This window comes from Phyllostomus discolor, chromosome 2 (genome assembly GCF_004126475.2).
Source record: "Phyllostomus discolor isolate MPI-MPIP mPhyDis1 chromosome 2, mPhyDis1.pri.v3, whole genome shotgun sequence".
Lineage (NCBI taxonomy): Eukaryota > Metazoa > Chordata > Mammalia > Chiroptera > Phyllostomidae > Phyllostomus > Phyllostomus discolor.
The window spans coordinates 58,098,343-58,170,431 of NC_040904.2; the positions used below are offsets into that span (position 1 = coordinate 58,098,343).

At 35.2% G+C, this 72,089-nt stretch overlaps 2 long non-coding RNA genes across 2 annotated transcripts; both read left to right on the top strand.

Annotated features, from left to right (window-relative positions):
- Window positions 1-25,321: 25,321 nt before the first annotated feature.
- Window positions 25,322-36,153, top strand: LOC118498703. Its single transcript, XR_004901172.1, has 3 exons — window positions 25,322-25,331; window positions 28,511-28,513; window positions 36,055-36,153. It is a non-coding gene; the product is annotated as an uncharacterized LOC118498703 (long non-coding RNA).
- Window positions 36,154-55,882: 19,729 nt separating this feature from the next.
- Window positions 55,883-57,352, top strand: LOC118498853. Its single transcript, XR_004901336.1, has 2 exons — window positions 55,883-56,805; window positions 57,206-57,352. It is a non-coding gene; the product is annotated as an uncharacterized LOC118498853 (long non-coding RNA).
- The last annotated feature ends 14,737 nt before the right edge of the window (window positions 57,353-72,089 follow it).

A 72,089-nucleotide genomic window follows, 5' to 3' on the forward strand; every position in this document is an offset into this window, starting at 1 on the left:
AGCAAAAGGTCTCCATTTCAATTCCTGGTCAGGGCATATCCCTGACTGGTGTGTTTGGTACCTGGTTGGCTGATATACGAGAGGCAACTGATCAATGTTTCTTTCTCACATTAATGTTTCTCTTTCTCTTTCTACCTACCTTCCCTATCTCTACAAATAAAGAAAACCTTTTTTTAAAAAAAGGAATAAAATGATAAAGAAAATTGGAAATCAAACATGTGACATGTAATAACTGAAAATTGAGTTTTATTCAACCAACTAGAGACCATTTTAATCTTCAGGATATTGTCTTGTAAAATACAGTCAAATAACAACCTAAAGCCATGAAGATGTTTATGCCATTTTAAAAGCAAAATGACCTGATAAAACAATCAGATTTCTCCAGAACAATCACAAAATTGTGCCTTTTTAGCACTGAATTGTTGGTTTTTCTGCTAAAATCAAAAATGATCAAAATTTATTCTTTCTTTTATAGTAAAACCATTTGCAAGTCACACATTGCCAAGAAACACATAAAACCATCTGCAAAGTGACAAATATTATGCTCAGAAAAAAACAAGGCAAGCTGTTGGCAAAATTTCTCTATCAAATGACACCATTTGGCTTTGTATATCAATAGCACGCAATCAGAAAGAGAAATACTATAGTGGGTTGTGGTGAAGAGATTTTGAGTTACAGTTGGATGATACTCCAGAGTGGGAATCCATTCTTAATATATGTGCAGGGAAAGATATATACTCAATAACTTAATATTATATTCACTTCTGAACACCTACACTACAAAAGAAAGATAGTCTTTTTTATGAGCCATGATGTAAATTGGAGAAGGTGCTTCAGGCTCATTTCTGAGGGAGCACAGCAACGTGTGCATGGAGAGAGGCATAGCTTAATGAATAAAGCAGTTCTGCCAATCTCCACACTGCTTCGCCCACATACTGCTTTATTCGCAGACACCAGTTGTTGGTTAACAAAATGCCTCCTGATTTTGATTTAATGCTGAAGGAAATAGTGAAAATTGTGGTCCAATAATACTAAACATTTGAGAACCCCTGTTAAATGTCAGGCTCTTATAGTGCCCCATTAGAATTATTACCAAAACCTTTCTAATTAGTTTCTGAAATCATTCTTGACTCACGCTAACCAATGGGCCTACAAACTTTCTGTAAGGTCTTTAATTGTAAATACTTTCAGCTTTATAGGACATATGGTCTACTCAAGTTGTAACTACTTGAGTCTATAATTGTAGCATAATATGTAAACAAAAATGTGTGGTTGTGCTCTGATGACACCTTATTTACCAAAAGCATGGTGGGCTGGATTGGCCCTTGGACTATGATTTGCTGACACCTGCTAACCCGTTTGACTTCCCTTTTTCAGGGAGATTGGTGTAATGCAAAAGTTTGACCATAGCACATTTCTACTTAACAGCTTTTAAGAGTTCTTTCTTTATCCATAATTAAGACCTAGATTCTTTAGAATGATAGTCAAGATCCTTCTTTATTTGACTTTTCATTTTGAACCTCATCTTGTGCTTTTCTTCAACATAACCCTTGTATGAAAGCTTAATCAAACCATTTATAATGCACTCATTTTCCCACAGTGCTTAGACCTTTGTTCTTTTAGAGAAAATATATTATTTTCAACATGTGTTGGCTATGGAAATTAACAGTTGTGTTGCTATTATTTGTTTACATGTCTGGCTACAAGATTTCAGTGTGAGCTCCTCAAGAGAGTAAAGTATATTCTGTTTATGTTTGTATACACAGAGCCTAGAGTGTTGCCTGGAAAATTCTAGACACTCAATAAGTAGTTGTTGCAAAATAGACATATGATTAAAGCTCATCCAATAATAAATTGTTTAACCTCCAAAGTAGTGAGCTATGCTTGGAGAGTTGAAGTTGAAATCTGGAGACTATCCACATGGAAAAGAAATTTTAGAGTAAATTTTAGACTTAAGAGTCCAGTTATAATGGAATTAATACTCTCAATTTATATCAAGTTCATTATTTGATGTACTTGCATTATCTAAACTTTTTTTAATTTTTAGCAAATATTAAAATTCTAGATTCTATTTACATGGTAGATTTATCAAGGCACTCTAATTGCATGTGCCCTTTCTCCTCTATAATCATTTGAGAGATAATTTTAGTAAGCTTCAAAAAGAGAAAAGAAGTAAGGGGACTTATTTCTGTTTCTAGCCAAATTGGGGTACCAGAGACTGGATTTATAATCCCAACTAAAATAACAATAAAAATTGGACAAATATATGAAACAACAGCTCTCAAAACATTGGATGTGAGAGCAAAGGACAGTGGTCCCTTTCTAAGATATGGGAAACAAATGAGATAAGCATTATAATTCCCCAGCTTATTATCTGAAATTTTTTCCAGGTTGCAGGATAGAGAGAGGAATGCAGGAAACTGAAGTTGTCAGGCTCTTTGGGTTCACAAGAGGTTGCTGGAATCTAGGAAGTTCACAGCTACCTTAAGGGAGAAAAGAGTACAGGGAAAGTGAAAGCTTCCCAGAGAACTCTGGGGATCTGCAGAGGGTCCCCTTTTACTATCTGACTGAGTCCTGATTAGCACACATGTGTAAAGAAATGACTTGAGATGACAGAATAGCTACCAAAAGGATTAGAGGAAACAATTTATAGAGGTCCCGAAGGGCTGGAAATAGTCTGTCCCTCATAATTCATGGGCTATTAGTTAGATAACTCAGAAGTATTTGATTTCAATGGTGGGGCAAGATTATCATTAAACTGAATCATGTTCTAATCCTACCTAATAAATTTAAATGCAGAACCTATAAGAAATAAACCAATTAACTTCTCAGAAAGCAGGATAATATTCACAATGTCTGGTATTCAATGAAATTTATCAGGCATGCATCCTGGCTCAATTGGTTTGATCGTTGTCATGCATATCATAGGACTGTGGGTTGGATCCCAGTCAGAGCACATACCTAAGATGCACCCCCAATGGGAGCATGAATGGGAGGTAACCAATTGATGTTTCTCTCTCACATGGGTGTTTCCCTCCCTGTCTCTGTCTCTCTCTCTCCTCCCCAACCTTGCTCTCTAAAATTAATAAACATTTCCTTGGGTGAGGACTAAAAGAAATTATCAAGCATGCAAGAAGCAGGCAAATATGACCCATTACAAAGATAAAAAGCAATAAATTGAGATAGACACATAAATTACACAGATGACAGAATTAGCAAACAAGGACATTAAATTGATTTTGAAAAGTGAATTTCTTATATTAAGAAACTTGACAAGAGATTTAATTTGTTAGGTGAAGACATGCAAGATATAAAGAAGAAATAATTGAATTTCTAAGGATAAAAACTAAAATACATGAGATTAAATATATTCCAGATAGAATTAAGAGTAGATTAGACATTGCAGAAAAAATATTATTGAACTTGAAGACATAACAATAGAAACTACTCAAAATGAAGCAGAAAAAAATGACTAAACCAAAACAGTGTGGCAGTGAGAAATAAAAAAACATTAAGAGTTCTAAAATATATATAATTAGAGTGCTTAAAGAAAAGGAGAGAAAGGAGAATAAAAAATAAATATTTGAAAAATAATGGAAGAAAATGTTCTAAATTAGTAGAAAACTATAAATGGTATATTCAAAAAGCCAAATATACCTAAGCACAAGTAACAAGAAAAATAATCACACCAAAGCACATCACAAAATTACTTAAACTAGAAATAAGGAAATAAGCTTAAAAGTAGTGAGGATAAAAATACATTGTATTTATAGGAACAAAAATAAATATGACAGCAGATTTTAACTTGGAAATAATGCAAGTCAGAAGATAGTGATACAGCATCTTTAATGTAATAAGAGAAACAATATGAAAAGGAAAACCTAGACTCCTTCCCTAAAGTAGGTTTTGAAAACAAAGGTAAGTTTGGAGGTTCTCCAAACAGTTAAATGAAATTACTAAAAACCTAGAAATTCTACTCCTAGGTTTATATACTGAATAATAGAAAACTTGAACTTAATTAGATACTTACACCAATGTTCACAGTGATATTATTCTCAATAGCAAAAATCTGTAAACAATCTAACAGTCCATCAACAGATCAGTGGATAAAGAAAATGTGCTGTATACATATATAAAATATATACAAAATATGTGATGGAATATTATTCTGTCATAAAAGTGAATAAAGTGCTGAGATATCTTATGATATGATTGAATCTTCAAAACATTTTGCTAAATAAAATGTCAGCCACAAGAAAGACAAATATTATATGGTTTCAATTCATATAAAATATCTAAAGTAAGCGAAGTCATAGAGACAGAAGTAGACTTGAAGTTACCAGAGCCTGAAAGGATGGGGAATGGGAAATGTTGCTTAATGGGAAAAAAGTTTCTGTCTGAGGTGATGAAAAACTTTGGGAATAGACAGTGGTGGAAGTTGTGCAACACTGTCGATTTAATCAATTCAATGTTAGCTTTAAAATGATTTAAATGGCAAATTTTATGTTGTGTGTATTACCAAAATAAAATGTGTTTTTATCCCTAGCAGGTTAGCTCAGTTGGTTAGAGAGTGAGTCAAATACACCAAGATTGCAGGTTCAATCCCCAGTCAGGTTACATACAAGAATCAATGAATAAATGCATCAATAAGTGGAGCAATGAATTGATGCTTCTCTCTCACTCTCTCTTCCTGCTCTCTCTCTAAAACCAAAACATTTAAAAATTAATTGTTTTACACAATAAATTTAAAGAAAACCTAAAAGGTGCTTAAAACAATCCCTAGTAAATAAGTACCATAACACACACAAAAAATAAATAACACAAAAATAAAGTAAAATAAAATAATAAAATAAAATAAAATTTCCAAATGTAAGATAAAAACAAACAAAAGCTGAAAAGATATAGCACCAGAAATGTGCATTACAAGAAATATTAAAGAAAATTCTTTGGACAGAAGAAAATCGGAGTCTAAACAAAGAGCACCAAAAATAGTAACTACAATATAAATACTTTTTTACTATTATTTAAATGTTTAAAAATATAACTCTTTTAAGTAAAACATAAAGTATTATTGGGTTTATAGTATACATAGAAGCACCATTTATGACAACAATAGCACAAATATAGGAGGGGAGAAATGGAGAAACGCTGTTATGAGGTTCCATATTTTACATGATGTGGTATATCACTTGGAAGCATGCTCTAATAATTTAAAGATGTCCACTATAAATCCTAAAGCTACCACTGTTGAGCACTCAATGGACTAATATGTTTTCCAAATGCAAATAAAACATTTTCCAATATAAATCATGTAATGGGTCAAAAAAAAAACCCCAATTCTCAATAGATGTTCTCTGATTGCAATGAAACTAAAATATAAGTCAATAATAAGGAGATGGCTGGGAAATCCCCAAGTATTTGGAACCAAAATTACATACTTCTAAATAATTCATAGGTTCAAAAAGGACACTGTAAAACATTTCAAATGATTGAAAATGAAACATATCAACATTTATGAGATGAAGCTGAAAACAAACACCTGTGTTTAAAAATAAGAAAGGTCTTAAATAAGTAACCACAGTGTCTACCTTACAAAATAGGCAAAAGAAAAAAATGAGCTGGCCAGGTAGCTCAGTTGGTTAGAGTGTCACCCCAATATGTCAAGGTTGCTGGTTCAACCCTTGGTCAGGGCACATATAAGAATCAAACAATGAACCCTGGCTGGTGTAGCTCAGTGAACTGAGCATTGGACTGCAAAGCAAAGGGTCGCTAGTTCAATTCCCAGTTAGAGTACATGCCTGGGTTCGGGGCCAGGTCCCCAGTAGGGAGTGTGCAAGAGGCAACTATGCATTGATGTTTCTCTCCCTCTCTTTCTCTCCTTCCTTCCCCTCTCTCTAAAAATAAATAAATAAAATCTTTAAAAAAGAAGAATCAAACAATGAATGCATAAATAAGGGGAACAAGAAATCAATGACTCTCTTTCTTCCCCTCTCCCTTCCTCTCACTCTAAAATCATTATTTACAACTTTAAAAAAATGAAACCCAAAGAATTCACAAGAACGAAAATGATATAGTTCAAAGAGGAAATCAATGAAATATGTAGATAAAAGAAAATTAACACAGAAAAAAATAAAACCAATAGCTGCTTCTATGAGGTCATTACAATTTATAAGTTTCTAGTAACACTGATCAAAAAAATAAGAGAGAAGACACAAATTAGCAATCTCAGGAATAAAGTGAAGATATTAAAGACTATAAAGATTAAAATGATAACAGGAAAATATCATGAACAACTTTTGCCAATAATTTGACAAAGAAGATTAAATAAATACATTCCTTCAAACAGATAAACTACCAGAGATCACATATAAAGTAAACAACCTGATAGCTCTATCATTATTAAGGAAATTAAAAATATTGTATCTAAGGTAAACACTCCATAGACACACACACACACACACACACACACACACAATTCCAGGGCGAGACAGCTTCCCTGAAAAATTCTATAAAACATTTAAGGAAGAAGCAACATCAATTTTACACAAACTCTTATTGAAAATTGAAGATAAGGGAATATTTCCCAACTAATTTTATGAGACCAATATTTCTTTCACACTAAAACTAGAAAAAGACATCGTAAGGGGGAAAAAACTACATACTAATATTTTCCATGAATATAAATTTTTCAAAATCTCACACAATTTTAGCAACAATTAATAAAAGGTTTACTATGTCATGACCAACGGCGGTTTATCTAAGGAACAATATTTAACATTCAGAATTCACTTAGTAAGGATTACCACATTAATAGACAAAATAAGAAAAAATATATATGATCATCCCTATAAATAAAGAGAAATTATTTGACATAGCATTCATTTTTTTCTTTAGTTTGTATTATTTATGCTATTACAGTTGTCCTCACTTTTCCCCTCTCTTCCTACCTCTGCCCAACTCCCATTCCCTCCCACTCCAGCCATCACCACACTGTTGTTGGTTTCAGTGGGTCCTGCATAGATGTTCTTTGGTGAATCCCTTCACCTTTTTTCTTCCAGCTCCCCTTCCCCCTCCACTCTTGATTTCAAAATGACTCTCAGCGAACTAAGACTAAAAGAAACTTCCTCAACCTGTTAAACGACATATACAAAAAGCCTACAGTTAATAGCATGCTTAATGGTGAAATACTAAACACTTTCCCCCTAAAAATCAGGAACAGAACCACAGAAATGGAGATCACATAGAAGTTAGCAACAAGGGAGTGAGAGGAAGAGAGAGGAGGAAAAGGTACAGAGAATAAGTAGCATAAACGGTAGGGAAAAATAGACAGGGGGAGGGTAAAAATAGTATGGGAAATGTAGAAGCTAGAGAACTTATGACACATGGACATGAACTAAAGGGGGGAATGTGGGTGGGACAGGGTATACAGGGTGGAGGGGAGTGAAGGGGGAAATGGGACAACTATAATAGCATAATCAATAAAATATATTTAAAAAAAAGAATTAGTCATGAATGTCCAGTTTTACCCCTTCTACTTACCATTGTATTGAATGTCAAATGCAATCCAATGAAATAAAGAAAAAGAAATAAAAAGCATTCAAATTTGAAAGAAAAAAACAAGTCTTTATTCATATAGTACATGATCATCTAAGTAGAAAATATGATGGAATCTATAATAAAAAGCTGCTGGAAGTAATGAGTAAGTATAACAAGGTGGAAAAATACAAGATCAGTATAACATTACATTGTGTTTTTACAGACTAAAAACAAAAATCAAAATAATATTTTAAAAATAATGTCATCTAAAACAGCAACAAAAATATACAGGAATAAATCTGATAAAAGGTGTATATGACCTAGGTATATGAAAACTACACCATGTTACTGAGAGTAATTAAAGATCTAAGTAGGTGAAAAGATGCAATGTGCTCATGGATCAGAAAACTCAATGGTTATTAAGATGTCAATCTTCTCAAATTAACTTTTAGATTTAATGAAATCTCAAAAATCTCATCATGGCTATTTGGTAAAAACTTAAACTGATACTTTACTTTTATTTTTTTAATCCTCACCTAAGGATTTATGTCCATTAATATTTAGAGAGAGCAGAAGGGAGAGCAAGAGAGAGAGGGGGAATGAGAGAAAAAAAACACCCTTTGGTTGCCTCCCATACTCCTCGATAGAGGACTGAACCCACAACATAGGTATGTGCCCTGATCAGAAACTGAAACCCCTTGGTGCACGAGGTGACAATCCAATCAACTGAGCCTCACCAGCCAAGAACAAACTAATTTTAGAATTCATAGTAAAATGCAGAGAATTCAGAAAAGACAAAATAACTTTATAAAATAACAAAGTTGTAGTACTAACACTGCCTGATGTCAAGGGTTGTTTTAAAGCTACAGAAAGCAAGTTTCTATATTTACATAAAAATAGGCAAATGAATTAATGGAGTAAGAGAGTCCAGAGGTAGTGTCACACATTTGTAGCCAATTGAATTTTGATTCGGTGCAAAGTAATTCAGTGAAAAAAGAATACTCTTTTTAACAAACTAAGCTGCAATAACTGGACTTCTATAACAACAACAAAATATTTTGATTTCAAAATTTATATCATATAAGATACTTAATTTAAAATGAGTAACAGACCATAATGTATAATGAAAAATTATACAAATTCTAGAAGAGTACATAAGATAAAATATTTTTCAGCTAAAATACCAAAATCAATGTCCATAAAATATCAAAAAATTTAAATTATCAAAATAAGAACATGTGTTCTGCAAAATACATGACTGAAAGGGTAAAGACAAACCATATACTGGGAGAAAATGTTTATAAATCATATGTTTGATAATGGACTTATATGTAGATATATAAAGAAATCTCAAAACTTAACAAGAAGAAAACAAACAACCCAATTATAAAAATGGTCAAAATATTTTAACAAACACTAAACTAAACAAGATATACAGATGGTACATAACCATATAAAAATATGTTTGGCATTATTATTATTTGGAAAATGTGTATTAATGAAATAACACTGTATGCCCACCAGAATGTCTATAATTGAAAAAAATTGCATCAAGTACTTGTGTGAATGTGAAACAGCTAAAGCTTTTATTCACTGCTAGTAGTAGTATAAAATGGTATATACACATTGGAAAACACCTTGACAATTTCTTAGAAGTTAAACACACACCCACCATAGACTCAATCATTGCACTCCTGGATGTATCCCCCAAAATGAAAGCATATATCCCTTCAAAGACTTGTATATTTTGCATATCAGATTTATCTGAAATACTACAAAATGGAGATATCAATCAACAAGTGAATGGATAAACAAATTGCAATTTATCCATGTAGTAGAATATGAGTTGGCAATAAAAAGTAATTAATTATTGCTGCCTACAACATGGGTGAATCTTAGAATAATTAGATGACATACTGTATGATTCCATTTAAATGAAATTTTATGGAGTGCAAACTAATCTGGAGTGGCAGGAAGCCAATCGGTGGTTGCTTGTGTGTGGTGGAGCCTAGACAGACAGAAAGGAGAAATTACAAAGGGGCAATAGGAATTTTGGGGGATGATGGATAAATTGATTATCTTGATTGTGATGCCAGTTTCATGGATATATACATAAAAATATGTCAAAGAATGATTTTTAAGCACACACAGTTTATTTTATGTCTACCATACTTCAATAAGCAGTTAAAAGAAACAGGGAAAGATGGTCTTTACTCTCAAGGCGCTTTCAATCTTATATCTTTTGGAAAGACATTACGTGGCTCTGCAATGGTTTTTGGGCAAAGACATTTAAATTTAGATATTATTGAGTTTATTAAGGGAAAATTTAAAAAAATGTCAGTTTGACAGATACAAACCCCTTTTCTTTTACTTATGTACACAGTCTCCAAAGCCTCTTGTTTGGTGTACCTAATGAAAACATGGTTGGCCTTCTAAGAAAATAAACATGTACCCACATGCTGTCTATGAAGTAATGCCCTGAGGCAGATTCTGACCTTTCTGCAGTCTGTGCAGGTTTTTAAGGCTCATCTCCCATTAATTTCACATCAGGTATAAGAATTAGCCAGTTGGGAATTTACTACAGAATCAAATATGACATCGTAGTGGGTTTAAGTCAAGGAAATAGCTTGTTTTTCAGTTTTATAAGTCTTTCTAGTGGAAAGCAATTTTTATCAGAGTACTGTGACTTTTATATGCTATTTAGAAAATTTAAAGTTAACCCCCCTGGAAGATTACTAGTTACTTATTCACTAAACTTATTTTTTTCTATTCACACTGCCATTCTTTTATTTCCTCAGCAAACTCTTGCAATTCTGACTAGATTTTGTTGGTTTTACTCTTCCTGCATCTCTTTCTCCTGCCCACCATTTGCCCTTCACTATTGCCTCACTCTTCTTAACTTTTCTTTCCCTACTCACTCCACTCCCACTCTTCCCCACCACTTACAACAACCCTACCTGGGGATATTTCGGGAAAACCTGCTCTCAGAAAGGGATAAAGAGTTGTGATGGAACATATGTTGGACAAACACAGTTGGTGACTAATCAATATGCAACTTTACCTTTGTATCTCATCATCAGCTTAAAATTTATTCATTGAGACAAATGTTTCTCTCCCTAGATGGAAACTTAGGGAGATCTAATGGATACTATAGTCATTCTTAGATACAGTCTTGGTTTTGTAATTAGACAGTATCTAGTAAATGATTATTAAGACTTCAATTTTCTTCCCAAGTTAACCTTTTCTTTCCCTTTCCACAAGCTAGTTAGTGGTTGGTTGCCTGCATTATCACAGAAGGATTAGGGTTCAATTTCCTTCCCGTTTTCCCACTTACCTTCTTCTTCACTTAATAGCTGCTGTGTTAGCTACTGTGTTAGGCCATTTCAGGTTCAAAAAGAAGTAAAGGAGGAAAGGTGAGGAACAGGGCTTTTCTGATTAAGCTGAGTGACTTTTCTCTTTCTGGGTCTGGCAGGAGGTAAAAATGAACCCTTGGTGGGGATGTAAAGGTTCTTTGGAGATTCCTGTCAGTGGGATCGTGCTTGCGGAGGTCTTCTGACACCACGTGAACTTTACACTGAGTCGTTCACTGCAATTCATTCTGCAGGGGCTGGGATTCATTTTGCCTTCACCTTCATGCTGTAGTTCTTAGGTCCTCATTTTGAACATCACCCAAGACAACATCTTTATCTGTAGTACTTGATTTGGAGTAAGAAAATTTTTCATGTATCCCCGGCGTTTACAAAGCAAGTGTTCTCTTGTAAAATCTTCATATAGGCATTCTTCTCATGCCTACTTTAAAATCTAATATGGCATTTTGACTTTTAAGTTGAAACTTCAACTTTGAACCCTGTGATACTAATTAAGCTTACTATTTCTTATCACTTGTACCTTAAAAGCAATCACTCCTTCAAACATTCAAAGCAATCTCTGCCATAGAATTTTAGGTCTTCTTAAGGTGAGAGTGAGCATTTTATACATGCACACATGCAAGGTATTCAGAAAAATAAAAATTCTTCCCAGAAACATGGAAATAATTCCACAAAGGCAGTGGCACTACACTTTAGCTATAATGTTTTTCCCAAGATTTTCTTTCTTTAATTATATTTTACTGATTATGCTATTACAGTAGTCCCAATATTTTCCCCTTTGCCACCCTCCACCTAGCAACCCCCACTCCCTCAGGCCATCCCCACACCGTCGTTCATGTCCATGGGTCAGGCTCATCGGTTCTTTTGGCTACTCCATCTCCTATACTGTACTTTACAGCCCCATTCTGTGACTGTCTATTTGTCCTTCTTAATCCCCTCACCTCACCAAGTTTTTCAAACTAGAAAAAAGGGACATCTTCATTGCCTTAGAGGAGTGGAAACTCTGTTCCCTTCCTTCTCCTTCCCCAGTGGACACTTGGCTGGTAGGAAGCATGTTTTCTTTAACATCCACCAAAATGGTGACAAGCTTCTTCAGGGAAGAGTTTCTGTAGAGCAGAGGTGTCCCCCACAGAAGCATAACTCTAATGCACAAGCAAAGGATGTGCTCTCTGCCCAGTGGGATTATAACTTGACTATGATTTGAATTTACCAAGTAGCCTGGAACAAAGGAGAAGCTGTTTTCAGAACCATCTGGTGGGTATTGATCAAGACCCTGGTCGGGATCCAGGTGGCTGGTCAGAAGTCAGAAAATCCATGGAGGACTTAATCAAGATGGGGCGTCACAGCCTACTCACTTTCCTTTTCCACATATAAATATGCAATGCTGCATCTGGGAATGAATCTTTAGAAAGTGTCAGCTACAAGGGAAGGCAAAGTACAGAGAAAAAGAGTCCTGGTGAAATGTGAAGGGAAATAGAGGATTATAAAGCTACTCTGTGTTTAAATTTTCTTCTTCTTTGAAGGTTTTTTTTTTATTGTTGTTCAGTTACATTTGTCCTGCCTTTTTACCCATCATTGTTCCATGGCCTGCCCCCCTTACTTCCACAGTCAATCCCATCCACTTTGTCCATGCCCATAAATTCTCTATTCACATTCCTTGTCTTGCCCCTTCCCTTTCTTTCTCCCATTATCCCCCTCTTCTTCCTTCTGGTCACTGTCAGTTTGTTGTTTATTTCCATGTTTCTGGTTCTATTTTGCTCATTTGTTTTGTTGATTAGGTTCCACTTATAGGTGATCATATGGTATTTTTCTTTCATCACGTGCCTTATTGCACTTAGCATAATACTCTCAAGTTCCATCCATGCTGCCTGAAAAGGTAGGAAATCTTTCTTTCTGCTGCATAGAATTCTGTTGTGTAAATGTAACATAGTTTTTGATCCACTCATTTACTGATGGGCACTTAGGCTATTTCCAGCACTTGGCTATTGTAAGTTGTGCTGCTATGAACATTGGGTGTATAGGTCCTTTCGAGTTGGTGATTCAGGATTCTTAGGGTATGATCCCAGCAGTGGAATTGCTGGATCAAAAGGCAGTTACATCTTCAGGTTTTGGGGAAATTCTATACTCTTTTCCACAGTGGCTGCACCAGTCTGCATTTTTACCAACAGTTTTCCATTAAAACCATAGACTACTGAGAAAGTAGAAAAATTAAAAGCAAACTTTTAATGCTGGTTTTGTCTACATTTTTATTAATAGAGAAGAGAGAAAGTGCTCAATAGTTCCATCCTTAATTTGGACCAGGAAACAAGTTTCACAACTTCTTTACAAAAAAATTTTAAAAGACAATTTTATTGCATTCTTTATAGGAATTTTTTTAAATTTCTTTCCAATTCTATTGGTTCAAATTTACTTTTTAATTGATATCTTCGGGAAAATGAAAATGGAGAAGAATAAACAAGAAAAAAGGTTTCTATCTTGTAATACTATAGATTCCACTTATTTAAAAAGTGCTAATCAAATGTCTTTCCTGAAGGTTTATTTTGTTTATTTTCCTGTATTCTGGCTAAAATCTGGCTACCTCTACACCTGGATAGAATATCTTGCATTCTTGTCTGTTTTCTTGTTATGCTTCAACCCAAGGGTAGATATATGTGAAAATGCTATTGAAACAGTTTGCTAAGTGTTTTTGGGAAGCTTCCAGACAAAAGATGTTGTGTTACAAATATATTACTAACATATCACGGTGATATGAGCTTGGGGTTTGTGGTCTCCTCTTTTCTCTTTCCCCCACCTCTACCACTCACTCTCTCCACAGGATTTAAAACAAACAGAAAAACCCAGCCAATCATTTTATGGGAGTCATGAAAAGATTTTGATCCAAAGCTGGTTTCTAGGACCTCTGTTCATGATATTCCTTTTCTCCAAAATGTGCAACTTAAATTCTTTGGCATAATTTATGCTTGTTTGATGTGATAAAAGAAAATAAAAAGCCTGGGATGATATATGTATAACAATACAGTGTAAAAATGTTTTCAAGTGGTTTCAAGCTACTGCTTTGTGTGTTCTGTACAGCATTAGATCTTAATTGGCCATCCTATTATATATGCATCATATTTCTAAATCTGTGGTGAATATGAATCTATGTGTCTTTCCCCAGGGTTAAAATCTTTTGAAAAGCTTTTTTCATAAAACCAATTTTCAGTCAGATATGACACTATATGTTGATTGTAAATATTTTCAAAAATGAATATAATATTTAAAATTCAATATTTAAAGGTTAAAATCAAGCCACTGGATATTGAATAACATTGCTGAAATGATATTAAAGACCTATATACTTAGGCACCACATTTTAATTTAAACTCCTGTTATTACAGTAACTCATCACAAAATGGCTCCCTATTTATGCAATATGTTAGCTGTAATGTTACTTAAATTGAACAGACGAGTGCCTTCTAATAATGTATGTTTACTTCACGAACTTGTGGGCAATTACATTGTAATTATGTCTTTGTAGGTGCTTTTTACTGACATATAGAGCACCAATGCATTTTAAATGTAATTGCAGTCCTCTGTACCATTTAGCAAAGCTGAAAATTGTTAAAGGTTTGTAAATTACCCACATTTAGACCATAGGCAACTAGGCAAATTAAGTGACACTGTCAGTAATGTTACAACAGAAAGGGGTTACAAGTATCAATTCTAGGTAGACTTTCTTTTCTAAATTAGAATTAGTTTACAGAGTACCTTCTAAAAAAGGATAAATAAAAAAGAAAGAAAGAGAAGGTGGGTGGTGATTCTTGACAAGATAGATGACCTTTTAACCCACATGAAATCAATGACTGATCTGCAGTTAGTTTAAATTGTAAAGCTGACTAAAATTAGGAATTTGGGTTAGTGTTTAGTACTCAGAGAAAATGGTGCATGATGGCTCTGGAGAAGATACTCCTACACAGAGTTTTCATGAAACTATGCAACCTGACATTCAGAGTTTAAAAGAATTCTGTCATTTTTCTTAAATTTCAATAGTCCTGTTCAAGTTCCTTAATCTTGAGCCTCAATATCTTAGTCTACAATTAAAAATGAAACAGGAGCTTCTAAGGGCTACTGTGAAGATTAAGATGAAATAATGTATACAGGCCCTCAAAAAAACTTGCATTTTCTTAGTCTTTTCTTCTCCCGATAGGTGATTTGGTCCGCTGTTCTAATTTCTTTTTCTTTGGATGTGGTGAAGAACAGGCTCCTCTGAGGCTGTGTTGAATCAGTTGCCCAGCTGCAAAACTGACACAGACTTACTTGTGGGATTAAAGAACACTAGCAACAGTGTATACTGAAAAATATTCACTATTCCTTCTGAAACAACATCCCATAGAGGAGACCAGTCTCTGAAGACCAACACTCTGGTTACGGAAATTAATTGTGAAAGTATTACTCTGTCACTTCAAGCCTTCAGGCCAGCCGCTTATTGATGGCGAGGGTTTAGGTTCGGATAAAACCATTTCACCCATGCAAGCCCTTTCCATTAAATGGGAAACGAGCATCTGGGCTTGACAGCTCGGAGGGTTGTGCTGTGCAGAAAACAGTTCTTAGAGGGTCATTTCATTTAAGTGTAAGATTAGAAAGAGAGTCGGTGCAAAGCCTTGTTTTCAAAGTACAAATAATGAATTAATTATAAGATAAAATTACATGCAAAAAATCCCATATTCATGTGACACACAGATGATAAAAAGTAATATTACCCAGCTACTGGGTAATCCTGTAGCTGTACAGGGAGGTACTGAACAAGGAGCCGACAGCTGATGGCTACCAGGGGCTTACTTCTCACCAGGCATGCCACTTGCCACTCAGAGTTATAATTTCCTTTTTGAAAAAATAACAATTAAGAGCTGCCTTTTCTCTTCACAGTTTTAAGTTTATAAATAAAATGATATATGAGAAAACACTTTATCAAGTATCAATACAGCATAGTACTTTCTGATAAACTGACTTTTCATTGACATTTGGCCTGGAAACTTAAAACTTTGACATTTTTGTTCTCTTTCCCATATTATTATCGTTACATTTTTTTCTTCATGTCTGAGGTACAATTGGATGTTGGATTTTGCACAGCACCAGCACATTGATACAAACAAAAAAGTGGGGCACAAGCCCTGTAATGTGTTGCAAAGTATTCCCCACAGTAGAAACCAATAGGAGTCTATCCACACATAGAAGTCAGCCAGCCTCAGTTGATCACTCACAAAGGAGGATGGGACTAGTGTCCTGTAGAGACAGGAACATTTGACTTAAGTTTGGAGGTGAAGGGAATGTCTCAGGAAGTAGAGGAGTTGTTCAGAGTGAGTTTGAGATTTCACAGGCCTCAGATAAAAGAGGCTACCAGGTCTGGGAGCACACAGCAGAATGGGGTTGAGAAAATGCCAGCAGTAAGTCTACTGGAGAATTAGTGGGCCAAGCATGACAGGGATTAGAAACTCCATGAAACAAACTGGCCTCCAGACAACTGGCCAGTGAGAATCCCTTGGGCATTTTCAGAGACCCAGTGAGGCCAAAAGTCTGTTTCTCATCTGCAGTCTTTTGACCTAGCTCAAAATGAAATACTGACACAAGGTATTTCAGAATCACTAGAAACTTTCATCCATACAATCGAGGGAGGGATTTAAATTCTCTGAAAATGAAATGGGAAGTTTCCTTTGTGGATCTGGTTCTAACCAAAGGCCAGTAATGGTAGAGAAGCACCGCATGGGGAAGGACAGAGGCAGGCTTCCCAGAAGTGGCGTCAGAGTGCAGACAGCTGTGCATGGGAGAAGATCCAGACAGGAAAGTCTTTCTAGCCCATGTATCACCTCTCTCTCACTTCCCCAAATTATTTTTATTAGAAAAACTCCTAAAGTGAAAGTGGTTTGATTGTAAGTTAACTGGGGTAGTTGTGAAGGGTGGACAATAGAGAATGTGTTGATGATGAAAATAAAGTCTATTTAAACAGTAATTTAGATTTTTGGCACTTTTAATTATGTACATTCTTTGAACTTCTTGAATTTAAGTGGGATAGATTCAGCATATACTTAGACCCACATTTTACAAAAGACAAGTCAAGACTGAAAAAAAAATGAGTGACTTGAAAACGGATTGAGAAGGAGTGTTGGGAGACGTCCTCCTCTTGCTATCTCAGTGTCTCAGTGCTGAAAACCCGAACCTTTGCCTGGTGGTGGATGAGCTGCTCCGAGGCCAGCAGGTGGTGAACCGAAGCTGAGATGCAGAGAGGACTCTGAGGGCCCAATGTCCAGAAACATAGAGAAGTTGAACTTATGGAGGGGAGCTGTTTTAAAGACTTGGAGGAAGAGTGTTTCTTTTCCTTTTCTTTTTCTTATTATAAACAATAATTTCTTCCAGATAGATAGCATGTCATATTAACATTATTTATTAAATAATGTGTTACATCCCCCAAATGAAGCAACTGAAAATCAGCTAACTTCAAAATACTTACTCAAGGGAAAATAATATTCTTATTTTATATGTGAGAAAACCGAGGCATGCAGAGGTTAAGCAATTCATTCAAGGTCATGCAGATAGGATTTGGAAAAGACAGAATTCAAACTCAAGTGGTCCACTTCTGGAACCCACTCTTGATAACAATGTAGTGAAAACAAGAATAATAAAACTAGCAATACATTTAACAAGGAAATTATAATTATATATCAACAAAGCTATAAAATTTTATTGGTAGACCTAAAGAAAATTTAAGCAATTAGAAATCTGCACACCATTTTTCTTAGGTGTGCTTCCTAGGAAAGGCTTACTCTGTCCTTAAGACTCAGGAGAGAGTGAGCCACGGAAGCCTTTGACCCACGGCAGTGCCAAGTTTGTGCGAGGATGTTGCTCACAATTGTTTCCTGTCTTGGCTTTCTTTTTGTTTCTTTTTCAAGCATGTGAGTAAAACTTACTCATCAATTAATAGTGAAAATATCTCTTGAATCTGTACCATCCCATCCCGCCTCTCTGGCACAGTATGACTCGGATTCTTAACCACTTCACTGATGGTTTACTATTATAGCCTCTTGGAGGATCTCTTCATGTCCAGGCTTCTCTCAGGTTAATTCCAGGCTGCACCCATGCTCTTCAAAGTGACTTGTGATTGCACACATTTTCAGTGACTCCCTACTTTCTTGCGCATTAAACTGACCTTTCCTTGTGTGACTTGCCAGCTTCCTACCATTTCTCTGTTAATATATTAACTACATAGTTATATTTCTGACTCTCATTTATCAGTCAGACTCAGCTCCACAACGCAAAGTATTGTCACTCTCTGATTGATGGTTTTGACCTCTCTAAATCTCCTGTCATCTTTTTCCTGTGTAAACTACCCACTTATTTTGGTTTAGTTCATGTCTTCCTTTCATGGTAAAGCTTTCTGAGGACCAAGTCCTCACTAGATTCTTCTTTTTGTAGTGTGAAAATAAATGTGTGCTTAATTGTTTATTTTACATATTTATTATTTCAGGGTAGAAGTTGTAAATTGTACCTTCTGGATTTGGTAATAGTCTCCTGAGAGCAAAGATGTTCTATTTACTCTCTTCTAGTGGCATAGGTTAATCACAGGTCCTGGCTGGCTATTGTCAAACCACTTATTATCAGCAGAATCTGCATTTAGCTGCATGTATCAGACAGAGATCAAACTATGGTTACTTTGACACATAAAGGTGTGTTTTTTTTTGTTTTAATGTAATGAGAAATCTAGAAGGAGTTGAGAGCTGGCATTGGTTCAGTGACTTAAGAGTGTCCTAGCTAAAGTCCCTGAAATTCTTCCTGGTCTTTTCCTTGTGTAAGATGGGTTCTGAAGCTCTATCATCAGGTCTGAGCTCCAAGTATAAGGAAGAAGGGGAGAAGAAAGTCAGGTTTGAAAGAATTTTCCTTAAGTCTAACTTGACTTATATTTATATTTCATTGATCACCTCTCTTTCCATGGAAAACCTCTATTTAAAGATATTAGACATTGAAGAGGCAACTACCCGTTTCTTCCACATCTTACTTAAGACTTTCTCTTTCTGATGCCTCCAAAGCACAATGTGGCCAGTCTTACTGTCTTCATGCATAACTTTTCCTTTCAAAGTCTGATAGAACCTCTTGTGTATATTTGGCCTGACTTTTAATCCTTTTCATAACTTGGCCCAACTATACTTGCCGAAATTGTACCTGCAAATATCTTGTTTACATGCAGGATTTTCTTTCACTGTGCCACTCCTTCCTACTTCTGCATCTGCCCTCATGTACTTTTCTTTCTACCTAATATATTCTAATACTTGATCATCCCATCTTTCCAGTGATTTCCTTTGGGAATCTAGAGCTTATTCTCCCAGAGGCTGTGAGTGTGGCTAGCAGAAAGCTCTTAGATCTTTGCCATCATCAGGGTTTGCCACAGCTGAAATGAAAAAAAAAACTCACCCAAAGCCATTTCCCTTCCTAGGCAACCCACAGCCAATAATGAAAGTGAGGCTATAAATAATGTAATTAGTTTCCTAGCCTCAGCTTGGGACAATTGGGATGGGTGGTTTCACCTTTAGGGCACCTCACTGGGAGGGCTAAAGCTTCCTGTGAGACAGCATTAGCTCTCAGCCTCCCTTCTCTGTTTGCCCACTCTTGCTTTTCCCTTTCCACTTCCAAAGTCATCCATGGAAAATGCCTGGCATACAGATCTCCTCAATTTCTGCTTCCTAGGGAAGCCAGTTAGCAATGCTTCTCATTTCTGCCCCCCTTAAAAACTGCCACTTTCACCGTTCCCACATATGCTGCCTAAACACCTCCCTACAAGCACAGGTACAGTGCCTTCCCTCCCACAAAGCTCATTCTGCCATTTCAGTGTATAGCATTTTCTCCCATCCTGAAGTTTCAGTGCCTCTCTTATGATGTCAATGATGATATTGATGACCACAATGGTAATTAAAATAATCATCACTGCGCAACTCCGTGGCTTTTTGATCCATAATTATTATCATCTACTGTCTGTCTTCAAATATATATGGGAGATGATTAATATGGTTACATAGTAGGTGCTCAAAACATAGAAAAGCAGAGAATATTGTATGTGATATACTTTTTTCATTTTTTCCAAAGTAAATAATAGTATGGTATCCACAAAGTAGCAAAGGCACTTGCTGATTAACAGTTAAAACTCAAAACTCTTCAATGACTAAGTTTCAGACCTGAAACACTCTACACTTCAGGCTTTGTCACGTGAGGAGCAGTGGTCTGCAAATTGTTATGAAGAAGAGAAATTCTCATACGTGGTGAGCTACTCAATCCTGTCTCTGTCCTTCTTTCTCCTTGATCCATCTGTCTCCCTCTTTCATCCATTGCTCCCTCAGCTCTCCCAAATGTTGTGTTAGCTTCATTCTCTGTGCTAAACTCCTCATTTGAGGAATTCCTGGAGTGGCTTACGTTTCTTGACTTTACCCTGGCCAACCCAGGTAGTAAGCAACCAGTGTCCACTGCAATCACCTTAGCAATCGTCCTTACCAAATTCACCACACAGAAAGTTTGCTGTCCCATGTCCATTTCCTATGAGACTTACTATATTGCAACACTGACAAATGTGTCTTATCAACAACAAAAAAGAATGATATCAGGAATCCATAGTTCAGGACATATTTTTTATAAAATGTCATTTGAAAAAAATGTACTTGTAATTGCTATCAGCAGAAAATTAAAGGTAACAAATATAAATGTTGAGATCTACTCCTTCGTGTAGAGAGAAAACAAAGAATATGCTACACGATGCCTACTCATAAAATATTTGCTGTGCAGCAACATGGGTTTCCAGCAAATCTGATAACCTGTTTCTGTCTCCCCCTTTCTCCATTAAATTGAACTCGCTGAATTATTCATGAGGGCTAGTTTAATGGGATAATTTTTTCTTGCAAACGCTGACACTAATACTAAGGAACATCTCTTGGTATTCATCTTGGATAAATAAGGCTCCTGGTAACTAGTTTTCTTGATGCTTCACCTTATTCAAATGAACATATATGGAAGTAACTAATGTGGGCTTTTTTTATATTTAATGTTTTCAATATGTTTATCTCCATATATATATATCCAAATATATGTTTGCTCAAGAATTAGCCAGGATGTTGAATTAAATGAAAGTAAAGCCAAAAGTTAAGCAATTCTCAGGTGAACTCAGGCAGGACATTAAGAGGAAATTTAAAGTCCACATTTTCCAGCTGTGACGACAGCTCAGAATGACTTGGGGGATTGCCCATCCCTCCATAGTGCTTCGGCCATATTCAGAGCCGATCATTCACTTGAATGTGTACATTAGGTGTTCTTACCTCTGGGTAGTAGGATTTTAGGGGTTGGTGAATTCCCTGAAACTGTATACCAAATTTTCTGTGTATGATTATTTTTCTGAAAAGAAAATTTGTAATATTCATTAAATTCTCAAAAATGTTCCTGACTACTCCATTACCACTACCTCTACTGGTAAGAATTCACATTTACACAGAAGTAAAACTTCAAAAGTCAGGATTGTCTGTATTTCCTGTTCTGGGTGATGGTAGGGTAATGGGCTGTTATTTATCTTTCATTAAAAGACAAACATAGTGTTGCATTTAGTATGATGAAGATTCAGATGCAATATTTACAGAATTTAGAGAAAATTATATTTTGTAGGTTAATTATACTTTATTACTTAGTGATGCTAAATTTGTACCAACCTCTGAGAATTTTTTTAATTGAACTTATTGGGGTGACTTGGTTAGCAAAATTATACAGATTTCAGGATTATTTTTCAAGTATGTCTAAGTCTGCCCTTGCTTTTCCCTAAATATTACCTAAATATTTCCCTAAATATTTTGTGATTCTTTTTGTACCGACATGTGTTAATTAAATGTTGGGGTGATCATCTTTAACCTATTCTGTTAGGTAGATGATGCTAAAATGCATGTAGTCAGAATGACTGAAGATGTGAGAGTATATAAAAATGATGCTGTTATGTAACAAAGTTAAAGGGACTGCAGCTTCTAGAGTTTAAAAGTATTTTTATTTTAATCACAATGTAAAATAAGGAATAATTTACCTTCGAAGAAAAAGAAGTCTAACAAAATACTCATTCCCCTACACAATGCAGCTCTCTAGCATTTCTAATGATTCCCCGATAAATCCAACAAGATTTTTAAGACACTAAGGTGACTGTCACGGCTGGAATGTGTCCTGGGGGCTTCTTCTGTCAAAAGAGATGACAGTGAGTCTTCCGATGCAGATTAAGCTGGTGTTTACAGATTTGCCCTGGGTGTGCATTTTCATCCAGCTGTGATCAAGTAACACAGCCTGGCGAGTGCCAGACAGATCTCTAGATTAGAAAGGCTGAGTGTGCCCTCCCTTTGCGTGGGGCCAGCCTGAATTGGTGCCCTGGGCAAGGACCATTTTCCATTCTTCTTTGCAGTGATACCATTTCAGATTCTTTACTTTTACTTGCTTCCTTCCTCTTTGAAAGAAGCATTGGGAATGAATGTGAAGAAGATTCCATAGTGAATTCAGTGCTGAAACTGAAATTATTAAATATAAAATGTAAGAAAAAATTATATTTGGATTCAATTTTTGGAGGTGTGATAAAAAAGTCTGTGAGATCATATAGGAGGCTTCTAAAAAACATTCGAATCACAGTAATTGTTTTAAAAAGTTACTAATTTTCACACTGCAGAGTTCCACAGACAAAACCAGTGAAATTAGAGATCTCATTCTGGGCAAAAGCTAATAAAGCTCTAGATGCCTTGGATGTTCAACCAAAGAGAGTGGACCCCCACCTGCCTGTAAGGAACATCACTGAGCACCTTCCCACTCCCACCCCTATGAACACACACACCATCCCACTTCCAGCCATGTCATTCTAAAGCAAGAACATTTAATATCCATGAAAAAAAACTGGCTGTTGTCATCAGATAATGAAGCTCAAATCTTGGCATTTTGATTTGTTACTGTATTTCTATAAGAACAGTCTACAAAGAAAAGTGTTAGGTTTGAAAGGGATTACATTTTTTTCCTAAAAATACCTCATTATGCTGAGTTAAAAACTTACCAAGTAACATGCTAAAGAAGAAACTATTACATTGAATGCTCAAGTTCCAGGTTCTGCTATTGTTCAGCTTTGAGACTGTAGAAAAGTCACCTACTCTTACAGTTTGACTTACCCGTAAAATAGAATCAGTAACGTCTTTCTGTCTCTCCTGCCCCATCTGAGGCACTCTGTAGAGCAACCTACAAAGTGCAACGTTAAAAATAATTATGAAGTGCTCTATAGCATTTAGCATGTGTCTCATTCCTAAAATGCAATCAATCAATCATTGTTGATTTACTTATTAATTTTAAAAAGCATGTAATTTTAGTATGGATAGCTCCTTATTCAGACTTTGTAATAGAGGTAAGGTTTCTCATTACAGCAAAATACTACTAGCTAAAACTTTTTTTCCTCAGCAAATATTGCCAAAAATATATATACTTTATCACCTACTCTTTCAATTTGTTTTTGGCCTATATTTTAAAAATTATTAATTTTGAGAATAATGAATGCCATATACATGGAAGATATAAGGAAAGTACATAGATTCTTTAGAGAATACTTCATATTTTTTAGTTATTTAATAAAAATAATTAAAACAACCACTAAGAATATTTTCAATTTCTAATAAATTTTGAAAATTGATAATTATTGCATCCCATCACTGTAGCTGCCCCTACTCTCAACACTTTTCTTTCTTTATATAATCTCTATCTAATAGGTGAGGAGGCTCCAGGCCACACAGCTGGTGAAGAAGAGAAAGTTGGCTTGATTTAAAAGCCTGCATATTAATATATATTAGTATACATATTAATATATATTTTAAATATCTATTTTAATAATTCCTTTAAATAAATACTAAGTAAATGTCAGTATGTGATTTATAACTATTTTATTAGACTCTTCTCTAAGCAAATATAAAGATATCAAGTAAGTCAATTCAGTATGCTTTACAACTTTCCAAGGATATACTATTTTTCTGTGTGTGACTCTACAGTTTTGTGATATACTGAAGTATCTGGCCATATAATAATATATAAACATTTAGACATAACTTTAGACAAAAGTTTGTTCAGAAAACCCACAGATACAAGTTTTTTTTTAAAATAAGAAATGTGGTATTTGCAACAAAAAGACGCCTGTATTAAGCATTAGAAGTAAAGGGTTTGGGTTGGAGGAGAGTCCTGGAGATTGAAAGGAAGGAGTGTTGGATAGCTGGTGTGTGAGAAAGAGAACCCCTTAAACACAACTGAATGAACATGTAACTTGGGCAAAGACTGCTTCAATTCTGCTTCCTTACCTTTAAAAAAGAGATAATTACATTTCTTATTCTACTGAATTTTGTGGTACAGATAACATTAAAAAAACTTTAACTATTATTATTTGTTATTATTACACTATTTACATAGCAACTTTTTACTTGTAAACTTTCATATTTTTATGATCCATTGACCCAAGTCAAAATATTACATTACAATGTATTTATTAAATGTGTTGATCTTAAAATCTTATTTCTCAAAAAAAATATTAAAGTTTTTAGTAGAACGCTACTAGAGAATTTTGAATTATCACATTTTTCTCTGAGAGGATATGTGCCTACTATTCAAAAAAGCTCAATGTCAGTTTCTTTTTTCGGGTAGACACATTATGGTTTGCACCATCAATTGCATTTAACTAAAATGTAAGCCACGGAACTTCAAAAAGCAAGCTGCATGCTAATGAAAGGGAACTCAAGTACCCAGTCCCTAAATAACAACATAACACATTTTTTTAGTTTAATTTTTTATCCATTTTTCAGATTACAGCAGTATACGAAAAAAATACTTGCCATAGCAATTTATTGCTCATGTAAGAGATTTTAGGCTTACATGAACAGGTGGAATAAAGAGAAGTCTTGGTGAAATTTTCAGAATTAAAAGAAAATTAGACCAAGAGGGGAAGTTAATTGGCTTGAATATTTGGAAGTATTGCTGATTATTTTTATGAAACACATAGAAAATAAGGGAGTTGTTTTAAAGAACACACATGTACATGTGCTCTGATTATAATAGGAATCCCTTCAACTTGTAAACTATTCATAAAATGCAGAAAGTAAGTTGCAAACAGTGGATGATCTGGCCCTTGCCTCCCCCTGTTGAGAGGATTCTGCTCTTCTCTCTACCCTGGCCACTCAGGATCATTTAGGACTCACTTTTTCTTTTTTTCTTTTTTTTTTATGACTGTGGTCCCCACTCCTCCCGGTTTCTGATGTAACAAAGAGTCACATGTCACAAGTGGTCGTAAGTCTGTTGGAATACTTTATACCTAATTAAAAAATCTAAAGATATCTTAAACAACATGGACATTAGCTAAAGTTACAGATACCAAGTAGTTCCAAGGTTGATTAATTGAGTAGCCTCATGTCACAACACATGTGACTTCTTACATTCTCCCACCATTCATTCATTTATAGCCTGAGCTCCTGCAAACATATTTTATACCTGCATACATTCTGTTCCCTTTCTTGGGAACAATAATAATTTTAGCTTACTATTTATGAACATTTACTTTGCCATCCACTACGCCAATCACTTTCCCTTCATTATTGAATTTATTTATCACAGAATCTGGTAAGGTAGATATTATTAATCTGGTTTTACTGATGAGTTAAAAAACATAGGTAAAGTCATACAGCTAGAATGTAGAAGCTTGGAAGTGAACTTGGTTCATCCTGAGTCTAACACCTTCATTTCATAAACTCAGTGCCTGACACACTCCTTCAAACAACAGCTTAAACAACATTTCACCAACAGCTTCCTACTCATATTTCCACCTCTATAGTCTCTCCCATTATAATTCAAAAATTTAATTTGTACTAAATGCTGTTGGCACTTAGTTCACTATAATTTAATCATTTTCGCATAGATAAGCTCCAAGATATTCAAGATATATGTAAGGCAAGGACCACAATTTGTGTGTGTGTTTAATTCCCAGAATCCATTAAGGTGCCTGGTTGCTTTAGGATGCATGTTCAGTAAAGTTTTGTTAAATGAATGAGGAAATTATTATTTTGATTAAGCCTCATTCAAAACATGTTAAAAGGATCCCAATAAGATAGATTTTTGAATGTGATAATGAAACTTAAATAAAAAGTGCTGTCTCTGTGATGAACAACCAGCGTCTGATCAAATAAACCATCATTATATTCCATTTGAAAACATTTTTTTCCATTAAAAAAGGTCACAGCATGTAACATTTCTGTTAAATAAAAGTTAAATAAAATAGTTAGTTCAGCTGGTTAGAAAATGTGCTTCAAGTTTAAAATCACATATTATTGTTTACACAGATGATTATTTGGGACAGACTTCAATAGAATCATACTTTGCTAGCAAAGACGACAACTTTGGCAACAGCACACAGTGATCAGCGAGAGTGACTCATATTTTCTAACTGAGATCAATGGACCCTAATGATTAACATTGACCTAAATATCACCTGATAGGATGAGATAACAGTGGAAGTGTGAGTAAGAAAGTTACAGTGTATTAATATTTGAGACTTTTTTCATTATAATCTCTTTTTGTACTCAATAGGAATGCAGTATAAATTTAGATTTTCAAGTAGTTTACCCTAGTTATTAAATTTAAAAATGTTTTTGACCAATGTAAATTATTTCTGTTGATCTACTTCAAGCTGATTTTTACACAATTTGATTCATAAAAGTCCTTCACAGCATCTTAGCAATAAGCCATTTAAAAATGTCAATAAAAAGTCTCATTTCAGGGTTGATTTTAATCAATCTAGTAAATCAAATGGTTGCTAGATATTTCATTTTTAAAGGATAAGCCAGTGAACTAACCACAAAAAATCCACAATCGAGTGTATTAAAACAAAAATAAATAATTTGGTTACCTAAAAATATTTAGAGGTGTCTTTTAGTTTAAAAATAAGGTTTAGACTTGTTCTTCCTCAGTTTATTACAGTATTTTAAGCATGTACTTGCTATTAGAATTACTTTTATTTACATAATTAAATTTATTGTATAGAACTTAATGAATTATATATTATATTACATTGATGTAGATTGAGACAATAATCTAGAAGCCACTTGTTGATGCATATTATGCAGTCTTTGGTTCCCTTTTCTTCTTTCCTCTTTCCTTCCTTCTGTATCTTTTTCATAAATTTTCATACTAACTATTTGGATATTATTTTTCTGTTTCTTACTATAAGATTTGTAAGCCTCTTGAGGGTAGAGGTCATATTTTATTTTTCTTTATATTTTAGGTTTCAGTGAGACTGTATATCAGGTCACACATAAATATTTCTTGAATAACTGAATGATGACAATGAAGGAATGACAGTGTCATGGATAATTTCATACTGAAACTAACTGAAACAACTGGATAAATCCTGTGTACAGCATTATTAGTTCAAGTGACACAGTACCTGGATTGCAGTATCATACTTTTAACTAGTAAAGTTTTTACATCTGATATTCTTCTTCAGGACAACACAATGATATGAAGTCAATTATACAACTTTGCTGAGGACATTAAAGTGGACCCATATAAATTCAGTGGAATACTCTTTCTGGATAGAAGGATTCAGTGTTGTGGAAAATGCCTATTTGCCACACATTAATCTATAAATTTCATGCATTTCTCAAGGTTTATAAAAATGTTTCATTTTGGAACTTGAAGGGCAGTTTATTTATTATTTATTTATTTATTTATTTGTCCTTACCCTAGGGCATTTTTCATTGCTTCTAGAGAGAAAGGAAATGAGAGAGGAGGAGGGAGAGAAACACTGATGTGAGACAGAAGCACTGATTAGCTGCCTCCTGTTCACACCTCAACCGGGGATTGCATGCACCCAGACTGGGGATCATTTGCTGAGTAATCATCAGTGATGTCAATGCTCCACCACTCTCTCCAGCTAACTCTTTTTCTACTTCTTCATTGGCCCCTTAACTTTTTTTACTAGGCCCAAGAAAGGTGAAAAACTTTAATAAAACAAACACAGAATTCATTTCTCTGGTGAGTTTGTGAACTCTGGAAGAAATACAATTTCTGAATCAAAGTATAGAAAATCAAGCATAGTATATTTAAGATATAACAAATATACCCATAGAATCTGTCAAAATTTAATAGATACTAGGTTCCTTCTATGTTCCAAGGCTCCCAAAAGGGTAAAAAGTAAAGAAGTGCTGGACTAGTGATATGGACACCAGTCTGCAGTGTCCACAGCATTGTGGATGAGACAGGAGACAAATTCACAGGGACTACCGAGTCCTGTGGAGGAAAAGGGACGCATGGCCACTCTCTCAAGGGGAGAGTGCCCGACCCTTGCCTGGACAACCTTTATTGGCTTTCTAATAGTATACATCAAAAAAGGTTTTCATTCATGATGCTCAGGTTTGCTTTAGGTAATTACTGTTTATAGATAGCAAAGGATGAGATGTTACTGATTACTTCTTACAGATTAACAAGGAAAAAATATTGCAAGTGCAAGTGAACGATAAGAGTAATTGGTCTGGTTACACGTTAGTCCTTGGGAGAATTAGCACAAGCTTCAGGAAGTTACTTTAAAGATATGCAGTAAGCATTTGCTGCTTCAACTAAGGGTGAGGGAATTTTAGCAAGAGCAAGTCATGAAGCAGCCTAGTTATAATACAGGCCTGGTTTCCCATGGGAGAACCAATTCTCCCACAAACCAATTTGTGGGTTTGGCTCCTGCATGCCACAATGCACCTACTGGGCTTTTCAATATGGCTGAGCTACAATTTCCATTGCCAGGCACATTGGTTCCCTACAGGCTAGGGGTCAAAATATTGTGATCTATTTAATGTAAAAAATACAGTTTGTGCATCTCTCCCCAAGCATTTTAGTATATGTCTTGGATTCATTCTGTTTATATTTCTTTGGAGTTTTGCTAACATCAAAAGTCTAAATGTGATCTGAGGCATTCTGGGGCCTGATATGCTCTACACACACACACACACACACACACACACACACAAGATAGTCTCTGGCTATAATGGGACATTTTTCGAGTAGAAGCAATCCCTTTTTTAGAGCAAATTAATTTTATACCAATTTTTTAATTGATTAAATGTGACGTGTAATATTGTACAAGTTTAAAATATACATGTTATTTTAATACATTTATGTCTTGTATGATGATTGCCAATGTAGTGGCATTTATTATATCACATAATTATAGTACAATATTATTTTCTATATATTATACTATGCATTAGATATCAATGGCTTATTTTATATTAATTACAATTTTGTATCCTTAAACAACATGACACTTATCGTCTTCCACTCATTTTACTTTTTGTTTTTTATAGCTTTAACTCTTTTGGATTCCACATATAAATGATATCATACTGTAATTGTTTTTTTCTATCTGATTTATCTCACTTAGCATAATACGCTCAAGGTACATCTATGCTTTTACAAATGGAAGGATGTCTTCCTTTCTTATGGCTGAATAATATTTCACAGTTTGTATGTACCACATCTTATTTTATTTATTCATCCACTGAAGGACATAGGGTTCTTTCCATATGTTGGCTATTTTATTCTAAATAATATTGTGATAAACATGGAAGTGTATATTCCAGTCAGAATCCTGTTTTTATTTCCTTTGGGTATAACCATAAGTAGAATTGCTGGATCAAATGGTAGTTCTATTTTTAATTTTTTGAAGACTTCCATATTATTTTGCATACTGTTGGACCAACATGTATCCCCACCAATAATGTGTAAGAGTTTCCTTCCTGCCACACTTTCACCAGCACTTATTGTCTCTTTCTTCATGATAGCCATTTAGACATGTGTGAGGTGATGTTTCATTGTAGTTTTGATTTGCATTTCCTTGATGATTAGTGATGTTGAGGATATTTTCATGTCTGTTGGGCATTTTGATGTCCTATTTAGAAAAATGTCTATTAGTTCTTAATTTTTATAAAATTTTTTGTTGTTTTTAAGTTGATTGAGGTCTTTATATTTTGGATATTAACCCCTAATCCAACCGATGTTTTGAAAAATGTTCTTCCATTATGTTGGGTGCCTTTTCACTTAATTGCTTTTTTTTTTTTTTTTTTTTTTTTGCTGTGCAGAAGCTTTTCAGCTTGATGCAGTCTCATTTGTTGAGTTTTACATGTAGTATTTGTGCTTTTGGCATCATATTTAAAAAATCATTTCTGGGACCAGTTTTGATGAGCTGCTTCCCCATGTTTTTTTCTAGGAGTTTTATTATATCAGGCATTATGCTTAAACCTTTGACACATTTTTTAGTTAATTTTTGTGAGTGGTGTGATGTAGAGGCCTGTTTTCATTGTTCTGCATGTGTTTCTCTGTGGTCTCAGCACCATTTGCTGAAGAGACCATCCTTTCTTCATTGAGTATTGCTTCCCTTGTCAAATATTAGTTGACTCTCTACACGAGGTTTTAACTTGGATTCTCTCTTCTGTTTTATTGGTTTATGTGTCTATCTGCTGGTACCACATTGCTTTTAGTATCATGATTTTGTAGTATCATTTGAAATCCAGCAACATGATTATCTCTTGCTTTATTATTTTTTCTCAGGATTGCTTTGGCTATTAGCAGTCTTTTGTGGTTCCACACAAATTTTAGAATTGTTCCCTCAATTACTGTGAAGAATGACCATGGTGTCTTGATGGGGATTATATTGAGTTTCTAAATAGCTTTGAGTAGTATTGACATTTTAATTTTGATTCTTTTGATCCATGAATATGAAGTGTATTTCCATTTGCTTGTATATTCTTTAATTTATTTTAGTCAAATCTTATTTTAGTTTTTATTGTACATATCTTTCACATGCTTACCTAAATTTATCCTTAAGTATTTTATTGTTTTTGATGTATAATTATAAATGGAATAATTTTCTTTTTCAGGTGCTTAATTAGTGTAAAGTAATGCAATGGATTTCTCTGTGTTTTTTTTTTTTGAGAAACTTTTCATCTCTATTCATCAAGGATATTAGTCTATAGCTTTCTTTTCTTGTGATGTCCTTATCTGCTTTTAGTGTCAAAGCAAGGCTGACTTCATAGAATGAGTTTGGAAGTGCTCCCTACACTTCAATATTGTGGAAGAGTTGAGGAGGACTGGTGTAATTCTTCTTTAAATATTTGGTAGAATTCTGCTGTGAAGCATCTGACCCTGGAGTGCTTTTGGAAATTTTTTGATTCCTGAGTCCAGTGTTCTACGTATTTACTCTACAAATATTCACTTCAGTTCAGAGTTTCTCATTCTGTGTTTTTGAGTAATGCACAGCTTTCTTTGTAACTACAAGGTACAAATTTCACACCCTTTAGGTTCTTGTAAAACACTTAAAAAACTAATCTACAAACCAAATATGATCCAAACTGTAAAATCAATAAACACTGAACTTTTCAACATGACTTGTTTGTGATGGATTTTGTTGCTCTGATGAAATTGAGTTACCAATTATATCAACTAGGAATTGCATGCATATAACAGCAAACAAGATTTACAAAGGTACAGAGAAATAGAGGTTGATTTTTTTCACATAGGGGAAGGTTTATAGATAGGTAGTTACTGGTATTGGTTTAGGGGTTCAATAATGCCAAGGATGCTGTATCTGGAAATCTTGTTTTATTTTCTTCATTATTATAAGTTAACTACTATAGTTACTTTTACTCTTAATAACATGTTTCAAACATTGATGAATTAATGAGTTTCTCAATATAATAGCGCATACCTATATACAAAAATATTTTAATTGTTTTAACAAGAAGCTATTTTCTGTGCATTTATAACTACTTTTAAGCTGATGCATAGCAGACAGACCCCAATGACATTTTCATTATTTCAAATCAATTCCTAAATTCATCATTACATCAAACTGAACAGCCTAAGGGATGATACTGTGGAGAGTAAAAGATAAGGAACACTGCAGACACACTCTTCTTTGTTCACAGTATGCTGTTGGGAATATCCCAGCTTAGAATTCATTACTTTAAAATATATTGTCAGGGTGTGTATATACCTGATGCCTTATTCATATGTTACTAAAAAATCAAATAAGTAGTGTCGCAGGTTCGATTCCCAGCCAGGGCACATGCCTGGGTTGCAGGCCATACCCCCAGCAACCGCACATTGATGTTTTTCTCTCTCTCTCTATCTCCCTCCCTTCCCTCTCTAAAAATACATAAATGAAATCTTAAAAAAATAAATAAATATCAGGTAGTACTTTAAGGTCATTAATATGATATAAAAAAAATCAAATAAGTACTCAGGAACCAGGGTATGATTGTATGTAGATCGGCTGGGCAGCTATTGGAAAAGAGGGAAAGTGGAAGAACATGTGCAGGTACCCTAAGCAATACCTCTATAGGTAAGGAATGTGAAGGGAATGGTCACAGAGATAGCCAGGAACTGGACTGTGTGAAACCCATGAACAATTCAGAAAATTCTGCATCATATTCTCAGTGGACTAAGAAACCTTTGAAAAGTTTTAAACAGGACAGTGCCATAATGTGAAATATGTTTAGAGAAGTTAAGTATATTCTTCAAGATCACACTGCTTTAATATTGGTGACATTGTGATTCAAACGCAGATCTGTTTTACTACAAAAACAGAGCTTTTAACAACATATACTACAGATGATAGTCTTATTTTGATGTTATTATCCAAATCAAATTTTAAATTGAAAGGTTGAATTTGTCCTTGATCAGAGAAAACCATTACAGAAACTGTGGGGGCTGGACAGTTACTATATTGTTTCAAAAGCGTTGGTGTTTGGAGTTTGCAGCAAATGAAAAATGAGCATAAAAAAATGATTGAGCTGCAAGCTTTCCCCAGAGTGACAGTCAGCATCACAAGAGGTGAAGAGAAGTAATTTGTCAAATTTAAAGAACTGGATAAGTTGCATGTTCATTTAATAATTCCTAACCTGGAATCTACAGTTAGTAAACTGTTTTCACATTAAAGTACTTCTCAATTAACAAGAAAAAAATTAATATGTTTTATCTACTCAAAAACATGTTAGTTCACTGGATTAAAAAACAAAACAACAACTAAAATAACACCAACAGAAAGCCACAAAGTAAAAACTGCCTTTTGGTAATTGATAGAGAAGTTATGGATCTCAGAAAATCATGTAGGATCTTAAGTCTATATTATAAGAAAATGGACACCATTGAAGGATTTCAAGCAGGGGAGCAAAAACATTTCCTACTGAATGTTGTGTGAGAGAAGATTGAGCCAGCAAGAATAGGAACATGGAGACAAGCTGGGGGTTATGGTAGTAGTTCAGGTGAGAGAGAATTAATTCAGTCAATGGTGGGAATAAAGATGAAGAGAGGGAGAGAGAGTTGCAACATACATATATATATATATATATATATATATATATGAATGATATATACATATCTTATAAGATATATATATAATAAATAAAGGTAGAATCCTACCTTGTTTATGTATAAAATGTAATGATGTGAGAAAAAAAGAATGAATTACTCATATAGGAAGGATCAAAAGACTAAGATTGGGGACAAAGGGCAAGAACTGACACTTCTGTTTGGATATGTTAGGTTTAAAATTTTATTGGACATTCATGTAGTAGGTATCATTTGCATAACTATAAGAATATAGAGTTCGGGGAAACATCAAGGTCTGGTGGTAGGGTGGTCATCAGCAGGTGGGTATTTTTTAAAACTTGAACAAAATGAAATCACCTTTTCATTTTGAGAATGGGGACATAGATGAGAAATAGACTAAGGATAGTCTAACATACACATAGAAACTTGAACATGAGGACACTTAGAGATTAAAAATAATACAGACAAGCAAAGGAGATTGAGGAAGAGTAGCCGGTTATGCAAAAGAAAAAGAAAAATATTATAATATTAACCAGCTCTGTACCTGTCTTTTCAAAATAGATCCAAACTCACCACTTCTCAGTGTATCTATTGCTTTCACTTTTGGCCAAGGCTCCTCCATCTCTTCCCTGAATTGCCAGAGTAACTTCCTGTTTCTACTCTTTTTCCTCAAGAAGCCTGATGATCCTGAAAATTGGTCTGACTCCAGAGGTCACTCCTCTGTCAAAACCCTGTGTTGTGTCCTCATCTCCACTGAAGTTAGCCAACTCATTTTTATGGAAGCCTTTGATAGTCTGCACCATTATCTTTTGGATCCCATCTCTTCCTCTTACCCTGTGCCATGCCGGCTTAACCACTATTTCCCAAGCACAGCTGGCCCTCTCCTACTCAAGTGCTTTGCATTGGCTGTTCCCTCTGCCTTGAATGCTTTTCCCCCATTTATCATGTTTACTTACCTCTTTTAGGTTTTTTATTCAAATATCATCCTTATAGTGAGCTTGTCTTTGAACATCCTGTTTAAAAAGACAAACACCCCTCCCAACTTTCCCTAATTTTCTTCCCTGGTCCACTTTTCCATAGTATGTAGCAGTATCTGATGCAATATAAATTGTGTCCATTTATTTATAATAATGTTGCCTGCATTCCCTATGAAGGCAGTACTTTTGTGGTGTTTTTCCCCCTAGAACACAAGCAGTCAATAAACATTAATTAAATAGAACCCAGGTTATGGAAGTATTACAGAAAGGAAGGATTCAGCTCTGCTGAATACTGCTGAGAGATTTTTTTAAGATGTTGTCATTTGGCAAGATAGAGGCCATTGATGGCCTTGACCAAAGCCATTTTATGGAGTGGTACTGATGGAAACCCATGTGGAACATGTTGAGAGAAACTGGAAGTGAAGAAGAGGATAATTTGAGCTCACACATTTTTTTGTGTGGTTTTGCTTTAAAAGACAGCAAAGAATGAAATGGTAGCTGGAGAGGTATCAGACAATATGTATGCTTTCTGCTGGGAAGGTCCAGGAGCAGTTAATGATGCAGGAGAGTATAATGGCAGAAGCAAAATCCTTGATTAGGACACACAGATGGGATCCAAAGGACAGTCTCAGGAGATCATAAGTCACAGGAGAGAGGGCATCTGTGCAGTAATAGTTAAGCTCTTCCTTATGAAAATCACTATAATTGTGTGTGTATGTGTAATGTGAACTGTATATATTCATTTACCAAATATTTTGAAGGAGGGAGTTTACATATAGTAACAGTATAAATAAGTATTGGAGTCAACATGCCAACTCTTGTCAATATCACTCACTCTAGGTATGTTACCTCAGAAGAGTTATTTAATTTCTCCAAGCCTGAGTTTCCTGATTGTAATGTGAAGAAGATGGCATTTATCTCATGGGATTATAGTGAAATGTATGTGTCTCTAATTTATCACAGTGCTTGGTGTATAATAGATTCTCAATAAATGGTAGTTGTCATTGTTGTTATATTTTCATTATTTTAAATGCTGCCTAAATTTCTCTTCTGTATAATGGAGATGATACCTAGGTTATGAGTTTTTAATGAATATTATATTATTGCCTTATAAATGGGGATGTTAATATAAATGTAAAATATCAACATCAAATCCTAGTTAGATTTGTTTTATTAAAACAAAAACAACAACAAAACACTGTGCCATCTGCAAGGAACAACTTTTAATCTCACTCTTATAGACTCAGACACATAATTGTTTCATTCCAGATTAGAATGTTAAAAAATGTATATTATACAACTATAGATAATACCTACAAGATGCATAGTTCAATTATAAGGACTGAAATACGAGGTCTGTCTAGAAGGTGTCCAGCTGTTTAATATGAAAAATACAGACATTTACTGAAGAAGATACAAGATACAAGAAACATTGTACACAGAACAATGGTGCCTCAATCCCCTTCACAGTAGGCACCTTGGGACCTCACACAGTTCGCATTGCCATCAGCTGCTCCATCGTATTTTCCTGAATCTTATCCAAGGTCTGAAATCTCTTCCCTTTCAAAGATGATTTTAGTTTAGGGAAAAAGAGAAGTCACAATGTACCACAGCTGTGCTGTAGCAGGGCTGAGTCACCTTGGTGATTTGATGTTTTGCCAAAGCACTTTGTACAAGACATGACACATGAGCAAGTTCATTGTTGTGATCGCCAGTTGACCATAGCTGTGGTCTTCTGAATCATCTGTACAGTTTTGGGGGAGGAATATACAAGCTTAATGCAAATCTGATGCAGATTAATTGCTCTACTTGCTCAGTCATTTTTGATGCAATGGAAACACTGCACATATGCTCACTCAGTGGCATCTACCACCACCACTGACTAGTACAGTGAAGTCATCATTGTTCATGCATGTGCATTCCAGTCCACTCTCCTTGACTATAGGTTACATTGATGTCATGCAAACTGCTCTTGTTATATTAACAATGGCTGGACTTTTTCCAGACACATCTTGTATTGGAAAGACAGTTTCATTAAGTTAATCAAAATTAATATTTCAATGTTTCCAAAAAATTATAATGGTGCATCTTTTGGCTCTTAATAGTTAGGAAATTACTTAATCCTCTCTCTTTTTCACAACTTTGTTTTTATTTGTATTTTCAGAAAAATACTGTTCTAAACATAATTCTTAATCAACTATCACTGGATAATTAAAACAAAGTGTAGAAAGTGCTTTCATGTTTATAATTTTAAACATCTCATTCTATGTATTCTCAACACTTGGAGTCAATACAAAAGCCTTTGCTCAAAAATAGGTGAAATTCTGAAGAAGCTGATGTATATCATTGTGGTGCTATTCTCTCATTCACCTATTTCTTTCTCAAATAGGTGCCTTTTAGGGTTTAACTTTCTATATCAGTTAAACAATTCTGTTTACTAAATGTTAATTTTAATATCTAAATTTGGAGACATTGGAAAGAAAAACATTGATGTAACCTTTATTGTTATGGTGCTTAAATTTTTATTGGGGGAACATCAAATCTTACATGTAAGATTTGATATATACAAAATGTTAGTGGTGCCATAAATTGCAACTTACAACTACTAATTTGCAATATACACTGCTCCTGTGTGCTAGAACAAAATACCCCCCAGTAGTGATGAGAGTGACATGAGGATAATCCGGTACCTACTCACCTTCTGTATGCTGATAATACTCAAATTCACATCTGTAGGGTGACCATCTCATGCCAGTTTTTCCAGGATTTTTGTGACATCCAAAAGTCAACAAGAAACCTCAGAGTTGAGGGAAACAGGAAAATTGGTCACCCCAGAAGCCTTTTGTATCTCCTGGGATTCAAGTGGCTATCACACTTCATGGTCCACAGGTGTCTCACTCTCAAGAGAACCGCAAACAAATTTATCTTTACTACTTATAAAACTGCTCTTTCACTTGTGTAACTATTCAGTCATTTCTACCACCATATATTCTGAAGAAGCTATTGGACACCAAGTCTTCACTCTTAACTTCTTTCTTCCTTCTCCTTCCAAATTCCTCCTTGGTCTACTCTTAGGTCTCTACATTAACATCAAAGTCCTAATTGGATTCTCTACCTCACTTTTGTTCAGTTTAGCCTATTTCTGTGCTGATGTCAGAGTAGTTATTTTCTAAATCCATTAATTTCTTCATTTCATTTTAATGATGAATAAACCCTGTTTCCCCTCTTTGCTAATCAAATGAAGTCCACACTTTTTGTCATGTGGCATATTTCCTTGCTGGCTTGCTCACAAAGCTATTTTGGCACTGGAACATTTTAAACTAGTCAAAAATCAAACAACCCCTGTGCATTTCTAACTGATTAGGATGAAACGAAATAACTCTTAGGTTAATTTTTTTTCTGGAGTAGCTTCTCTCTAAAATGACCTCCTAGAAATGGTAGTGATACTACAATAAAAAACTTAGATAAAATTTTTTAATTTAGGAAATAAAATTCTTACTATATTTTGTGAATCTTGATTTTTGTTTTCCATATTATTGGTGTTGTAGGATATTTGGGAGAAATGTTCACTTATCGGAAGCTTCATCATTTACCACCCATGGTACATTAAATGGAACTTCAGCTTTGCTTCAAGAATGGTATAGAAGTATTGCTTATCAATAGGAACTATTGTTCCTTCAGAGAACAAAATTTGAATTTTATTATGTTAAAATACATTTACATATATTTTTCTTATTCTTTCTGTGAATTAGTTAAAATGTGGGAGAATGTTTTAGAAAAGAGCTTAAAAACTAATTTGGGGGATTGAAAGCATATCTGGCAAATTTACTTTTAATATTAAGAATAAAAGGTCTAAAAAAAAGAATAAAAGGTCTTTCAAGTCAGGGGCTGGGGTGAGTCTCATTCACAGTAAATGTCTCTCTGGTATAAGTTTGAGAGCTATATTTTTATGCCACACCCAGGAATCCAAAAACTGACAGTTTTTAACTTATAGTTGTGTAAGAAGTGGCAACTTTACTCCTACCTAACATGTCCACATTTCAGAACATCCTGAACCTGTCCCTCATCCTAAATATACCTTCCTCCACAGAAAAAACAATTATACAGAAGTTAGGTAGGCAGCATGAGCCAGCCAATCATATTCTTCTTTTTCTGCTTTCTTTCTGTTTCCCATTTGTTCTCTAAGTGGAAAGGAACAAAAAGAAACAGATAATAAATATACTGGCTTAGGTATACTTTAGATATTCCTAAGTGCCTTTGGGTTAAAGCAGTTCACTGAGAATTAAAATTTAGGAAACTTGATCAAGGTTTCGAAATTCACACCAAATATATGTATCAAATAGGTATATTTTTGGTGAGGTTTGATTACTGCTCAAGAAAACCAAGTCCAAGTGAATCAAGCTAAGACTAAATGGAATATTTTACTAATACCCTTGGTTAAAATATTTAAATACTCATTACATAAAAGTTCTACTGTAGTAGAACACATATCCCCATGGGTTTCACAAAGGATATCGTATGTCTTCTAATAGCTTGAAACATTGTGTCAATTGACAAAAACCATAAAACCAGAGAAATTATAGTTTACTTTTGTAGGTCTCATGACAGGTTTTTGATTTACAAGAATAATCTACTTATATTATGAATTAGGGTAGGCCTATATTATGAATAATAATATTGAGTAATTTTTGTAAATCAGCCTAAAAGTATGAAAATAAATTTCTTTTCAACCGAAAGATATAGTTTTTCCAATTATTTGTATGTTTGCAACCAACATTCTAAGGTAAAAAGTTCTAAAAAGCAACCCTGAAAAATTAATGGTATAATCATTAATTTTTGCTATGTCTTTCCCTATCTTCATCACTTCAAAGATGAGCCAAAGTACCAACTCTTTTCCTTTTTTTAAGTAACTTTATTTTTTTAAAATTTTTTTAGATTTTATTCATTTATTTTCAGAGAGGGAAGGGAGAGAGAAAGAGAGAGAGAGAGCGAGAAACATCAATGTGCAGTTGCTGGGGGCCATGGCCTGAGACCCAGGCATGTGCCCTGATTGGGAATCGAACCTGTGGCACTTTGGTTCACAGCCTGCGCTCAATCCACTAAGCCCCGCCATCTAGGGCTCCAACTCTTTTCTATATATTTTCTACAGAATTGTCTGATACTTTTTTTGACCCGTATCACATAAAGTTTCCAATAATTGCATTCTTTTTTTTCTGCTTTCTTTTTTTTAATATATTTTATTGATTATGCTGTTACAGTTGTCCCATTTCCCCCCTTCTCTCCCCTCCCCCCTGTACCCCCCTCCCACCCACTTTTCCCCCCTTTAGTTCATGTCCATGTGTCATACTTATGAGTTCTTTAGTTTCTACATTTCCAGTACTATTCTTGCCCTCCCCCTATCTATTTCCAACCTACATTCTGTGCTACTTATTCTCTATACCTTTTCCCCCTCTCTCCTCCTCCCACCCACCTGCTGCTAACCCTCCATGTGCCCTTCATTTCTGTGGTTCTGTTCCTGTTCTAATTGTTTACTTAGTTTCTATTGGTTTTGCTTTAGGTGTGGTTGTTAATATTTGTGAGTTTGCTGTCCTTTTCCTATACATGTCTTTTCTTTATCTTCTTTTCTTAGATAAGTCCCTTTAGCATTTCATAAAATAAGGGCTTGGTGATGATGAACTCCTTTAACTTGACCTTATCTGAGAAGCACTTTATCTTTCCTTCCATTCTAAATGAGAGCTTTGCTGGATAGAGCAATCTGGGATGTAGGTCCTTGTCTTTCATGACTTGGAATATTTCTTTCCAGCCCCTTCTTGCCTGTAAAGTCTCTTTGGAGAAATCCGCTGACAGTCTGATGGGAACTCCTTTGTAGGTTACTGTCCCCTTATCTCTTGCTGCTTCTAGGATTCTCTCCTTCGTTTTTACCTTGATTAATGTAATTATGATGTGCCTTGGTGTGTTTCTTCTTGGGTCCAACTTCTTCGGGGCTCTCTGAGCTTCTTGGATTTCTGGGAAGACTGTTCCCTTTGCCAGTTTGGGGAAGTTCTCCTTTATTATTTGTTCAAATACATGCTCAATCTGTTGCTTTTCCCCTTCCGATTCTGGTACCCCTATAATTCGGATATTGGAACGTTTAAAGGTGTCTTGGATGCTCTTAATCTTTTCTTCAATTTTTTGAATTCTTATTTCATCTTGCTTTCCTGCTTGGTTGATTCTATCTTCCTTCTGGTCCATTGTATTGTTTTGAGACTCATATTCCTTCCTTTCACTATTGGCTCTCCTCCTCGTATCTTCCTGCATCTCTTTTATGGTAACCTGGATCCTTTCATCTAGATTTTGTCCAAAATCTACCAGTTCCATGAGCTTTCTGATCACCAGTGTTTTGAACTGCGCATCTGATAGATTGGCTAATTCTTGGTCGCTCAAAAGGATGAGTCCTGGGGGACTGATCTGCTCTGTTGAAAACATATTTTTTTCTCCTATCTCTCCTTTTTTTTTTTTTTTGGTCTGGTTGCTCTTGTTATAGTGGGGGGCGGAACCTTAGGTGCTCACCAGTCGCTAGATTGTGACGTTATATCTGGGGGCGGGGTGGGAGCGGGAGCGGGGACGGGAGAAAACAAGGGCGATAGTTCGGTTCTCCTGGACTCAGACCCTTATCTGGGCTTCCGGGCTGCGAGTTCTGCCCTGGTCCACAATCGCTACCCCTCTGAGTCTGCCAGCCGCAGCTAGCATACTCAGGGATCACCGCTGCCTTCTTGCGCCCCCAGATGGCTTTTGCACCCAGTTCGAGCCAAACTTTCCCCCCGACCTCCGCTGACCCGAGCCAGCCCAGCGCACACCCGGCTCGTCTTCTCCTACCAGTCCGGATGAACGCGTCTACTTCAGCTTCTTGGCTGCCCGACTTCCATTCAGATAAATCCTCTGCCGGATCTGGGTGTTATTCTGATAGTAAATTATTGTTGTAAATTATTGTTTTTCTAATCTTAGTTGTACGAGGAGATACGGTGCGTCCACCTATTCCTCCATCTTGCCGGACCAATAATTGCATTCTTCAATTGCTCGCTAATTGTTGTGTACATGAAATTTCCTCAATGCGGATGCATATATTGTTAAGAAAGATAGAAACTGCAAATTATACTTTTGTGTTCACTTTAATGCCCAGAATAGTACTAGGCCCTCAAAATATTTGCCAATTAATCAAAAAATATTGATTGTTTTTTCCATTACAGTTTTGCTTCATGAAAACTTAGATTCCTAAAGTTGATTAACCAAACTTTCAATACTTTCTTCATGGAAAAACAAAGTTCATCACAGAAAAGAGCTGTGAAAACATGTCTTACCTCCTCACACAACTACAGAAAAAGTTACAACTAGACTACGAAACAAATATGGCCCAGAAGTATCAGAAGATCAAGCTGCATGGAAGTCTAACAACCAAGGATTTAAAGAAGTCACATTCATCCAGACAGGCAGGAGGGGTGGAGACACAGGGATGTGCAGATAGGCATGGAGAGGTGCAGAAAAGTGGGAGGATGTGAACAGGCATGGAGACATGGAATCAGTGGTGGATAAAAATCAGGAGGGATACCTCAGAAGCTAAAGACTGCAGCCCCAGACCAGATCACCAGCCTAGTGTTCCAGCACCAGGAAGGTAAGTCCCCATAACTTCTGCCTATAAAAACCAGTGGGGGTTGGGACAGCAGACAAACCTGTGAGAATCTCAGGAGACTCTTCTTAAAGGGACCCCAATGGACTTAGGACTTATGCAGACTTACCCCCCCTGGAAAACAGTACCAGGGCTACAGATGGAATGGTACCAGTGGCATACAGGGAGAAATTGAAATGACTGGCAACAGTGAGAGTGCCAGGAGACAGCTGCCTTCTAGGCAAAACTCTAAAGGCCAAGCAGCAGCATCTTTCCCTCTCTAAGCTCTCCCCTCATAGAACCACAGAGCAATGACATGGGTTGCCCTGCCTTTGCAATTATATAAGCTCCACCCCAAACAACTTACAGGTGCACTTTTCTAAAATAGGCTGCATAACTATGACAGGGAGTCAAAGCAGCTCTAACTAATACATATAAACAACAAGGAGGCTACCAAAATGAGGAGACAAAGAACTATGGCCCAAATGAAAGACCAGAACAAAACTCCAGTAAATGAACTAAATAAAATGGAGATAAGCAACCTAACAGATGCATAGTTCAAAACATTGGTTATCAGGATGCTCCAGGAACTCATTGGGTTCTTGAACAGTATAAGTAAGACCCAGGCAGAAAGTAAGGTTACATTAAGTAGACTAAATAAAACTCAACAGGGAGCAAACAGTGAAGGGGGTGAAGAAGAGAACCAAATCAACTATTTGTATTGGAAGAAAAAGGCATTCAAGAACAGCAAGAAGAAAAAAGAATTAAAAAAAATGAGGATAGGATAAAAGGCCTCTGGGACATCTTCATACATACTGACATCTGAATCATAGGGGTGCTAGAAGGAGAAAAAGAGGAATAAGAAATTGAAAACTTATTTGAAAAAATAATGAAAGAAAACTTTCCTAATTTGGTGATGGAAATATACATGCAAGTCCAGGAAGCTCAGAGAGTCCCAAATAATATGGACCCAAGGACGAACACACCAAGAAACATCATAATTAAAATGCCAATGATTAAAGATAGGAGAGAATCTTAAAGGCAGCAAGAAAAAAACAGATATTACATACAAAGAGTTCCCATAAGACTGTCAGCTTATTTCTCAACAGAAACTTTGCAGGCTAGAAAGGACTGGCAAGTATTCAAAGTGATGAAAAGCAAGGACCTACAACCTAGATTACTCCATCCAGCAAAGCCATCATTTAGAATGGAAGGGCAGATAAAGTGCTTCCCAGATAATGTCAAGTTAAAGGAGTTCATCGTCACCAAGCCCTTATTATATGAAATGTTAAAGGAAATTATATAAGAAAAAGATCAAAACTATGAACATTAAAATGACAATAAATTTACAACTATCAATAATTAAATCTAAAAATCAAACTAAGCAAACAAGCAGAACAGGAATAGAATCATAGATTTGGAGATAATTTGGGGAGTTATCAATAGGGAGGGGGAACAGGAGTATGGGGGAAAGGTGCAGGGATTAAAAAATACAAATTGGTAGGTACAAAATAGACAGGGGGATGTTAAGAATACTATAGGAAATGGAGTAGCCAAAGAATTTACATGCATGACTCATGGACATGGACTAAGGGGGTGATTTTTGGAGAGAATGGAGTTACCAGGTAGAGAGGGGCAAAGAGAGGAAAATTGGGACAACTGTAATAGCATAATCTTCTTTTTAAAAAAGAAATAAAAGGTGCTGTAATCAACAAGGTGGATATTTATTGTGCATTTCACATTCCTAAACACAGGACAGTCACCTCTCATGCCCTCATTTGGATGATGATCTCTCCTCCTACCTGATTCCTAGAAGAACACAGATTCGAAACATGCACAATAATCACTTGGCCTCAATTATTGATACAGAAATGGGCATATGTCATAAACCAGTCCAACAATGTTCAATTACAATATTTTCATCAAAATGAGGATAGAAAGGTATTCTCCTATTTTGGAATTGAAGCTGGTGGGATATAGGTGTAAAATTGTTTCTTCCATGGAAGAATTGCTGCCTTTAAAATCTAAGGACTTTTTTATGTTTTTAAATATTTTTACATTACTATTCTTAGCAGACAAGAATATATCCAATGTAGAGTCAAGGTAGGAAAAGAAAAAAAAAGAGTTCTGACGATACCAATTTAATTCCAGGATCTAGTCATTCTGAAATCAAAATATTTTAATAAAGCAATGAATTTTCTTTTGACAACTAATCCCTATTTGACATTAAATACCCCTTTTGGCTTAAGCCACTTACAGTTGGATTTCTGTCACTTGTAACTGACCATGACATGTAGATTGATGCTCTCCCTCCTTCATTGAGTATCTCATTGGAAAGGATAATGCAGCATTTGCTGACTGGATGAAAGCCCCATTGTTCTCAGAGTCAAAAACTTAACTCTAATTTTGGCTTTGCCACTTCCTAGATATGTGAACTTAGACCATGTGTTGGATTGTATGTTGTCATTTTGGAACTACCACTCTCATTTAAAGATGGGAATTACATATTCCAGGGGTCTTTTCCCTGTACAGTTCTGAGTTAGAGTTGACCAAGAAAGGAATTTGCATAAGGTTTGGAAGTTTGAATTGAAAAAGAAGCTCTTACTATTGTATGGCCATGTCAGTCAGGTACTATAGGGGACACGTACAAGGTCCCCAGTGGGCCCTAGCTTGTCATTGTGCTCCTCCTTCTCCAAGTCCAGCTATTCTTTCTCACTATTGAGCCCTACTAACCTACCGTGGTCCTAAGCCCATCATGACCTGCTAACTGTGACATTAAAAAAGCATGTATTCCCCAGAGGGGACTGTTTCCACAGATACTTCCACAAGCTCTCAATCATAGTATACCTTTATCTACCAAATGAACACAACTTCTCAGATTTTCCTGTAGGTTCTCACTTGTACTCCTGGGCTGTCATTTGGACTTGGTTATTAACTGTATCCCTGATATTAACTATTCCCTCCCAGACCTGCACTTAAAAAGCTCCCTCCAGGTTCATAAGAGATCTTATTTCTACAGTAAATTCCTTATTTCCAAAGTACTTGTAGTGGTTGTTTTCTTTATGACCCTATTTAATAAGGCCAATTACTTACTCTCTTAAGCCATGGTTGTTTTGCCTTTAAGTTGTCCTGCCTGTCACGCAGCTGTAGTGAGAATCTGGTCCTAAAAGGCCTGGGTCAAAATTCAAAGTATGACATTACTGCGGCCTGTTGTTGGCCCTAGGAAGCAAGTGCCCTGGCTCCAGCACACACACAATTTTTCTACCCTTCTTCCTTGCATAAATGAACCCTCAAGAGATTTTAAAAAAATAAAAGAAAGAAATCAGTTTCTAATTTCAAGACAAGTGCATGACTTAAAAGTATAAAAAAAAAAGCAGTAGCAAATAGCAGTTAAAGTTTTCTTTCCAGAGTATGTTTATTTCTTGATCCTTTAATTTTTTCCTCCTTTTTATTCCTAGGAAAATATTGACATTTTCTTATTGGTCACTAACATTAAAATATATCTTCCCCCTATTATCCCCAACTAGATTCCTGAACTCTACCTCCTTTCATTTCAAACCTTTTTAATTCTATGCCAAGAGAATAAATTGTCAGAAACTTCAATCAGATAAATAGCTATTTTAAATTTTTAGAGATGTGCTTATAGGCTTAATCTTGTTCTTTTTATCTATACAAAGCCCCTTTATATAGTAAATTGAAGATTACACATTATATATATGTACATATATATATTTAAAGCCACTGTCATCTTATTTCATATGAATAAAACAAAATAGATTTTACTGTATAATAAAATGTTTTGTTTCTTATGTATTTTAATACATAATAAAATATATTTTACTTCATATATATTTTAATACATAAAAGCAACTACCCTCTTTTATTTCTTAACAAGAACTTTTTCATTAGTAGAGAAATCTTAAACTGAAACTAGGGTTATGGTGAAAGATATATTTTAACTGGAGCTTTTGCTCAGGATTGAGAATTGTGGTTCTGACGCAAGCACCTCTTTTTCTTGTAATAAAGTATAAAATAGGCATTCTACATTGAATGCTCCCTTCCTACACAGTGATTTCCATCAATGTATAATTAAAAGTGGATTTCCTTTTCCTTTTTTGGTTGGTGGGAGGGAGGGGCTGGTAAACCTGGTTAAAGAAGGGAGAACAAAGAGAACTTTCATGAGTTCCCCTGCAAACAGTCTATCAGTTACAATTCCTAGTGTTCGAATAGCTGCACCATTCTAAAGAAGTTCTGGAATAAAAAAAGTCAAGCAGGGGGTCCCAACTAAGGGAAAGAAAGAAAAAGGCAAGGGGAAAAACCCTATCTTTTGTTGTAAAAAGAACTAATGAAGCTGCTGTTAGAACTGTCCACAGTGACACAACAAGGCTGTACACCCACAGGCATTGTTAAAGTGCCAGTCACCCCCTGGTAATGGGAAAAGGAAAAGCTGCGATTTAAAGGAGGTGGGGGCACATGCTGCTTTTGGAGTTTAACTTGGGAAATCTCAGTGAGGGCATACTTTGGCTGGTGTTAGCTCCCAGAAGTTAGTGTAAAAATGCATAAGGTTGTCTACTTTGGTCTTAAAGAAGAGATGGACTGGTGGGGGGTAAAATCCCATTGTCATTATAAATTGCTAATTAAATAATTATCAATTAGTTGGCAGACAGAACTCATTCCAGTGTATTCCTTAGAGAGCCGGCAATAAAGAAAAACAGTAATTTTGGTTTTTTCCCTATACAATATTCTTGCCTAGAGGTGCTAAATAGAGATAACACATGATATACTCTATGTTAGATGTTTCACATGGGCTATTATACATTATCAGTCAAAGATAAACACCAATCATAGCAAGCAAACATGAATTTCCATTATTCTAGCAACATTGTGATTTTCACCATATTAACTAATTGACTGGGTCTTCTTTTAATGAACAATACATTGTACTATACATTTTCCAGTAAAGAAAAAAATTGTAACACTAAATTTTCTTAGATGTACAGAAAATATTTTGGAAAACAAAATGTCAACTGATATTATTTTTGAGAGCACAGACTGTATCTCTGCATTTTTAAATGCAAAACTGTTCTATTTGAAATGTCTAGGTATAGTCACTCAGTAATATTACATAGAAAATTTAAAAACAGCAAGTCATTTTTAAATATAATTAGAAAGTAGAAATATTCATAACTAAAGAAACATATTACGTATATACATATATGGGTATGTGTATATATATAACACATAATGTAAATATGTATTTATATGACATAAGTTAAAATATTCTATCTATCTACTATATCTATATCCTTTATTGTGAATATAGAAGTTAGGGATAGGTACTGTAAGATCCTCATATTTTTCAACTGAGAAATCATTTCTTGGTTCTCAGGGAATGAGGTTTTGGGTTTTTTTGTTTGTTTGTTTTTTAGTTGAAATCAAGACCTTCAGCAGAAACAAAACCCAAAGAACAGCCTATTAGAAAGGTAGTAATTGAGTTCCTAAGGGATTCAGTTACATTTAAATATGAATGGGTTTGTAGCAGTTACATACCTAGATCATTTCTGCCTTTGTAGAGAGATATGAAGCTCTAAACAACTCCATTGTCTTCTCTATTAACTAGGAATTAGAAAAGGGTTGTAAATTTACTAAAAACTTTAGAAAATTCAGCAGCATGTTATGACAAACAAATAAGTAAAATTAATTTGCTTTCATAGCCACTGGAAAATTTTTTTTTCTATTAGGATATGTTTTTTACTCTATATCTCCATAAAGTTTAATTTTCTTATGAAAATATTAACACTTTAAGGCTTGACTTTAAAACCACTTATTTACTCATGCCAGACATTTTAATTACACTGACCCTGCCCTCCTTATCATATTTAATTATTTCACCACAGATGAAAAGTTGTGTCCTGTAACAGCCTGATGCTTCTTCTAGACAAAAATTTTCTTTTGGGGACTTGGAATCTATTGACATCTCAAAGTCTTCGAAGAGCTTCATTATGGCAAGGTCCTTAATTTGATTTATTTTAAGGAATAGTTAATGCTTAAAGGTCCTAACTGTGTGGTCTTATTGAATTCTTGTTCATGGTTCAGGATTGATCCACTTGAGCTTTTCAGCAGGGAGCAGTTTTCCAGGGAGGCATAGCAGGACTCCAAATCAATAAGGTTAATAGATGTGGGCCGGAGCAGTCAGAGGTGATGGGGCTGGCACTGCTGATGCCCATGAAGACAAGTTCTGATGTCACTTTTGTGCAGGCAACAATATCACTCTGATTACATGGCACATACAGTTGTTATGTGTTAATAGGACTGTGAATGGCCCATTAACCTGAATTGTCTTAAGGGAACTAGTTCAAATTTCTTTTTCTTTTTTACTCTTCTTTAAATTACTTGTCTCCATAATTTCTAAAATACCAATGGCTTCCTTGATGTTGAAAACAGTTGATGTCGAAATCAGCTCTTGTTTTTAGTAACCCCCAGTTATAAAGAATTGTAACTCCATTAAATGTTAACCTCCCCAAAATAGAGGGAATTTTGTCAAAAAATGTTTCTGTTATGAAAGGCTCCTCTTTTACAGAAGGGTTGTTGAAATAACAAAATCAAAGGGAGCAATTCAATCTAGAAAACCTACGTTTATCTAGTGGCCTACATGAAGCAATGTGAAATATAAAGTAGTTAAGCAAAGAATGGATAGTCAAAGTTTATATCTACTGTATATTAATATCTTCTCTTTTAAGAAGCCAGTAGAAAGTCAGCAATCTCTCCCAAATCATATCAAAATGTGCCATTTATGGACATCCCACTGGAATTAAAATAGCTGACTCCAGAGCAAATAGAGTCATCTCATTCAAATCTTCACATAAATATGTTGATAAATAAATAAATAACAGAAGTATTACTAAGTAGAATTTGGAATATTTGCTTATCCTTTCCTGAGGAAAAAGCTTGATGGTATACATTGTTTCAAATAACTGATTTTACTATACAAATTTTAGTAGGCAATTAGACATGAGCAGAGTGAGGATGGTAGGCCAGGTATGGAAGGTCACAAGCCCTGACGCCTAGCAACAGGCAATTGTCAGCTAGGACTTTGCCCCTAGGGTGACCTCCCTTAGCATATTGCTAGTCACATGGTTTAGATGCCCTGACCTTTCATATGGCTGGTCGTGCGGCTGGAACCCTCCCCTAACATGTCTTAGTCATGTGATGTTAGACTCCCTTCGAAGATAAACAAGGGGGTTGGAGAAAAGCCTCATATAACTCCTGTACAAGCCCTGGCATAATCACTCCTTTAAGCATTAAGCCCTTACGACAAGGAGGTTCTGACCACCATCCAATAATCTTAAGAACAAAGCTTTGGGTCTACCTACTAACAACAGAGTCAGAGTTCTGGTCAAACTAGAGATGACATTTGGGCCTCAGGTGTGTTTCAGCTCCAGGCCCAGAAAAGCAGCAAAACCAGATAAGCAACTCCATGGCTGACAGCAGAACCAGCTCCAATGACTAATGATCCCCTACTCTGGAACCACTGAATCAGTAGAGACCGTGACCCTCAAAGGACACACCTGGAAAGCTAATAAATTTCTTAGTGCGATCTTTCCTTGAGACCTCCAGATAAAAATCCTCAGGACAGAGGACCCAGCATGCTCACATGACTTTTCCCTCTCTCTGGAGAAGGCCTTCCTCCCATCTCTTTCCCACTGACTAGTTCTCTTTGCCTTTCTTTTTCCTAAGCTCCAGGGGCCTTTCTTTTGTCTTTGTCACTTGTTTCCTGAGACCATGCAGGTTAGCTGGCTTACCTTTTTGTACCTCTGTGAATTTCTAAATAAATGCTCCTTGTATTTGAATCTTAACTCTGAATTCTTTCTTAAGACAGACTCAAGTACTGAGGATGCTGAACTGAGGTCCAACCACTGGTAATGTTCTAGTGCCATTTCACTGCTAACGAAATTAAGGTGTCATCCTTACCATTATTTCATTCACAGGAAAGGATCTGTTTGCCTATTTCCTGCTTTAGAAGTTTTTATTTATTCATCTTTTATAGAACCCAATGAACAATCTAAAATCTTTAATGTGCCAAGAATTGCCTTAACAAACTCTGGTGTCCATATATCCATTTTGGATGCATCTGACTTTATGTTTCATCATTGATTGACTTGTTATATTCTGTGCAGACAGATTTTACCAGTGAAGGCAGAATGTACATTAACAGAGTCAAGCCTCAGATTGAATTACAGTATTCTTGTTATTGTCTTCAATACTCTTTAAACCTGTTAAACATAATAGGTGAACTTGAAAATACTTCAGGTCTGAAGGAAAGTGGGTTCTTTTAAAATTGCACTGGGAGATTTCCTGTTAATTGAGTTGTAATCAGTTAGTATTGATCATTAGCCCTTTATTTTATGATGAGGATGTTAGTGATAATGGTGGTGGTGATGATGATGTAATGTGCACACAAAATGATGGAAATGTGTTGTTTCAGTCTGAAGAGGACTTATTTTTACGCCAAATGTATATAGGTTTGCATGATGGCCTTGCAACAACCAAGAAAAGGAAGGAGCAAACCTTCTGGGCTTTCAACTGATCTAAAAGGAGGAATTTACTTAATCCTAAATTACCTGTTCTATTTTCATGTTTTAAATGTTAGCCAAGCCTGTACTGAATTGAAATTGTTTCCTGAGAATTAATACCATTTTTATTGTCTATTATAATTATCTTCTGGGAAGAAAAGAATTTTTTGCCAGTTGTACAGTTTTAAAAAATTGATGTCTGATTTGAATAAATTAGGTTGTCAAAAATTAATTCTGAAAAAGGAATGATAACTGGAAAAGCAAATTTAATTGAGTATTTTATAAGAAGAGGGAAAAATCTTTGTTGTTCACAGGGCACCTCAGTTGATTTGATGTGTTTTGATGTAAATTTGGGGGTCGTTTTAATTTCAAAACATATTTTTTCACTTAATAAGGGAGACAAAAGAAACTTTCAGCCGGCATCTCCACTTTGTTATCTCAGAATGTTTTGGCTTCTCAAATGTGAGAACATGATTGTTTTTATTTCCAGGAGGAGATAATAACACTGAGGCAATAAAAAAGAGTCCAGGCAGCTTGCACAGCACAGGAAGTTCACAGCTAGAGACTTAATTTCTCACACAATGTGCTGTGCAATGGGCCCATTAACATCGATGAATAGGCTCTTTAAAGGTTCTTTTCCCCCTCTTCTTCTTCCAGATATGCAGCTGCTGCTGAATGGTGATATGTTAATAAGGTAATCGCTTGCCTATTCTTCAGGTACTCTGGCATTCTCTACCTAGGTAATCTCCATATAGGAAAAGCTATTAGGGGGTTGTATCTGCTACCACACCTTCAATTATATTAACACCTGCACTGATAATCCATGTAAGGTAAACTAGTAGGGTGCCTATGGCCTTAGTCCACCCTTTTTCTCCCTACAAAGTTACATGGTACGGGGTGGGGTGGGGGAGGTAGGAAAAAGTAGAAGAAAAAAAAAAGGAAAGTCACTTTTATTACACATCAGTGGGAACCTTCTGAAAAAGCTTTCATGCCTAGGAAATTGTTATTTCTTCAAACAGCTGACAGCCTGCAGAGGAAACTCTTAATGGAAATCCAGCTTCTGCATTGTTATGCATGGCCCTCATGTAGATTCAGGGGGGTGGATTAAGTTGGCTTCCAAAGGGCCTATTGTGTGTAGCATTAATTTGCAGGGCTCTTGATATTTGAGTTTGCAGGTTTACAACCTCAGTGTTTACTTAGATGAACTACATCCTAGGTTTGTTTATTTCCGTCTGCAGTCTCTTATTTCCTAGTAAATGTTACATTTATATTTGTTAACAGCAAGAATGTTATTATAAATCTGAAAGAAATGCATTCATTCATTTTAAAGCTTTGATCCTGGGTCACCCTTCACTTTTATGCCTATAGAAGATTATACAGATAAATTCATTTCTCAAGAATATTTATGCCACCTAGTTAAACAGCAGTGTGAAGACAATATAGTTTGGAATGAATGTTTAATTAAAGCCTGTTCCAAAGTAGTAACTTTCTGTGAAATTAACACAATGACCCCTTGTTTCTTTCATATAGCAATATTATAAATACCTACCCCCACCAATCTGTGCCTTTTACTTACAGATAAATTTACTACAGAATTGATCATCATTGTCTTCTGTTACCTTTTAAATGATTATTTGTAAAGGATTGGTTGCAATTTCTAAATTTTGAATTTTAAGAAATATTTCCAACTTGCTATTTTCAAACAACTCAGTATGTTTTAGATATAAGAAAATCTTCCATGATTAAATTGCAAATTCACATTCAGAAATTTGCTCAGCACCACCCTCTAACCTCACTCCCTCTTTTTTTCCCCTTCCTTGATTGTATAGGCATTTGCTAACATGAATTTAAAATTCAATATGAATGTCCGGGGAGTGGAGGGAAGCATGCCCATTGGAATTTCCTCTGGTCTTAATCTGGATTTAGGGGCTCAATTGAATAGAAGTACATTATGCTTGAACAACCGAAGTTTCTATTATTTTAAAACCTTTTTTAAATGGAAAGTAACACCAATGGCATGTTGAATATTTTCTTTCATATTTTCTGCTCTTACAAATATTTTCGATGTTTTACAGATAATTTTAAATGTCACTATTCATGGAATTATACATGTTAGCACTTATATTTAATAGGTCTTTTGATACAGTGGTGAGATTGTTTATTTTCTTAGACATCAGAGAACAGAGCCCTAGTTCTGGATCCAACTGACCTTGGGTTAGTCTCTGAATCTCTTTTGGGTCTTCTAATATCTGTAAATATTAGAGTGATAGTCTCATTTCTAAGGTCTCTAAGCAAAACAAAATTCTATTATTCTTACCAAATATACTACTTCTTTCTTATAAAAGCAACTCTCAGTAAAGCTGATATATCTGCACCTCTCCTAGTTTCAATGATTAGATTTCCAGATCTTTATATAATTCCCAGAGTTGTATATTTAATAGTGTTGCTTATGATTATCATTATTTTTTCACCTACTATTCATTCTTCCTTTTTATTTCAGGGGAAAGCTGTTCTTAGGAAAACTGACAGACCCAGTTGAAAATACACTGGCTTCTAGTAGTGAAACTTTGAAGCAAGCTTTTGAGTTCTGATTATATTCAGCAAGTAATCATGAAAGATGGATCTTATCACCATCAGATTGTTTGGTATTTTTGTTTTGATCATGCAGTTTTCCAGGCTGTTCCCATGTATCCTGAAAAGCAATCCATCAAAAAATATAATTTAACTGATTGACTTAGCAAATATTTCTTGAGGACCTATTATACACCAGTCACTGTGCTAAATGTGAAAGATACACACATATACAGTTATATGCAAAGGCCCTGACCTTGGGTAGATTATTTAGGAGACAGTGCCTACATATGATAATATGTAGACATATAACAAGTGCCTACTGAATGACTGAATGCACATATATTAATATGAATGAATAAAACACACCCTAAATGCACTTATGATTTACATTAGGCAGATATGACATATAGGTTCACTTTAGCTTATTTTAATAGTAATTTATTGAACATCTTCCATGTGCCAGACATTGTGCCTCATCTTGGAGATTTTTATTAGGTAAATAAACTGCCAATAAAAGTTGATATAGCAAGGCAAGAACCATTATATGGATTACACTCTTAAATACTTGCCAGTAGACTTAAATCCCAAGTACTGTAATATATACAAAAGAGCTGCTCATGCTTATTTAGTACAGATTTAATCTTGATCTTAAAATTGTTATGAGTTATATAGAAAGTTATTACAGTGTGGGGACAACATCAAGAAGAAAATACTGAGACCTTAAATGGCACTCACAAGCTGAATAAAGGACCCTCTGGCTCAGTACATAGTGCCAAAATGAACAAAGAATATCAACTTTCAGTTATGCATAGTGGTAATAAAAGTGATAATGATGATAACTATGACAGCTGTCCTTTCCACTGGACTTACTGAATACCCAGTGTTGTTCTGAATGCTCCATATCATTGCTTGATTCAATTCTCCCATAGCCCTTGGAGGTGAATGTTACTATTCCCACTTTGCAGATAGAACAATGGAGGTTTAAAGAATGAGATGAATTGCTTTAAGTCACAAAGGTGGAAACTGGTAGAGCTGAAATTTAAAGTCAAGTTTCCCTTATTTCCCCATTTCTTTTCTTAATCATTGCAGCACTGTTATTCTATCCTGGTGGTCAAAACTCTCCAGCTATTTTAGGTCTGCTAGTTGCTAACTTTGTTCTTTCTGCAATTTCTTAGGAGATTATTGGGCACAGACATTAATTACATCTTAATATAATAATAGCTTTCAGGACTAAAATTCATCAAATAAAATTTTGTTAAGTTCTTTCCCAAGTTGGGAAATAGAGTTTTTTCATGGCAATAGCTGCTGCAATTTTAGAGACTTCTAATGGAATATAAAATATGTGTCCATTTCTTAACATTAATATATATATACTTATTTTTAATAGTATATGTAATATAATTACAAGAATAATATGAAAGGGGTGGAAATGATTAAATGGTGGGATTATGGAACTTGCAAACTGACCTTTTTAGAGAATGACACCTGCGTGTTATCATGCTAGCAGGAAGTATGAGACTTTCTAAGTCTAAATGAGGAACATGAAGGAACACATAATGCTTTAATTCTCCCAAAGGCAAATATAATACAAGGAGGGAAGGATGGGGAAAAGCAGGTGCAAGGAGGTTAGTATGGCATGTTTTCTCCTTGACTTTGACAACTGTGAAAACATATCTGATCACTGATGTCATTCCTGGAAAGGTCGATATGATGTTATGTGTATGCAGAGACAACACAATCTCTTAATGCTTCTAGAATTGTCATTTCTTGTTTATTTTACTAGTAGGAACTTACTGCTATGGAATGTTTACATTTACAACTATATCATAGTAAATTTTTATCTATACAAAGAAAAACTTGCACATAGCTCTTGTTAAATTTTTTACTGAAGATAGCAATTTGCGTTTAAAGCTTTTTTTCTTGGATCACGAATAAAACTAAAGTTGGTAAATGTTTTCAAAAGGAAAACATAAAGTAATTTCTATTTTATTGTTTCAGTTACGAGGGCATAAATAATAAGGTGAATATGAATCTGTGAAATTTAACAAGTAAGCATATCTTCCCCTATACCTAACCATTTTAAAACATACTTTTGATTTTTGCCTCAATGCAATTTTGTTGAAAGAGAAGGTAAATTGGTGTGTGATAGTCTGGTATCAAATATCTGCTATCACAGTAATTGTGTGGCTTTAAAACAGTACCTTAATCATTGGGCCTCTGGCTTCCCTGGTATCAAACAGAGATGAGAATGCCTCTATTCCAGGGTTGTAGCTTAGAGTTGAAGGGAATATGTATGAAGCATTAAACATAGAGCTTCTACTAAGTGTTGAATAAATGGTGGTCAATTTTAGTAATGACTAGATGCCTGGAAATCAGGATATCAAGTGAAGAATGAAGAAGGGCTATTAGTAATAGAAAAGACTATGCAATTGATGAAAAGATGATTTAAAATGGTGAGTACTGGGAGAGGGAATAAACATATCAAAAAACAAAACATTAAAAGATAAGGACACTCAGTAGAAAACTTGTCCATATAATACTATTCTGACTTTTGGAATTGTGTTTTCACAAATAATCACGATGCCCCAGAAAAAAAAAAAGGAGAAACAAAATGGGGGAAAGCAACAATATAAAACTATGGAAAAATTAAACAAAACCAAGAAAATTATATTAAATATGGAAATTTTGTCAAAAAGCATTTGAACAATGGAAAGAAAACAGTATGATAAAACAAAAACCCTGGGAAGTCTTGAAAAGAAAACAAAAGAAACACAAAGAACCATGGGGAAGACAGAAATAAAAACAAACAGAAAATAAAGGGCTCAGGCGTATGAGTACACAGGTTTAAGCCAACAGAACACATATTATTCTGCTTTTAATTTGACAGCAAAAAAGATATCTGAATTGAGCAGATTTATTATATGAAAATGGCATACATAAGGTTAAGAAGCAATATTTTTAAAAATTCTCAAGTTAAAGGAGAACGATATATTTAAGCATGAGATATGTTTCTGTGTTTTAAAATGTATATGGGATTTGGGGGTTTTGACATCGAGAAATCACTTCATTTCATTGCACTTTCACCCAACTACATGATATAGAAAGGAGAGACTTGATTGTTTACTTCTTCATGTAATCTGAGAAGATAAAATTTCAAATTACAGCTATAACAACAGATAGAGATCCCATCTAGTTAAAAAATATCCATAAGCGTCATTTTGCTGAATGTATAAAACAACAAGAGCAACAGAAATATTTTCAGTCATACTTCAAGCCACCTAAAAATTCTTTGGGGATCAATTCCTTCCCTTCTATAGCAAAGTAACATGTGTATATGTACTACAAATCTAAAGGCAAATAGGCTTGTTCCTATTCACTTGTCCTTGCAATGAAGCATCTGCTCACTATTTTGTTTTTTTGCTGCTGTTATTTCTTTTCTGAATGCTCCAATTCAAAAACATCAGCCTACCACCTTTTTTAGTTGTTAAATCTCCCTGTCCTGTGGCTACATCTCTGTGCACCAGAGAAAAGATCTCTTTAACAAAGTAGATCTGTGTGTCCTTAACACTGAGGCCCCTGGCTTGCAGCTGGAGGCAGCTCTCTGCTCAACTGCCGTGGAGAGTGACACAGGCAGGCGACATCGTCACTGAACACCAACTTCTGTTACATCCAGGCAGGCTGTGGTATCCATTTCAGAACCTCGGCAAGACATAAGAGAAGCAAAGGTAATCTTTCTGTTTCTATATCCAGTTTTTGCAAGAATCAAATATTTCCTTCTGGCAGGACATTGGGCAAAAGTGGGGGAGGGGGACATTCAGTGACAAAACTGATAAACCAGCAAATAAATTCATCAATTCTTGAAGAAATAAAATGCAAACATAGAAAAAGAATAGCCTCTGGCATTTTTTGAATGGAATTCTCATGCTATATCAATAATGTTTTAGGGTCAATATAACAAGGGGTGAACTAGTGGAGGTTTTTTTATGTAGGAAGTAAACTGCAGGCTGATATCTGGCAATGAGAGGAGGAGGTTTTGTCTTACTGGAGTGTCTAAGTTGGGAAGGACTTTAGGGATCATGTAGTCTGTAATAAATGATCACATCTAATACTTTTCTTTTTTTAAAGGGGTAGCCGCAAAGTTTTGGATAAGACCTCTACATGCAACTGGCAGCACAGTGTACCCAGGTGGTGGGTCTCGTCTGTGACAATGTATTTTTCTGTCTGTGCAATTGAATATGGCTGTAAAGGGAATAAAACCCCATGTAATCTCCAGCAGTGACAATTTAATCAGTTGTATAAGGGGAAGAAACAGAGTCCTCTCATTTTCATATTTGCATATTTGATTTTTGCATCGGGGAATAGAGGTTATGTTTTTCTATTACTTCCCATTCAATTTTAGTATTTCACTCTTTTATGAGAAAATTTTTACAGTGGTAGGAAATATTGAGTCAAAGCAGACCAAGAGAAAGGTTCCATTTTTGAAATAAAATGAGAACTTGATGCACCAGGCTTTGTGTAACATTTGTTCCTACAAAGAATCTATATGCCAAACATAGTGTGCTTGCTCCCAGCTTCTGCACGTGATGCATCTGCTATTAACATTCACAGATCCACCCTGAAATGAAGGCAACTGTGGGAGAACAATGCAAAATGATGAGGACTATACCATAATATGTTCCTCATGTTTTGTTAATTTCTTAAAGGGTAAATTTTAATAACTGCATCTATTTAGGAGCAAGTAGTATTTCTAAAATGCCTTATATAAACTGGGGTTAGTTTTATGAGGTTATAGAAGAGCAATAAATAGTTAAATTAATAAAAATCAATTGTTTTAACAATTGACAGAATGATATGATTGCCCATTATATGTTAACAGATTACAGGATAGATTTAACATAAATAAGATACAAGTAATTTGTAGTCATCATCAATTACTCTTGTGTGATTCTCATGAGTATTTAAAAAATCTATTCAAAATGGTGTTGTATCTGAATTACCAGAACGTGAATAGCTACTTTTTTAATCCATCAATGCATGTTAGCTTCTACTTGTGAAAGGATCAAAAAGTATGTTGGGTAATTTAAGAAAAAAAACAAAAAGGATAATATTCTACTTATCTAATGATTTAGAATTCCTTTGTAAAAAGTGAACTCTGAAGCCAACATTTCATTGGAGAGCAAAGGAGGAATGATTTTGATTCTGTAGAATTTTCCAAAAATAGAAAACATTAAATAAAATATTGAAATATTATGTGTATCAAAGTTAATCTACATACACATTCATACATTCATATGTACATGTGTGAATGTCATTGTGTATATGTATATAAATAATGTGGCTAACTTTTGCTAATCAAATTTGATGATAAATAACTAAACTTGGGATTCTGAAGAAATAAGCCATAGCATTTTATTAGAGTACAGTAGATTGTCTTTTTCATTTATGTCCTGAAAACTGCACCGGTAGCATTACACAGGCATGTGGTCATTAGATAAGAGGTATAAGATGCTTTGGGGGTGAGTACAAATTCCCATTAAATTCAAACACAGAATATGTCAAATGTTGTGTATGTTCTTGTTTATTTAAACCCACATTCTGTTGATCACCTTTTCAAAAAGGTTGCAAATAATGAATATGTGATCCAACGATTACATATTCAAATTAGCCCAGTTTCTTTGAATGTGGTCTAATTACTGAATGACCCCCCCACCCCACCCCAAACACTGCAACTCCTCAAAGAAATATGCTGATTCCTCAGCACAATTTCTCAAGGCCCGGAGAGCACTAGATCTGCCAAGCAGTGCCTTGAAGCATGAGAACTCTGCTCTACCTAAATACCAAATGAAGGCTTTAATCACAATGGCTAGGTTCACACTAAAGCAATTAACCATATAATTGCTTTTGCAGGAGCACAACCTCACAACTATCTTTCCTTTAGGCTGACTGACAAGGCTAGTTGTAGTCAATGACTTCAGTGCATTTGATTGCCTGAGAGGCACAACTCTCTGAATACAGTCCCAAATGAAGAGTAGGAATACTCGTCCTCAATCTATTTTTCAGAAGTTGTCTATTACAATCAACATTTTACATTTAAATGATTAAGTTAAAATAATTGTTCCATTAAACAATTAAGGGTTGACAAGTGTCACAAGAAAGAGACAAAATGATAAAGATCATTTTTATAGTTAAGATTTTTTGTGGGGGAAGGTGGTATGTGTTTGTTTTATTCTTTTTGGCAGGGGTGGGGTGAACCTCAAAACCTAAAACAATTACACTTACTTTAAAGTTTGAAAGAGATAAAAATGCTGCCCTGACAGGTGTGGCTCAGTGGATAAAGTGTTGTTCTGCAAAGTAAAAAGTTCCCAGTCAGAGCACATGCCTGGGTTGTAGACCAGGTTTCTAGTTGGGGATGTGCAAGAGGAAATTGATCAATGTTTCTCTCACACATCGATGTTTTTCTCCCTCTCTTTCCCTTTCTCTAAAAATAAATAAATAAAATATTTATGCCCTGGCTGGTGTGACTCAGTGGACTGAGTGCCAGCCTGTGAACCAAAGGGTCACCCAATTAGGGCACATGCCTGGGTTGTGGGCCAAGCTCCTAGTGGGAGGCATGTAAGAGACAACCACACATTGATGTTTTTCTCCATCTCTCCCTCCTTTCTTCCCTCTCTAAAAATAAATAAATAAAATCTTTAAATATATATATATACATAAATATTTAAAAGACATAAAAATTCCTAAGGAATGTAATTTGTAGTTGAAAAGACAATTTTACATAAGGTTAGAAAGGTAGGGGCATATGTGTGCATGTTTGTACACATACAGATACATATATGTGCACTTTTCTAGCCTTATTTAAACCTGTGACTTCACTAGTCATTGCTGAACTTGGTGATATAGCAAATGTAAACTTGAAGCTTTGTAGCATCCTCTTCTTTGTATCTTAATGTGAAGTCTGCTGGCATGATAACATTTTTTGGTTATTATCCATTAAAATGATTTTTACAAAAATAACCTAATAAAGGATTTTCAATACTTTCCTAGCTTAAAATCTGAGTATGGGTATAAGATCTGTGCAACAAGAGTTTTTCAATGGTTTTGTCATTTCTCAAAAGTACTTTTCCAGATTATCCTAAATATTCCTAGGTGCAATTGAATTGCATTAGACAATGAGGGACATACCTTGCCCAAATACTACAGAAATCATGCTTCCAATATTCATTAGCTAGATATCTGGATGGTTATATGGTCTGATAAACCTCACTGGAGCTGTGTCTCATTCTGGAATGCCAGTGTACTTATTGCTATGAAAAACTTGTTAAAATTATGAGGTTGACTCCCAAAAAGATTTCCACAATTTTGAATTCAACTGTTAATTTTATCACTTTCAATAAAAGAAAGTACTCTGATGAAAGTGTAGTCTTGATCATGGTGGGAACCCCTTAAGTAAAAGCACTTACAAAAGTAAATTGGAAGTCCTTTTTAACTGTGTCAGGATGATTTTTCTTGAATCAGAGAAGACTATCAGAGTTGGTAAAAAGTTTTTGCTGAATCTTACTTTTAAGCACCAAAATCCAATGCTTTCTTATGTTCAAATACTTAGATGAATAATGAAACAGTTTATCTGGTGACTTGGCAAACTGTGTCCCAACCAAAGTCCACTCTTGTCCTGGCTCCTCACATTCAAGGCGGAGTCATCTGAAAATCTGGACGATCTGCGGAGTGTCTGGAGCACAGGAGGCAAAGTACCCAGAGACTTGAGGAAAAAACAATGTCTAGGGACCACAGTGTCTTACCATCACTGAAGAGAACAGACCTGATGGAGTTCAAAACATAGTTTTCCTTGTATTTCATAGAGCCTACCCATCTATTTCTTTTCTTTCTTCTGTTCTTAAATAAAAATAGATGTATATAAACAAGTCTAAAGAAAATAGTTATGAAAAACTTTTCACCACATGGAGTGTGATTACAGACAGTTTGGGAGTTAATGAAAAGATGAACATGCCTCTACCCTCCTCCCATTTGCTGTTGGTTGCTGTAGAAGAGGCTCTCTTCCCATAGCCCAGTGCTCAGGCTCACTCTCCTTCTTTAGTCTATACTTGGCTGTGGATTCCCCTGTGCTCTTTGTGCACTTTAAGTTTAATTTTGCATTTAAAAACTCAATTGGCTCATCTGTTAAGCATTAAGCAGCTCCCTTTTGAGCCACAGGGGGAGCCCTGGGAAAACCCACAGCTGCTGGAACATGGAAAACGGGTTTAAAAAAACAAACCCATTTTGAAACTTTAAAGCATTTTAGCAGCCGTGGATTTCCCAGTCCTTACCCCCCAAATGGTTCATCTGTTTAACTTTTATCTAGTATTGGAAAACACAAACCAGAGCATTAAATAGCCCTCAAATGACTTTTTTGTTTAATACAAAATGAAAGTAAAATCTAAGCAAGCCATGTGAGAGGATCTTTCAGAGAACTACAGCCTGGGATACCTACAAGCATGTTCTCCCTCCAGTTATAAAAACAACCCTGAAATCCAGTCGTGCCTGCTAGAACCATAACCTTTCCTCTACTTTCCCTCACCAAGAAAGGGACAGGAAGACAATTCAAAACAAGTCCAAATCCCAGCTTATAAAATAACAATCACATTGATGGAAAAGTTAATAGGCCGGGAATATTAATGAAATGCTCAATCAAGATTTTAAGTTTCATAATGATTTGTCATTGACTAAAAATTCAGGTTTGATTGTAATTGGATGGATAAACTTAAATTATTCTTGTTCTTCTCACATTTTCCAAATATTCCCGAACTAATCTGAAGTCTCCTTATGGTAGGGCCCCAAGTCCCAGAGTTAGATACTAATTCCTTTAAGTGATGGTAAGATAGTCCTATCTAAATGAAAATATTCTTTGGAAGGGTGATGACTACAAGCCTGTTTTTTATTATTACTACCTAATACAGGCAAAAATTCCACATGAAAAAAATAAAATAATGTAACACTGAGTTAATAGAAGAGGTGAAAAAGAGATGTTTAAATCGTGGAATACTGCCGAAGGAAATATCTTACCTTCAATGGGTAGAACCTACAATGAGCAGCTCAGTGTAAGCAAAGAATGGAGGGCATAGGCAAGGCAGCATGGAAGTGAAGAAAAGACATGCCATGTATTGTGCCCCTACTAAAGGCTAACCTGAATGAAGAGAGGATAGGAAAATCCATCTGGTGGAAGAGGAGTACTCACAAGGAAATTCAAAAGACACACACACAAAAATGCTTCACTTAACATCTTAAAATGGTGTAGGGTAAATGGAGGCAGTCTGGCTTCTTCACCTAGGTGTCTGGGCCACTAAGAGGAGCAGTTTCCTATAACCTTGAGAGTGGGCCTCATAAGTAGTATTCTCATAGCCTTGAGACTGGGTCCAATAATGTGTTCCTACCTCCTTAAATGGGCTCACATGCATAGTATGAAACCCTTTTGCATCAGATTTGTTGGGATCCTGCCATATTTGTTTGTCTCTAATACTTAAGGGGGTAGGAACTCCCAACAGGGTGCCATGCTGGGTACCATAACATATGCCATGCTGGGTGACATGCAGGGAGACATGCAGCTTGCGGCATACATGGATCACCCACCCTTGAATAAAGGCATGTTAGACACCCCAACATCTCCGTGAATATTCTCCCATCTGCTCGAATCTCATGAACCTGTCAGGCCTTGAATGGTCACAAGACACATGGCTTTTGCTTTGATGAGAATCACTGAATTCATATGTATTTTTTAAACTATAGGGACAATGGTTGCCCAAATCAGATGAATAAACAAAGTCCGGCATATGATTTATCCAAAGTCTTTTATTCTACTAGCAAATGTCAGATTCACAACTAAAATCATATAATTACTGATTCCGAGTCCACTTTTTTATCTTAGACTGTCTTGGAGATATCAGTGTTGCTTGGGGCGAGGATAGAGTGGTTAGTTTGTAAGGAACAAGTTCATGGAACATTTTCTACTATGCACTTTCAAATAAACATTGTATTTTCAAGTAACTCAATTTTGTATTTATTTTAAATTATTATTCTCTCTTCCTGCCCCTGTATCTAGGATATCTATAACAGTTTTAAAATATATGTCATTATAGTAGGAAGTTTAATATATTCTATAGATCACTCGAAGTTTATGAGGCCTTGCAACAGGATTCAAAATAATTGTTAAAAGGCGAGTGTAAAGAAATAGTAAAATATTTGTAGTGGAAAAGCAGTAACACAATACTCAAGCCAGATACATATACTGACAAATTATGAAATTATGAAGAATTTAATAACTTCTTCAGTTTTCAAAGAACAGAAAAAAAGTCCCTTTTTCCTATTTTCAAACTTAAATATTAAAGTATCAAAATGAGATAGAGACTAATGATGGTAACATATTTGTATACATATACTATCTTTCTCATTTTTTACGTGAGGAAACAAATCTTTATTGAACATGTACTATTCTCAAAGCATAGCACTAATTGGTTAATTTGATTTGGTGTTCAAGGATAATGCCCATGACTGATTGCAATGTGGTTTAATTACAAAGTAGTTCAACTCCTTAGCCTATGCCTCTTGAGTTTCAGTTGCTGTTCCAAGTTTGGAGAAGTTTTTCAAGGCTCACACACTGATGGAAGAATTTAACTACTATGTGAATTAGGCGCTAAAAACTATACTTTGCAATCAGCTTGTGCTCTGAGATGTAGAAATAAACAATATTATTCTATATGAGGAAATGAAATCTATTTTAATCCAGCTGAACCCAAAAAGAATGAACTGTGGCTCATCTAAATGGAAAGGTAGAAGTTTTACAAAGTTACCTAGGCTCTTTTTTCTCTTCGTCTCTTTAAGCTCTTCTCCAGATTATGGTCACATTCATTTTTCAGTTAAGAAAGCTTCCTCCATATAGTAGAGTTGGAGAGTGGAGGTGAAGCTGTGGCAAAGCCCTTCCATGTTTTAGTAGTTCCAGCGGGAAGTTCCAGCAGTTCTTCTGGCTTTAACATCAATAATCCTAGTAAAGGCTCTGATTGCCACATCTCAGGTAACATATCTTACTCCTGGACCAAGCACAAGGCCTAGCACTATTATGGTCAGGCCAAAGTCATATGCAAAGAATCTGTGTAGTAATTGACTGCGATCGACCCTCACAAGAATCAAATGCTTGGAATGAAGAGGCAATGAAGGTACAGAGAAGTTAAGTCATTTGCTCACATTGACAAAGCTAACAACTACTAGGTTTAGAATTGAAATCCAAGAAAGTTTATTACAGAATCAGTGCCAATGTACTTGATATTAATATTGCTACATAACATTTCTTTTGAATACCATGTTCCTGATATCTTTTTCATTTTTAAAATTTGCTGTGTGACTTGGTAGATTGTCATTGTGACCACACAACATGTTTAGAACCAACTATACCAACCACCTTGAGCTTTAAATGGAATGCACTGCTAAATGCTGAGTTAGGGAGATCGCTAGTATACTAATATTATTTTCATATCATTGGGTTAGCAATCCTTGAAACTGCTACTCTCTTAATTATTTTTATATGAAATAATATATCCTTCATTGTTTAGCCACTTTGGCCAGATATCCTGTTATTTGTAGCTATAAACATTCTAACTGGCACTGGATTACATATTGTATTATTTTTCTTTTAATAATTCATCTTGGATAAGTCCAAGGCTTATGCAGCAACTCAATATACAGGAGCAGCATCCAGGGTTATAAGTGACACTCAAAGAAAATGTGTTTTGGGAAGAGAAGTGAGAAGATGTGCAAGAGAGGTCATGAGTTCCATTTTTGACTTAGTAATGCTATTTATGTATCAATCGAGTAGGAAGTACATATCTGAGTCTATCATTCAAGATAGTATCTAGGCTGACAATGTATATTTAGAAGTAACTTGCATACAGCCAATCTATGTTGATGTGGGAATGGATGAGTTTATCTAAAGAGAGAGTCGAGTTCACAAGAATATTTTCAGAATATCTATATCCCTTGCTTGCAAGTATATCAACAATATTGAAGGTATCCAAATATCTGGTGAATTATTAAATATTAACTTAAATTTCTAAGCTTGCTTCATCTCCATCAGATTCTACCTACTCCAATGTTTTTCTTAAAACAATATTTTTCTATCCCACACAGAAAAGAAAAGCTTGAAATGAAGAATAAAACTTTTGCTCACAAAGACTATATTTGACCTTTTATCTTCTCATTTTTATCTGCCTATCCAGTACTTCATCATATAAATACCTCTTCTCTCCCCTGCAATATTCTCTCTATTTTTTCACTTTTTCTATTATTTTTCTCCTCTTTCTACATATTATACTTCTCAAAATCCCAAAGGATAATATAGTAGAAGAAGCTGGATTTTTCAGATTAGGTAGAGGACAATGAGAGAGGAGAAGAAGGACCTGGGAGCAGGTAGGGGAGAGATCTGTAGGAAGTGTATAAAATTAATAATTTTGTCTCCTCATGTAGGAATTTGATGCCCAAAATAGGAATATTTCAAGAAGGAAAGTGGGTTCTTTTCAGGTTCTTGATAAGAGGAGCATTAAAAAGTAACCTTTAGATGTGGTGACTTAGTAAACTTATTTTGGTAGTGTACTGCTAATAGAAGCAAACTGCAGTAGGTTAAGAAGGAAAAGGAAGGTAAAGCAATGAAGTGAGTAGAATATGTCACCCACTGGAAAAGATTGGCTGTGTAGGACAGAGGAGAGTTAGGCAGAAGTTCTAGGTGCTGTGGAAATGGGACAACACTGGTGATGTTTTAAAATGGAATGAGACTGGTGCATGTTCAAAAGCTGGAAAGGATTAAATTTGACTATATAGAAGAGAAAAGAAGAAAATACTCAGTATATGTGTCCTAAATGAAGTGGCAGGGAATAGAATCCACAACATGGGTGGAGGGATTGACCTTATACTGTGTAAAGACACATTCTGGATCAAAACAGGAGAGAAGGAGAAGGGCATGGACTACAACAGTATATTTGGTATTTCCTAGATTTTAGAAACAGTACAAATGTTATAGTTCATTTTGATTATTTTGTGCTATTGCTATATTTATTTCCCTTATACCTGTTCTTACATATTTGGGATTCCTTTGAAAATCTTGATCTATGATTAAAAAGAAAGAGCTGTCATTCCAATGTCTTTATATGACATGGAAAATAATAGTTCAACTAACTATTTGTTGTAATAATAAAGACCAGAAGCAAAACCAAAGGCCAGGATCCTAGAGTCTTTCATGTTGACCTCTGTTTTATGATGAACTTTAAAATCTGTTTTACATCAGACGCTGCAGGAAATAGAATAGGAGAACATGGGAAAGGAATATATCCTGCTAAGGTCGCCCAGGGCCAGGGGGATTGGTGATGTTACTGAAGAGAAACAAACAGCAGTTGATGAGGGTTTTCAATATGAGTAAAAATGCTTTGATGTCAGGTTATTTTTTAAAAAGAGAAAGAAATGCAGATTTTAAAAATAAAATACCAAAACAAAACCCAAACTGACCAAAGTTATATTCAAGAAGGAAGTCTGCAAGAGTAAATGTGGGTAAAGCTACAGAGCATAAAAGTATTCATAAGCCTTTTATTAGAATTCTTGGTAATCATGAAAATAAATTTCTTTGGCCAAATGATAATTTGAATTAGGTATCCTTTATAAAAAATAATGTGTGGCAAATTTAGAGGAATAACCTTTAATGTAATAAATTATTCAGACCCTACTTTGGGGTGGATAGCCTGTATTTCATTAAATTTTCAGATAAATATTCTCTTTTTGCTTTGTGAAAATTCTTAGTATTTTATTTTGTTTTTTTTTAAGGTTCTATTCCCCTTTCCATTCCTGCATTGCATTCAAAACTGTTATTAGTGTGATGTCATTTACGCTTTCCTGACAAGGTTAAAAGCATTGTTAACTGACCACCAATTTCAATGGATGTGGTATGGTAACAATTACAGTAATGAGTAAATAACTGTCCTACTACAAATACAATGCCAGCAGAATCTATTGGCATGAACCAGCATTTAAAACACGTTAGTGAAACTCTTTCCTCATGTGATGCTACTACACGCAACATAAGGGTCATGTCTGGGAGATTGGAAGACATGCCCAAAGTAACTTACTCCACATAATACATAGTTGTTTAGTTTCCATAATTCTAATCTTCCCTAAAAAGGAAGGTAAAGAACTTGAGGGGGTAGAGCTAGTGAGAAAGGGCAGATGTGCATATAGTCTCAGTGCCCACCTAGTAAACACCATCACATCACTCAAGATTCATTTCCAGCATTATGCATTGCATAGTGGTCTTTCTGAATCTCCTTTTCCTTACTAGAAGTCATTTCTCCTTCCCTTGAATTTCCAATCTGGGACCAGGAAAAGAGAGAATAAATCCAAACTCCATTTATTATTAATTAATAGATTATTTATTACTTCACATATACTTCTAAAATATATTTATATTTTGATTGATTGGCAGGATAAAACTCATTTCTCTACATTGCATTATTGTAATAATCAATGTTAGACCTAGAAGAAATTCATAAAAGCAGTAATAAAAAACTGAAGAGTCTAACTGCATATTTTAAACTCATCAATAAGGCACAATTAAAATAGCATAAAATAGACCTAAACATCTTTTCAAAACTCAAAAATTGGCTTTATATTAACCTCAAAAGAATATATATTGGTTTTGTTTTCCTGAATTCATTTGAAATTTTCTAAGAGTAAAATAGAAGACAAAATATTTTGAGAAATTGTTTTACTTCTTTAAATGGATTCAAACCTCAAAAAAGGTAAAGCTGAGCTGATTTTGAAAAATAATCATTTTTCATGCTAGAAAAGTTTAAATTGCCAGTTTAAGCCTGTTAAAAATATTTTTATTGCATTCTTAGTAATTTCCCATGGAAGCATTTCTAAAGCCTCAGCAAAACATTTACAATTTTATAAAACCTTTTAAATTAATTTATAACTTAGCTATGAGCTTCTTTTTGGGAGACCCAGAACAGTGGGTGACCTTATATCCATAATGTGTATGCTTAAATGTTTTATTACAACAGAGTGAATTAGGATGGGATTACTTAACTTTAGATACCAACATTTTATTTAACTGCAATACATTTGGCCCTTTACTGAAACCTATTCCATTTTATATAAGTACAAGCTCACTTTTGTATGTTCTAGCTATTTTGTTTTATTTTTCACAATAGGATGGCTTCAAGTAGGAAATATGAGAAAATGTTGGACAAATATAATTGTTCTTTTGCCATTTTATCACATCAGATATTTAAGATTAGAGTTTCTTCATAGTCTTTATTACTGAGAAATAATGTCTCAATTCCTTTTGTATCCAACTCACATCCTCTTAGTCAACCTTTTTTTCCCTCAGCTGTTACTATGACAACTGACAGTGCAGGTGTAACCCGACAGCACATTGCTACAGCCATACCTGTCTCTTACTTTCTTTCCCAGAGCACCTTCACACTTATTTTAGCCATATTTTTTTCTTATAAATTATTTAAGGGCTGTGTATCATCCTCTGTGTGGTATTTCATTCACATTCACATAAGGAGCTTGGTAGTGTTCTCATTGCTCATTCATTTCTAATTAGAATTTAATTTTAACTTGGTTCTCTCAAGTTAATCCAAGGGTTACCCAGAAGTCTTCTTAATATCTAAGTAGATATTTGTCTTTTACTCACACTTTTATTGCAAAATATAGCCTGAGTGATTTCGGATTTTGGCCCCTGCTTGAGATATTCCTTGTGTAAAAGATTACATGGTCTTTTCAAATAAAATTTTCATGAATACTGAAAAATTTCTATGTAACATAATGTTATACTGGTACTCTTTCTACCTCAGGTTTGGCTGAGGTCACAAAAACTCAGTGTCACATACTTACATTCTTCTGCATGTGGCTCCATCATGTTATGTAAGTTGGGAAGGAAGGGCTGAAATCAGCTTTGCCATCCTTGCCCATCAACCACCTGCAGCTCATGTAAACTTCAGACTCAGATTTCAACCAGAGATAGATTAATAAAGGGAGAGTGAGAGCTTTTTCTGGACTGAATTGTTTGTGCACGCTGAGTACACAAACTGAGTTCACCACTTCTTGGTGAAAGGATAAGGAATGTTTCAAATTTACCTAAAGTCTCAAGTGGAAGTAACTTGACTGAGACCACCCAGACAGCTTGATATGGGTCCCCTAGAATATCAGACACACTCCTGAGAAATTTAAAGAATGAATATTGTGTGAAGCTCAAACTTGTGTTAGAGAACTATAGTGAATTGTAAAAGCATTTCCACTGACAGAGAGCCAATGATATGCATCTGTCAATGCCAAAGCTAGATTGGGAGGGAGTGGTCTTAAGACTGACATTGAGCCATGACATTCATGTATTATACAAACATGTATGACAATCAATGGAGTGAATGTCATGTACATCCAAACTATATATGCTTCCTATGGGATGATAAACTTAAAAGTGCATAATATAATATTACACAATTGATCCAAATTAAATATTTTGATTAATGCACATAATATAAGAATGCTATTGTGGGTGGTAGAAGTGTAGGCCATCACTGTAAATGCCATCCAATAAATGACTCTTGTCAGTCAAAATGAGATTCATGTTTATCTGGCCACGTTATTCAAGTGTTGGGAGGGCAGAGGACCAGCCGAGCCCTGCAGTGGCAGAAAGTGCCTTTGAACTGCAATATGAGTTTTCTCATCTGTTGCAAGGAACTCCTTTCCTAGATTTGGTTCCCTCAGGAATGTGGTTTCTGTTCAGACCCTTGCTATGACTGAGTACATGTAAATTAACTAACCCTAATGTGTTAGTCCTAGATATTATTAACATATAGGCTTATTCTGCTACTCATGACCATATTACCAAATTTTTACAAGTAAATTAAGAAATTTTCATTCATTGATGCAGACAAGATGCAGTGGCTATGATTGAAATTTGGTATTACAATTAATAAACTCACACTCTTTAAACCCAATGACCACATCTGGATCATAGGAGAAAATCTGGGGTTTGGGCAAGATGGCCTCTGTAGAAAAATGCCAGAGGCATAACAGATCCTAAGGTTGAATCAGAAATCACCAAGAGAATAGGCTTTTAATTGAACCAAGGGAACCAGTAATGGGGTGTTTCCAAAAGACTCCACACAATATTCATGGAAAAAAAAGAATATGATTTAACAGCTTCCATGGTCAGAGTTATATAACAGTTAAGAAAGCATTTTTCTGTCCCTTACTTTCCCTCAGGTCTCTGCTTCAGCATTGGAGGAGCCCAGTGAGTAGGAGAGGGAAGGAGTAAAATCTCAGGCTAGAACAACACTAAAAGTCAACCATGCTCCCTGCTTTTCCAGGGCAGGCTTCCCATTAAGATGGGAGACAAAAGAAGGTGAGGCAGAGCTCTAAGTCAAGCGCCAGGTTTCAGCTATTGTAGGGCTGTATATTTAGTTACTGAATTAAGTGTGCATTATGACTCAAAGTGACTGAAGGACTTTTCAGTTTCTGAGGCTGAAAAAAGATTTCACCCCAGGAAAGGGAAAGATTAGCCACACATAGCAGTGGTCTGAGGTGGAAATAGTTGCTTCCTTAATTGTATCCCATGGGACTCATTTCTTCAGTGGGTGCCTTGCATACTTATAGATCAGTTTTCTTGCTGTGTTATTCACATTATCTCTATTAAAGTTTGGCAAACTATAGTCACAGGCCCACTTTTGCCTGTCACCTGTAGTTGTGAAGATTAGGAGAACATGTCACCCCAAAATATGACTGCAGGGGTTCAAGGCATGCCACTTGAAAATATGTACTTGGATATAATGATTATTTTGAGCTGTAGGCACTTAAAAAACAGTAAATGTAGGGAGAAACTTTCTCTGAACTTCCTTTATTTGCCTAAGGATAAATCCTCCAAAAGAAATGTCATTGTCATAGATCTCCTCCCCAGGAGTTTCATCAACCAAGGAAGATTGCTTTTATCCCAGGAGAGGAGACTAGAAATCAATATCACACCCAGACAGATTTGTTACAAACTGCCTACCTCCCATCTGTTCATCAAAAGGTCCATTCATCTTTCTTAAAAATCATTTATTCTCCCCTAAATTGCTTATATCCCTCTCTTTGTCTTGTTAAAATGGTATTTAATCTGAACACTAAGTCACATCTGAGAATTACTTTTTCTGCATCTCTCATGTAAACATGAAATACACATGTTAATAAACTTTCATTTGTTTTTCTCTAATTAATCTGACTTTTATTACAGGGGGTATAAGCCAATAACTCAGAAGGGTAGAGGCAAAATTATTTTCTTTTTCCTATAGTTATAAATAAAGTTTTATTAAAACACAGGGATTATTTTTGGATGCTTTCACAATAGAGCAAAGTTGAGTTGTGTGAAACAGCCTGTCCTTCAGTCTAAAATATTTCCTATCCGGCCCTTGACAGAAAAATGTTTGCTACCCTTGATTTATTACATCTTTCTCAATTTTTAGTCACTGAATTGCTTGATTTCTTCCACCATAACTGTAAAATTGCCCATTTGCCATGGTTTTTACTTGATATATTTTCAAATCTGTGCAGCAAAGTTTTATGACTGTTCTGTAATTTATGGGCCTATAACTTTATTGGCACCTTGGCATCTCCTTATCCTTTTTAATGAACTTTACCACAAATTCTCCTTTGTCCAATCTCAATATTGGTATAACTGTTTTCCTTGAGTTAATATTTTCCTAGTACTTAAATACCATCACTTAATTTTTAGTCTACTACATTATTTTTTTTATTTATTTATTTATTTATTTATTTATTTTTATAGAGAGTGGGAGAGTGGAAGAAAGAGAAGGAGAAAAATATTGATGCAAGAGAGAAACATCAATTGGTTGCCTCTCAACTGCACCCTGACTGGGGACTAAACCTACAACCTAGGTGTGTGTCCTACTGAGACCTTTAGTTTTGGGGGATGATGCCC